Genomic DNA, 67,060 nt, shown 5'->3' with positions numbered 1-67,060 from the left:
ACTAGCTGCACCAGCATCTTCAAGATCTGAAACTGTCTTCACTTTCACTTAAATGGTTTTGCAAACTTGTGATTGAGATTTTAATTTCCTCTGCATCTCTTTGACTCTGCTTCATGAGATCTATTTCTTTGCTGTATTGCTCATTCAAGGAATTCATCATTTTTCTAATCTCCTCTATTTTTTTTTTATCAATGTCTTCTTTAGAAGCAGTTATAAATTCTTTTACTGCAGTTTTTTTTTTTCAGATTGGGTTTCCTCCCTATGTTTCTGTAGTTGCTTCTTTACTTCAGATGCTATGAGTTCTGAGAATTATGTTTTTATTTCAGAAAAAAATTGCACTCTGAGCTCCTCTATAACTTTCTGCTGTTGCTTATTTAGTATCGACGCTATTAATTCATGCATTTGAGCCGAGCTAGTGTCCTCTGCACTTGTTCTGGGTGGGTATTGGGTTTCCTCCATATATTTCTGCATTTGATTCTTTACTGCAGATGTTATTAATTCAGGGATTTCTTTTTTTATTTCCAATCTGCGTTCTTCTATATCTTTCTGCAGCTGTTTCTTTATTTCAGAAGCTGTTGATTCATTGCTTTCAGCTGTGTGATTCCCAGTTTGTTCTGTGTTAGTGTCCTCTGCAATTGTTATGGTTAGGCTTGGGTTCTGAGGTTGCATTTTGTTCCTTCTCGTCATTTTGTGTAGCACTGTCTTCTGACCTTTGTTGTAGATCTTCGTTGTACTTATAACCTTAGCACGTATTGAAGTTCAGGTGCAGATCGGGCTTGGGTTAGGATTGGGTCTGGGGGATACTGGAAGGAGGGAGAAATTCCTACTCAGCGAGTGGGGTGGGGTAGGTGCTGTGGAGTGGTGGGGGCATCCCAAGGGGATGGAAGAGAGTCTCCCCCACGCTGTGCCTGGGCTGGGACCAGTAATAGGTCCTGCCGGCGCAGGGTAGCTGGAAGCTCTTCCACACACTCACTGGACCTGGGCTAGGACTGGTTCTGGGAGTCCTGGAATGGACCTATGATGCTACTTCCATTAATTCTGGTTTCAATTGCTTTTCATGGAATACAAGCTTAGCCTGAAGATTTAGCATCCCTCAGAAGTTCATTAGGTGTGAGCTTTACCCTCTGAACTAGGATTGGAAATTCCAGGATAGAAAAATAATATAATTCAATACTAATTAATGATTGAAGAAGAAAATTAAAGTATAAACTGCAGATAACTTTTTTATTTTTTGAGACAGGGTCTTCCTATGTAGTACAGGCTGGCCTTGAATTTATCTATGTAGTGCAGGCTTACCTTGAACTCACAGCAATCCTTCTGCCTCTGCCTCCAAAATGCTGAGGTTACAGGTGTGTGCCACCACAGCCAGGTGCAGATAACTTTCTTAATGTACGAAAGCTTTAAGACACTTACCGTAAATATCATACTTAGTGATGATATATTTAGGAAGTTTGTGAAGATCTAGAGTGCTTGTTATTACCACTACCATTCAAATGTGTACTGAAATTTTAACCAGTACTATAAAGTGAGAAAAAGACAGAAGAAATTGTAATGAATGCGAAATCTATGCCGCTATCAGTAGCAGCTGACATAATTGTCTCTGTAGAAAATATAGCATAACTTACAGATACATTAGAATGTTGATGGATTCCAAAATCAGAAGATGCAGTCTTACCAATATACCATTTACATTAGTGAAAAACCAAAATCTGTAGAAACAAGCTTGAGAAACAAAGTGCAAGAAGAATATGTTTAAATGGAATTTAAAGACATCAATTTATAGACTAAATCAAGTTCATAAAGTAAGTTAATGTTTTAAAGATGCTTCAAAATGTACTTCCAAATTGACCAATACATTCTATGCATTTTCACTCAAAATTTTGGTATGAATTTGATAGCTGATTCTGAGATGAATAGGAGAGGGAAGGCACTTCCAAAGGGGAGAAAAAATGCAGGGGCACTTACCTTTCCAGTAATCAGTACATTTTATAATGCTATAGTAATTAAGATAGTACAGCACTCATATATATATATGACATATTACTCAACACCTGGAAAAAAGTCCAAAATAAACTACACATGTACTTGATTTATGCCAGAAATTTAAAAATGATGATCAACAACCTTTTCAATACATGTATTGGAATAACTGATTATCTGCAAAAAATAAAATTGAATTTCTTTTTTTTTAATTTATTTTATTTATTTATTTATTTATTTATTTATTTATTTTTGTGTGTGTGTCCAGCTAAGCCCACCTGGGGGCGGGGCTGGCTGGCATGTGGCGCTGGAGGACTGAACCACGGTCCACGTGTTTTGCTAAGCTTGTTCTAAGTAGGTGTTTTAGACCACTGAGCCATCTCACCAGCCCCTAAAATTGAATTTCTACCTCATATTTTAAACAAAATTAATTCTGAGTAGACTAAATTTCTAAATATAACTGAAAAATCTGGCATATTTTGTATGATTTTGAGATGGGGTTGTCTCAAAATCATAGAGAAAATACATTACAGAAAATATTACCAGCACTACAGAGACAGTTTTGTGTCACATATGTGATGAATGATTAGTCACAAAATATGTTTTTAAGACATTTATGAAATTACAAATAGCATGAGAGAGCAAATAGGCAGAAGAAATAAAAGTTTCAAAATATATCATGAGTATATAAGGTGCTCAGATTTTTTTTTTTCTGTACCAGGGATCTAACTCAGGACCTTGCTCTTACCAGGCAAGCACTTATTCTACTGAGCTATCTCCCCAGCCCCTGCTATTCTTGATAAGAAAGATGCACATTAAAACTACTATACACTGTGGCTCAAAAAGCTTTATCTGACAATTCTAGGAAATGGCCAGTAGATGGAGAAAGAGGAAGTTTTAAGAATTGTTCGTGGGCATGGCGAATTACTAAAATCATTTTGAACGTAGTTTAATACACTTTTTGAGTAAACTCAAAGCTATGCATGGCCTATAAAAAATAATTCAATTTCATATATAATCCTATTGTCTCTACCATACGTGAAACTGGAAAATTGAAATGTACAGAAATGTTGAGAACAGCTCTACTCATAATATCAAAACCTTAAGCAATTCAAATTTCCACCAAACAGTAAACTAGGTATGTAAATCTTGTTTTGATCATAAATTAGAAGGGTGAGCTAGAAAAAATAATTATTCTATTTGAAATTCTAAAGCAATGAAAGTCCTAGATGAAAAACATGTTGGGTAGTGATCAAATTACCCTATGTATAAAACATCATCTCATTTATTCAGAATTCAGAAAGAAAACTGAAGACTTGTTTAGAATTCTAATTATAGGTAGGCAACTTACAGAGATGAGCAGGGCATGATTTAACACTGAGTTCAGATGAGGGCTAAGATGGGGATAGTGTAACAGAGAAGGAGGGAGACAGATTCAGGAGAGGGACAGAGAGTACTTTTGGTATCCCATAATGTTCAGCGTGCTAAAGCTGAAAACGCTCACAGTGGTAAACTATATATGAATATATGTATACATACACATGTGTCTCACTTGCTCTTCTCTCATTGCTGGGACAAATACCTGACTCAAAATGAAGGAAGAAAAGGTTTATTTAGCTCACAGTTACTGGAGGTTTCAGTCTATACTCAGCTGTTTCCAAGGCAGCATGATACATGGCAGAGAGCAATGGTTCATAGGGGTGGCAAAGGGCAGAGAACAAAGGGAGGGGTAGCAGCAGCTAAAGCAGCTAGCTTCTCTCCCCTCCTTACATTGTAATGTCAATTATCTGCCCCAGGGCAAATGTAGTATCCACCCACAATAATCCATCACCAACTCCAGAAGCTGCCCCATGACTGCATGAGACTTTGGGAGGACAACTAGACAAAACCCATAATAACATGCATGTAATATACATGTACATTTATAGTATGTTTTATATACTCTAACAGCCACATAACATATGTGTTTTAATCACTGCTTTTATATCTAGGATGTGTTATGCACTTTCAAAAGTTTTCTAAAGCTGATAAGCTACAGTTTTTGAATGTTCTCTTTTTGAGAGTGTAATAACTTCCAAATAATTTATAATTACTCATGCATATTACTATTCATCATGTTTCTTTAGTTATTGTAAATATTCATTGACTTCAAAATGAAATCTACGCATCCCAGTTCCTTTCTTATGCATGCCTTTATATTAGATACTTCTTCTGAGAGACAGAAAGAGCACAACAGTTTCTAGAATTAAACCTTGAAGATGGGGGTAATATTTTCTCCTTCCCCGTATAAGCACAATGCCCAAAGCCTCTGTTGCCTCTGTTGTTACTTGAGCAAATTCTATAAGGATTTCAGATCTGAAAACTTCATTACCAGAGGTCTCCCCTCATGTGTCCCACTTACATGATTTCTTTTCAGCCACAATAAGAGGCTTTAAGTATCAGCTGGACAGTTTCAGGGAATTTGGGGGAAGTGAAACAATAGATCTGGTTACCTGACCTATCCAATCTTAGCTCTCACGAGCCTCAGCTGTGTGAGATGGACAGCACAACTCCTAGCAAGGACAAAGGAAGCCATACTGCCTGCCTAACAAGTACTCTAATTGGCAAGCCTGACATGGGATTGGCAATTCAGCATTGACATGAGACAATCACAGAGAAATCACAGAAGGCCAGTTGTTTATCAACATCATAAGCAGTAGGCATTTTGGCTGCAAGTATGGAATTGTAAGTGTGGGGAATACTGGGGAAACTATCCATTCTTTAAGATTTTTGTTGTCAGCAATGTCAACATGAAAGAATTGCTTCTGTTCAGTGAAAACATATTAATATGATAGATATGGGATCTCAGTTGACTGTAAAAGTCCTGCTTTACTTGGATTTTGATGCTTGACAACCTGCATGCATGTCTGGTTTAATTTTATATATTGCAGTTTTTGTTTTACTGAAAGCCAAGAAAACATCTCTTTAAGTCTGATTTTTCTCTTATGAAATGTTGTAGCAGAGGAAAGAACCTTTGCAGGGCAGACAAAAGGAGAATATGAGGTCTCCCCAGGTACCTCCTATCTCAGTCCTCCGAGTAAACACCAGTGTGCTTTGGGCATCCCAACCTCAGGAGTAATTCTGTTTCCTTTTCCATCTCCGCAGATAAATGACAAAAGATAGACATGGGAAGCAGGGAGATTGATTTTTGTAGAGAAAAGTGGACCAAGACATGGAAGGAGGGAGGAGGAAGAGGAATGGATGGAGATAAAAAGGAATTAATTGTCATGTACCAGGGCCACCTCCTCCCATGGAGTGTGAGCATTACATACTGCAAACAGTTGTCAATAAGAAATAATAAAACTTGAAAGGAAGGGAGATGAAGCTGGTCATATGTAAGCCAATATGGAAGTGGAATTCATTTTTACAGTTTATTTGGGAGAGATGGGAAGTAGAGAATGTAACAAATCTCTAAATGAAGATGTGGACCTTTTCCTTATCAGTTACTGGGGGAGGAACTATGCGATATTGAAGGATCCAATGAAACCTGCAGCTAATCATGGTTCAAAAGATGTTGTCATGGTTAAGTCTTTGTGTCTTTTAGAAAACTATTTGGGCAAAGCAGTAATTAACATCATTTATCTTTTTCTTTTATTCCCATTTGCAGGATCATATTAAATCATAATGAAACTCACCATCAACTGATAACCTATTAGAAAGAGGAAGTTCAGAATAAAAGTATAGCTTTTATTTGATAAGAAGCATGTTATTAAATTTCACAGATCATAAAACTAAATTACTAAAAAATGAATTCTCTTCTTTGTCTTGTCCAGTGACTTTAGTTATGTCATATTGAACACTTTTTTCTACATCAGCAAGTCAGAACCTTTAACTGAAGAGTGAAATTGTTGATTCTGTGCCACTTTATATCTAGCCTCAAAAACCAGAAATCTCATCTGTTTCAACAGGGAAAAATACATTTTTTAATCTTAGAAATGAACTAAACTCAGTATATAGAGAAAAGCTAAGAAACACTGCAAATGGGAACAGTTTGGTGACCGGAAAGTCTCAGCCTGAAATGAGACTGATTGGCCTTGTAACATCCCACTGATTACCGAGTTGCTGGTTTTTATGCTGAGCAGAAAAGCTGCAAAGCTGTAAGGACACAGGTATACTAATCAGACACAGTCTTAATCTCCTTCACCATTTTTTGTGAAACAAGGGAAATCAATCAACTTGTATTTGTCAGTGTTTGTAGTTACTATGATGACAATAGATAAATATACAAAAATAAGATGCAAGTGTTTATAGGATCAAAATAAGAGTAGTTTCTGGCTTCAGAAAAATTTAGGGCTTAATGGTATTTACTATGGATATTGTCCAGGAGATTATGGTGAGATTTTTCTGAAATCTTCACTTTCAAAAGTGAGTTTCTATTTTGATATTTTTCACCCATATTGGTAATAGATTTAATTTTCAGTGAATTCTTTACTTCCTAAAATCTAAGTGTATTATATTCTCAAACTTTTGGATATAATTTATTACAGTATCATGATCTTCCAGGTCCTCTGAGGGTCATACTAGTTTGTGAATCACATTATATGCTTCACTTTTAATTGTGTTTTCTGTCTTTTTCCCCCAAAATAATTGCCTGTTACAACACAGATATCATAACCTATGTTAATGGTAGCAACCATTTGTAGAGTATGGCTTTGTATGTTTTTGGTGTGTTTTCTTGAAACTTCAGAACAATCCCGCAAGGAGTGCTCTTCTTCTGAAGATGAGGAAATTGAAACTCAGAGAACGTAAGTCATTTGGCAAGATCAAGAGAGGTAAGTAGTAGAACTGGGGTCATAACTGAATGTAGGACATGTGTTCACCTGTGAGGGCCGTTAATTAGACCCCAGCAATGTGCACACAGAGTGGTAGAGCTTGATTTCTGTGTGTGCCTGGCTACAAAGATCACAATTTTTCATTTAGTCCACACTTTTGTGAAGATTATGATGGGTCTGAGAAGATTGTTGAGGATCTGAGAGAAACTGGGCCTACAATGTATATGAAGACAAGTTTTTTCAATGGGCTGTGAGAATTGCTGTAGTTTGGTAAAATCCTTAGACTAAGCCTTGGTTGTCTTCCTTGTTTTCTTTTTAGGTAGTTCTGTGAGGAAGAGACTGAATCAGGTGATTCTGTGAACTTGTCTTTGTTTTGTGACCTACAGTGGACAACATCTAGCTTGTTCTCCTTGTCCTGGCTCATCTGATCTGCTCATGATGCCCCAGATCATCTCATTTCTTTTCATAGGACAGTAGAGGGTAAGGACTCGACTTCAGTTGCTTGCTGCTGTCACTCTGAAGAGTCTCCCCTGGGTACACTATGTGCAAAAAGTTGAAGTCTAGAGTGGCTGATAGACATAGTATAGCCTTTACCTTAGGCTGTGTTTCATGAAGAATTTGTACTGTGTGATTTTTTTGTTCCAGAAGAGAAAGCTCTGTCCACCCTGCTGTTGTAAAGCTTTGCCCTCTCCTTTCTTTTATATCCTGCCAAGTGCTGGACCTCTCCAGTGAGTATTGCAGGAGAACTCATGAGTAATCATAACCATAAAGTGAGGATATCTGTCATTTCTCTTCAATTCTGGATTCTTTGCCTGGGAAACCTCAGGCACTGCTGCTATTGTGGTTTCCTGGTGGCCTGTCTGAGTCATGTGGTCACAGGGGCTGACACTGTTCTGAGCCTGATTTTTGAATGCAGAGGACATCTGTTTCCTGGGGAACCTTTCCAAGTATTCCACCGAGCCCTCGGGCCCTTCTTCCTCTTCCTCTTCCAATCACCCAAATCTTTCCACCAGTTATATAATAATGTTTGTTTTTATTTCATTTGCTTTAGAAATAGTACACATCTGCAAAAAAAAAAAAAAAAAAAAAAAAAAACCCTAAGTCTATGTATCTTTAGGAACATTGATAATAGGTGTACTGATTGAATGCTAGCCAGTGCTGACACTGCTTTGATTTCTCCCATAACCTCAAACTCCCCTCGTACTACATGTAGTAGCCTAGCAAAAAGTGCTTTAAATACTGGCTTTCAAGCCACTGCAGTAGGCTTAAAAATAGCCTATGAAGATGTCCTTGTCCAAATTCCTAGAACTTATGAATAGGTTACATTACTAATGGAATTCTGCACACCTGATTTCATAAAGGATCTGGAGATGGAAAGATTACCCCAATACAATCCAGGTGGGCCTGTTATAATGGCAAAATTCTTATGAGAGGGACCTAAGAGGAGTCAGAGTCAGACAGCAGCCACCTGGTAGAGAAAGATGACAGAAAGGGAGACTCGAGGGAGCTGTGCTGCTGGCCCTGGAGGTGCAGCGTCAGAGATGGCCTATGGAAGCTGGAAGTATTAAAGAAATTGATGCTCCCTGGGTTTCCTCAGCCCTTCAGACACCTGGGCTTGAGCTCAATGAACTGAGTTTGGTCCTCTGCACATCAAAATTGTGAGAAAATACATCTGTGTTGTTCCAAACCTGTAACCCTGTGCTGATTTGCCAAGGCAGCAATAGAAAATTAATACCCTCCCACTGACTCCAATCAGATGCCTCCAGAAATGGATTTGTAAGGTTGGGCCCTTCATAGATTAAAAAAAAAAGAAAGAAAGAAACAACTATTCCTTACTCTCTTGAGAGAGTAAGGGAACAATCAGCTGTGGCAGCCATTGACATAAGCTCAGTCTTTTATGACTCTCTGATACCTTGGATACTTGGGAAAAACCCAGACATAAAGCAAATCTAAGCAATATATTTTTGTAAAGGCTTTATTTCCATGTTATTTGTAAAAACATACCAATAAATATATCTCTATTCCAAAACATGTAGCAACAGTGCACAGTTGTGGTTAAACAAGGCATTGTGCCTTACGAAGAAGACATAAAATGTCCAAGGGATAATTAGAACATTGTAGTTCTTAAGGCTTCAACATCAGAAATGTTGACTACATACTGTGAAAGTATTACAATAAATAACAGCTAAGGTTCACACTCATCTTAACAGTTACACAAACAGATGTGCAAGCACACTTCCAGGTTAACATGGATCTCTGCATCCTCCACCTGGCTGGTGCAGTGCCCAACAAGCTTAATAAATAAATATTTCACACCCTTCATCTTCACACTAAGCCAGTCAAGACTCAAATAACTTCTAGTTAACATTAAAAATGTTAACTTTTTTTGTTAACTAGTTAACAATACAATATGATATCCGAAAATCAAACACCATCACATCTTTAAATATTAAACAATATAAAAGCATAGAAAAATAAATTAATACATATGCAAATAAATAGAAAAAAAACTTTCATAAGAAATCATCACAGGCATTGGCACAGTCCCAGCATCCTTGGTGTTATCTTGTCTCTATTCCTTAGACTCCTCTGAGAATCCCTTCAGAAGCAGGAGCAGGGCTTCTGGTCCTCTGGGAATCAGTTGGCTTTGCTTCTGTGAAGAGAAGAATACTGTTGTTAGCAGGAGCTCAGAAATCTCACAGGAGGGCCTTCTCTACTAAGCTCTTCTGCTTATTCTCTAGTCTTGCACTCGACAAAAACCACTAGTCTTCTAGTGCTGTTGGCCAGGAAGAAGGGGAGCTGTAATCACATTGTAGTTTAGCTTCAAACAGCCGCATGCTGTTACAGCAGCATAAAAATGATTTAGTCAGGAGCCATCTCAGAACAGCCTCAGATCAAACCCACTCAGGAGCAGTTTTGGTTGTTTCCACACTGCTTGGAGACTCCTCAGAATAAGCCTCAGAACCTCCTGAACCCAGCCTGGCCTCAGACAACGTCTCTGCTGGTCACAATAAAGTTTAAAGCCCGCAACCCACAACAGAATGTTCCTCTTTCAAGCCTTGACCCTTGGTGTCAATAGGTGAGAGCCTTTCAGCCCTCTCAGCCAGTTCTAAGTCTTGCAAGACCAGGAGTTTACTCGCACTTTTTAGAGTAGAGGACTTTACTAGCACTCTTTAGTGCGTGCCTCCCATGGCAGACAGCCCTCCTCTGGGCAGGCAGATGAGTGCTCTGCGAGGGGAGGTGAGTAATGGAAAGATGGCCCTGGTCCTCATCCCGCAGCTGCACTCCGGCCCCCACCACCCCATGTGAGTTCAGGGCACAGACCTGGCCCTAGTCCCGTGCGCACAGAGCCCCACGCACCTGCTCAGCATCCTCTGCAGTACTTTCTGCACCATGGGGGCTTCCGGGTCTAGACAGGCTTCACGTCCATCCTTGAGCGTGGCCCTGAGGGAGGAAGGGAGAGGCCATGAGTGAAGTAACCTGAGCTGTGTCAGGATCCCCAAGTCAGGGTTCCCAGGTCTAGCGAGGCAGCGGGACTGGAGACTTACACGACTTCGGTTTGGTGGCAATGGGGTCCTGGCGCTGTCACCGCTACGCTCTGGATGTTCCTGGGGTGCAGACCGCGCACAGGCTGCAGGCAACGGCAACGCAGCTCGGTGTTTAGAGGTGCCCCTAAGGAGAAGGACAAGGAGGTGAGCAACGTCCCCGTGCCCAGTCCTGGGGAAGGGGAGAGGGACGAGCGCGGTACCGTCCCGTGTTTCCGGGATCCTCTTGTCCCGGACCTCCCCGTCCTCGCGGTCCCACCTGTGGCTTTCCAGAAGGCGCCCACGACGAGCAGCAGAAGCAGCAGCAGTGGAGCTGGGCGCAGGGCACTGGGGGTGGTGCGGGCCATGGCTGGACTGGAGCTCTCAGGCTGGACTGGCGCTGTCAGGCTGGGCTGGAGCTCTCAGGCTGGACTGCCGCTCTTCGGCAGCTGCACCCCTTTATGCGCCTCTGGGAGGCCGTGCTGGGGCTTCCCCCAGCTCAGTTCCGGAAGGAGACGCCCTCCGGGCGGGGACACGCGTAGAGCCAAGGTCCCTGCAGTTGGAGGGAGCTGGGGTTTTCCCTTCTGTGCTCATAAATGCTGTTTAATCTTATCTATCAGGGATTTTACACAAGTATTGGCTTCCATCCTGGTATTTTGCTGGACAATCAGATCACAATTTGTGACAATGAAAGATCGGTATCAAAAGTGCATTCCAGTGTTTGAGAAAGTGCGGTAAACGCTCCGCCGTTTCCTTCCTGTGCGAAAGGCAGGAACTTCCCAAGCTCCAGGGAATCCAGAGCGCACCGCAGCCTGGCCGGAGGGCGGCTGGGGACCCGGGGGTCCTCTTGGGCCTGGGCCGGGAAATTCCTTGGCCTCCCAGGACACTCTCAGAAGCAGAAAACGGAAACAAAGCTTTTGTAAATGGGGAGAGGAGGGGTTGAAGGTAGGTAGGGGAATGGGGGGAAGGAATGAAGTTGTATCATGTACAGGTAGAAATTCTCTATGATGAACGTGATCATTATGTATATGTAAAACGTACCGATAAAATCTAATTAGAAAAAAGTAGGAAGTGGAAAATGTCTTAAAGTTTATAAAATATGTAATTCATCAATAATTGAGGATTTGTGGCATTGATGCTAGTGTTTCCACTATTTTTCTGGGATTCCTAGTTGAAAATACAGTCTATTTTCTTGAAACAAATGAGTGGCTCAGAACTACAATAATTATTCTTTAAAATGTGTAACTATTACTTTATTTTTCTACACATATACATCTATATGTGCTTACCGCAGAAAATTATAAAAGGCAGAAATAAAGAAGGCAGATTACTAGGCGTTTTATGATTCAGTCCAATGAACAAACTTCATAAGAATTTTGCTTTTGTGTTCAATGTCCCCAGAAAGTGACAGATGTATGTTATGATATCTAGTGATTAGGAAAAATTATAAATGCCTGTCCTATCTGGCCATCATTCGTTGTGAAACCTGACTCACATTTACTTAGCATCTTAACCTCTCCACTGTGCCATCCCTTCTTACCTCCCCAAGCCCACATATCACATTTCATAAGGAAGTGGAAGGCTATGAAATTTAAGTAATTGTCTAGGTCTCACAGCAAATAAAATTCAGAATTTGAGCTTCAGGCAGCTGGGACCCCGCTGCCAACAAAACCAAAGTCATGTAAGTCTCAAAAAAAATTTTTAGGGGGTGTAAATGATTCACAGCTTCAGGAAACTTGTTTGTTTTTAACGTTTGTTACCTCATAGTTTAACTTCATCTTTCCTAAATCTTAAAAGTAGCAAACTTTTCAAAGGCCTCCAAGTGTTTTATTTCATCAATAGCAAGTTTTCCTTCCTGACATATATTACCCTTAATTTAATCAACACTTCCTATCCCATCTCAGGCAGCAGAAATGAATTTTTCACCCTCAGAGCTTCCTGGAGGTAAAATGTGCACTGTGATAGGCTCTAGCTTACTGAGATCAGTTTCCCTCTTTTTGTGGGCCCCTTGTGGGTTAAGAACTGTAGCACTGGGCTGGGGAGATAGCTCTGTAGCATAAGTACCTGCCTGGCAAGTGCAAGGTCCTGAGTTAAATCTCTAGTACCAAAATAAACAAACCCTGAATTGTTTTGCTTTAGCATTAGTTGGAGATGTCCCAGAACACTATCCTAATAACTTAAGAAAATGGGAGATATTTGCTGTAGTGACTTTGAGACCCAGTTCAAAGTATTGACAAGAGAAAATACTCAAAAGGAAATACAGACTTAAAAATGCATAGTAGTTTTGAAAAAGGTGAAACTATTCTAGAGACAACTTCTTATATGTAGAATAAGGTGTAACTTTATGCCTAAGACTTGTGTAATAAAAAATAATTGCTACAAAATGGAATACTACAAGGTATTCCTTTTATAGTATATCAGTCCTCATAATTTGATCTATAACAGTCTATATTTATTTTCTTAGAAACATTTAAAAATGAGATTGGGCCAAAATAAATAAATTCTTCCGTATTTTAGTGTTTTCTCTAGACAGTTATCACTGTGATCTGGGTAACTGGTTTCTATGTCCTAACATCAAATCTGTGCAGTCTGCAAGTGGAGAAAAGAGAGAAATCGCTAAAACAAGGTGTTGCTTGAAGATCCCTGTTTTGGTTGGTACATTGGTGGATCTGCAGTTTTGTTATCACTGTGTACCCTTCCTTTTTGACAAAAGCTGCTGTCCACCCTGAGCGCTAGCTGAGCCACAGGAATGAGCTCTTGCTGCATCCCACTGTGCTTGGGCCATCGCAGATATGTGTCTATATTTTTCTGCTGGATGGTTAAGACCAAGATAAACTAAGCCCTATATAACAAAAAATGTAACTTTTGTATCTGACACGGTCAGTCAAATCCCCTCAGGATTTACCTGAAACCTTGTGCAGCAGTTTGTAGATCTTTTGTCAGTGTCAGCCATCTGGATGAGTCACAGCCATTGCTTGACCAATCTGCTCTCTGTGAAAGCCTGAGAGAATGTTTTCTCTCCATGTGACTCTCCTTAGGCACACTCTACATCATAGATCACATTCCTCTGTGGCCCCATAATCTCCTTGATCAGAAAATTTGGGACACAATTGAGTTACATTATGTTACAGTACAGGTTCTCCTATGTCCTCAGTCCTCACTGACCTTGAAAGGCTAGGGCTAAAATGTTGACTGTCCTTGCAGCCCTTCTTTTTCTCTAATTTTTGGTCTGCAAATTTAAGTTGTTAATCCTCCAGAAGAGAAGCTTATTATTGCCCTACAACATATGCAGTAGGTTTAACCTCACATTAATAGGCCGAGCTGTAAAAGGCCCAAATTGACAACTTCTGACATTGCCAGTTCTTCGGATAACTCACTATTATTATGGACTACTAGACTATATTAGATTATTTTGCTGAATTCACCTACCTACAATATTTGAATGGCAATGGAATACCATCTCTGACAAAACTAAACAAAAAAGGAGGATTAAATGAAGAACCATTTTGTAGTAATATATATATATATATATATATATATATATATCTGTATATACTAAATAGTTTAGATAAAAAGCTACTTTCTCTTAGTTCAATGAGAAGAAAGATTTGTGCTAATAGTGTTTAGACAAGATATCATGTCTGCATCTTGTAGTATGAATAACCACTATAAAGACAACAATATGCAATATATTAATTATTGTAACTGTCCTACTAACCTGTTTTGAAATTGTCTCATTGCTATTTCTTTCTCAATAAAATTAATTTAAAAAAAATGAAAAACAAAGCCTTTGCATGTCAGTGCTATTTACCCTGTCCTGATTCTAGTGATCTGCCACTTGTGCAGGTTTGAGCCCCTTCCCTTTAATTTTTATAAGATAATCTTGGTTTGCTCATGGAAACTGGAGCTCCAGTTTTCTTTTCCTTGGCCTCTCTCCTTCCCAGTCTGAGTGGCTCAGGTAAGGTGATCTTACTCTGAAGTCCAGGAATGAGCTGCAAGTCCCAGCTAGGATCGCACCGCCCTTCCTGTTTGGGTCCAACCCCCAGTCATGTTGACAGGCTCAGAGGTGACAGTGACTTCCCCTGTCCAAGTCAGAAAAATTCCTGGAACACTTTTTGTTGGGAAATGGTTGGGCAAAAATATTGTGCTTCCTGCTGCTTATCGCTGGTAGAATAGAGGCTTGAAGCTTTGCCAGTGCTTAAGGAGAGCCTGCCTAAAACGCAGCCAGCATAAAACACAGCAGCAGATCCAGGAAGACACAGAGCTCTGGGGAGAAGTTTTGAAATCCAGGACTCGGTTTCATCTTGCCTTCTCATTAGGCTGTCAGCTTCACAAGGAAGGGAAATGAGTTCTGTCTTTGTCAGGCCACTTTGTACTGGATGTCTGTTTTCACTTACTGCTTGGATTATGTTTCTGAAAGAAGAGCCTTTCAACCAGAATTCAGTTCCTTTGTTGCTCCATTCATTTCAGCACTTTCATGGACCATTTCCTCAGCATTCGTAACATAGGAGCAAGGCTAGGTATCACCAGCACGAAGATGAGAACAGACTCTCAATGCCCTGGGGGCATGAAAGTAGAGGTGAGCTTTTAGAAAAGCCCATGGACACAGATTAGTTCTTTAGACTACCAGATGTAAACTTGTAAAATTGGTTAAAAAAACATGAATTGGGAACGATTATAACCAACTGTCCCTCAGACAAAGGACTTTTATCTAAAATATATAAAGAATCAAAAAATTCAGGCCTCCAAAATTCAAAGACCCAGGTATCTGAGGTGAATATATACTTCACAAATGAAGAAATACAAATGGCAAATAAGGGCTGGCCAAATAGCTCAGCAGATTAAAGTACCTGCAAGCAGGTGCAGGGGCCTGGGGTTCAATCCCAGGGCCTGCCATGTTGGCCCCACCCCCGAGGGCACACTGAAACAGTGATTGAGACTGGGCATGGTGGCATGCTCCTGTAATCCCAGCTCTTGGGAAGCTGTAAACAGGCAGATCAGAATGAGTCTAATCTAGTAGTGAGACTCTGTAGACCCTGTAGACCCTTCCCTCAAATACAGAAAACAAAACAAAACAAAAAACAAATGGCAATAAATATATGAAAAAATATTCAACATCATTGGTCATTCAAGAGATGCAAATTAAAACAACACTGAGATATCATTTGAATTTCTATACTTTTGTTTAGTGAAATTCTGTAGTTTTTTTTTTACTATTTTTTATTCTCTTTAAAAATAAAAAATAAAAAAAGAAATCAAAATTAAAAAAAAAGGAAAAAGAAAATCCCATGGACACTATGGTGACCTGAGCAAGGCATTAGGGGCAGAGGGCCCACCTGCTCCAACTCTTACAGTGCAGACTTACAAGAGTGTCAGAGAAGGTTTCTTGGAGGACTTGACATGTTAGGCGAGTTTTAAAGAATGAAGTGCTTTCTAAGTAAATGGGGAAACAGAAGTGGAAACATTCCAGAGAGAGAGAGGGGCCAGCAAGCAAAGGCATGGTGTTTGGGAGGATCCTGGAAACCCTCAGAGGCAGAAATTGGTGCTTGCAGCTGGAGTTTTTCCATTGAGCAGAGGGAGATGGGCTGAGTGGAGGAGTTGGGGTCTCATCTGTCCACCAGCCTGGATGCTAATCAGTGTAACTGCTGATCCTGTAACTGTAACAGAGAGGCTTGCCCTAAGTATCACCTAACATCCTTTGCGAAAAATACAAAGACAGCTGTGTGCACACACATCCTTCTCCTCGCGTCTCATTGCCAGCTCCCCACCTGCTCATCACACTGTCCACATTCGTGTTCAGGTAAGTGTCAGTGTCACCAGGAGTCTAAGCCCTGCAAATTAAAAGATGATCAGGGATGAACTGTGATTGAAGAAACATATATACAGTTGTAAATATGAGGGTTAAATATCCCAACATACGCTTGTAAAAATAAACACATGCATAAATACAGCTGCAGTGAGGATGGCAGAGTCATGAAGTCCCCCCACTGTACTCCCAGCACTGGCCTTAGCCAAGCCATGCTGGGAGAAGGCACGGTGGTCCTGGGGTCACAGAACAACTCCTGCATCTGGTCTCCAGGCTGGGGGACTTCAGCTGTGAAGGCTGCCTTGAAGAGATCTTGGGGCCTCTGTGTTTATGGAGGAAGCTCTGGCTGGTACTCAGCTGGATCATTTGATTGAATGTGGAGATAGCGACCCTGGAGCTGTCCTGTGCCAGGCAGATGAGTGAGTGACCTTGGTGGCAGGGCCAATTATGAAGACAACAACTCCGATCTGTTCTGTAGCTGCACACAGTTCCCTCAAGGGATTCCAGAGTGCAGCTCTAACCCCAGTCCCATGCACTTGCTCAGGATCATCTCCATGGGGCTCTGTACCATGGGGGTCCCCGGGTGTAGACAAGTCTCACTTGCCCAGGGATGATCTTATGGGGGACAAGGGGTTGTGATCGGGGTTGTAGGGTTCCAGCTCACAGTGGGGAGATGTGGGCAGGGGTAACTCACTTGACCTTGGGGTGTGAGCAGTGAGGTTCCAGAACTGCCACTTCATGCTGGGGGTGTTCCTGGGGTATAGCCCAAGCACAGAAGCTGGAGGACACAGGGACTCTGGGTAGGAAGGTGAGTACCATCCCAGTCTTGGTGTCCCTGTTCTTCCAGAATAGCAGAGGTGAGGGCAATGAAAGTGTCTCCTGCTTTTCTCTGAGTTTTACAGGTTTCAGTTATCTCTCAAATAAACAATCTTAAAAATGCACTTGAGATCTCAGTCTGCATATGACAGCACCTGTCTTTTCCTGGTGTTTTGTGATCTCAGAAAAATTACATCATGCTCCATTTTCCTGCGGAGGCCTGATGATGCAATGAGGAGGAGATTAGGCCACAGGTAGGTTCCTGGTTACTCTGGAAACTGTGCTGTAGTCTGCCTCTAGTGCTGTCCTGAGTCTGGAGACATCTTAACTCAGCAGTCTAGGAAGGAATACAGCTGCTCTGCTGTCCTACCTGTGGCCTCACCTCAGGCAAGTGCCCGTGGAGCCACTTCAGCTAACTTTTCAGGGACTGTCACTGCACAGAGAGCCTCCTTGGTGTGACTGCAGATCAGGGCCTCCAGGCGCAGACAGCTGTGCCTCTGTGAACAACTGACAACTGGAGACAGCTTTCTGCACAGCTCCAGATCTATGTAGGCCAAACGGACCTGCTTTAGAGACCCTCTTCTCAGCCACTGCTATCCCCTGAATGAAAATATCAGTAAAGCCTGATGTTCCAAGTCCCTCCACTGAGTCTTCATGCTAGCAATTTGCTTTACTCCATTTGTTTCAATGTTGCTTGTTTTTTGCATTAAATTGTAGGTGGGGTGTTTATGCTGGGATTACTGTCATCATCAGAAGAGACCTCGAGCTTCTGTGTTGTCTCTCTGTCTCTCCCAACCTGGTCTCTCCCCAAGGAAACAGCAAGAATATGTTCATCTATAAATGTGGAATTTTTCCTTCACCTGATTTCAAATCTGCTTGCATCCTGGCCTTGGATTTCACAGCCTCCAGAACCATGAAAAAATGCTCAATGGATAAGCCGCCAGAAATTGCATTGTGTTTTATCAGCCCAGAAGTTATGCAGAAACAGTTTATGGAGGTTTTTTACACAAACAGAAAAAAAAAAAGAAAGCCGATTTCCAAAGAAACACTATCTAATTTGTTTTTGCAGTTCGTAGCACCTATAATCTTGGATTTTCAATTTTTCCCTATCCATTGTTGTTGAAATTATTTGTTGTTTGAAATTTCAGTCTTAATCACTTCCACATTAAAAAGAAGTAAGAGTAAATTCTCCCTACTTAGTGAAAGATACGAAACATGACCATAAGTCTGTCTCGGGTATTACCAATCAGATCCTCAAACTTCTCATTTATTTTTTATACCTAATGAACAACAGGCAATATTAGTTGAAATGATTTCAGGTCTAGTTCCAGTGCTCACATGAATAAATACTCCAGAGGAATCAAATTTCAGCTTATCTATAGTAGAGGCCAAAAAATTATGTCAGTTAATAAATAGTTCATTATCCGTACAGTTAGCTCTATGACTCCTAGTGACATGTTTAATTAAAATCATTTGTTTTGAGAAAGGAAGTAGAATGTTTTTTTTCTCCTTCCCTAATATATTTCTTTCTGTGATTTAATCTATGCTAGTTCTGTGATACGCTTAAGAAAATTTTAGAAGCACCAGTGCTATGAAGCCTACCATGATAAATGCATTCCTTGTGTTCTAACACGCGCAGATTGCCACCGTGAGATGCAGAAGCTATGCCACCGCTAACTCATGTTATCTCTAAAATAGCCCAGGTGATTAAGTTTCATTTCACCTTGTAATTTTTGTTGTCTTCCATGTTGATTGGTAGGCTCTGATATGACTTTAAAATCTAGGTACACCGTGCCTTGCTGAGCACTGATATCCCAAATCAGGTGACAACAGGGAGTGGGTGACTCTACTTCAGCCTGACTGGCCTGAAGGGTGGTGCTGATGGAACTCACCCCTTCCCCTGACTTCCTACTGGCTACAGCTCATTATGTAAAGGCTCTGCGCTGCAGAGAGGAAGTGAAGATGAGGAACGTTTGCTCAACTTCAATGTCTCTCATCCCCTAATTGAGTTCTAACCTCTAATACAATTTCTCTAATATCCAATCTCTAATTTGTGCCTGTCTGGTACTCACTCTTTCACTTTCTTGAAATCTTGACCTCTGAACTCCTCTTCTTTTTCATTAAAAAATCCTTGCCTCTGCTGTTGTCAGCTCAGGTGGTTGAGGTGAAATGACTATTTCTGAACTTGAGGAAGCTTGTGACCTTACTATACTGCTGGGCCCCTCTTTCTGTCTGTGCCCTTATCCACATTAGGATGGGTCAGTGAAGCAAATGGCAAACTTGGTTCAATCAGAGACAATCCCAGTCATGCACAGTAAAGGGAGTTGGAAGGGTCCTGGTGCTTGCTGGCAAGGCTAAACTGGCATGGTGAGTACTTTTTAAGATCAGAGCTGGCACAGAGGAAAAGTGTTCTGAACTACACAGACACAGAACGAGGTATTGTTGGCCAAGTGAGCCTAGTTTTGTCCTATATAACCTGATAACCTCACTGTTATATGACAAGAAATGCTCTTATTCAGCCAGATAGAATCGTTTCTGTCATCCATGGTGAGAGAGACGTGACTTCTGCTTCATGAGTTGCTGCTAATTTTAGTCTTTCAACACACACTGATTTTCTCACTATTTTAATCTTTCATTTTCTTCCTGTCTCTATTTGCTCATTATCTGGTTAGCATTCAAGTGTGTGGAGGCAGGTTAGTCCCTAGAAATAAATAAAGGGATATGAAGAATTAAACTACCACAGAACTATCAGTCTGACAAAAAAAAAATGAGCAAAGAAGAAAAAAACGAGACTGTGTGACACATTCATAATAAAACAGTCTGGTTATTCCAGGGACAGAGGAGGGATACCACACCTTGTTTTTCAAGGGAGTGGGCAGAAATCTTAGAAAAACACTACAAACAACTCAGAGACCCACCTACTGGGAAGGTTCCTCTTGAGTTTAGTCTTACAATGCATAGGATTTTCCTGGGTGAATGGACAGAATTCCAGGAGAGACTTAAAAGAGCAACAGATGGAAGCCAGAACAAACATTTTCTTCTGGGCTCAAGCAGCTCTGATACCCGGGTTTCACTTTGAGGACAGATGGAGGCAGGCAGGAGAGGGAGACCTGGGCACAAAGACTGCTAGTCTCATTATGCCGCAGTACTGAGACTGAAAGAGGTCATTGGGCCAGACTCATCCTTTTGTCAGGAGCCTGTTTAGGTTGGAAGTAACCCATGCCTACAGTAAGGGCATTATCCACTCACGAGGGCAGTGCCCCAGTGATGTAATCACCTTGCCAAGGTCCTAACTGTTAGTGCCAACGGCATTCCAATCTCAGTGTTAAGTTGGCAGGAAACATTCTAATCATAGTGTGTGTGTATGTGTGTGTGTGTGTGTGTGTGTGTGTGATTGTGCATCTCTCTGTGTGTGTGTGTGTATATATATGCATATATATATCCTTTACATTTCATATTGTGTATATGGAAGGTCAAGAATGGAGGTTCCCATTCTCATGTTGTTCCCATTCTCATGTTGTTACACTGATACACTGATACTTGTGACACTTGTCTTATTAAAGTATTATTTGGAGATAAGAGACTGAAACCTCATTAAATAAGCTTAAGTTAACAAAAGTTATGTGTGTGGGGATGATTGTGTGCATCCATGAATCTGGGGCATATAGGAAGCCAGAAAGGAAGAGAATGTATTGCTTGGGCAAGAAATAGCAGCAACTATCATTCAAGTTCAGAACTGAGAAATGGAAAGTCAAGAATATAACCTTTTTCTGTTTCTTTTAGCTTAGCAATTGCTCCTTATTGCTTTTTCTTATGTGTCTTTTGGCTCTATTTTGTATCCTACAAATTTGCAGTCAACTTAAACATTTTTACTCAATTTAAAATCTCAAAAACTACTATCATAGTATAATTATGGAAGTAAAATCAGTTAACAATTATAAAGCATCCTGAAAACTAGAGATTATAGAAATATTAAGTACATAAATGTAAATTAAAACTACAGAGAATAATACAAATATGAAGGTAGAATGGAGGTTCCCAGAGGAGAGAAAGGAAGGAGTTATTATTTAATGGAAATGGCTGGTGGTGATGGTTGTGCAATCATATTGCTAAAATGCAGTTGAGGTGACTATTTTAAGTGTTTTTACCACCACAAAAATAAAGCAAATAAACGTGAAGAGAAAGCCATACATAAATTCATACTTCCCTAGTCAAAGTTAAATAATTGGTTTTATTGATTTCTTTAATTTAACAAATGGTGTGAAGGTAGGGTAATGCTTTCTCAGTTAAAAAAAAGGGGGGAAAATGAAGAAACAGAGTGATGCTGAGGATGAAGAAAGGTGAGATTAGGGATCGCAGTAAAGTAGGAGGGCAGATTGTTTCCTGAGTGCTCAGGGCTGGTGACTGGGCTTCATGCTTGAGAGGAGTGGCTAGGTTGGGGGAAAGAACGGTGAAAACCCAAAGGCATTGGATGTTAGTGAAACAAAAAACCCCAAAATATCAGAGATGTCAACTACGAATAGCAAGAATTATGTGACATTGGCACCCTGATCCACATGATTTCATTTTCCCAGGAAATAATTTCTTTTATCTAACTTGAGGAACGAAAGAAAAATAAGACAGTGAGAAGGAACAAGATTTGAGGATGACCCTGGTATAAATGGCAAAGAGTGATATGCTGAAAAGATCACCAGTATGTCCAGGCAGGGCTGGGAGGCAAATGAAGAAAGAGAAGCTATGATAGACAGGAAAGTGAGGTGTTTCAGAGGGATGCCTGTTCTCCATTGCATGTTGAACATGTTCAGGATAAATTTGCAAGAGGAGCAGCTGGAGGGAAAGGAGGCAGTGAGGAAGGCCTTTTCGTTTTCCTGATCCTGAGGATGGTGGTGTTGAAGATAGTTCTATTTGTTGGGGATGGAACTGGTGTGCTATTCAAAGACTCTGTGAGGGAGAAGATTGGAGTCATGAGATCCACTTGGAACAGGTGGGTGGCAGGTATTATAGAAAAGTGGAGGAGGAAGACTTAGTTATGCATTATATATCATTAAAAGTATACATTTTATTGGAGTGTGTGATTGTATTTGGAGGATGTGCATGGCCAGATGAAGAAACATATGGCCACTCCCTGACAATTCTCAGATGTTGTTTTAATGGACAGAGACTGGGGACCCTTGTCACATCCAGCACAGCTATGGAAATTCCCAGGGAGAGGATGATGGAGGATGAAGAAACAAGTACAAGAGTCAGAAGGTAGAAAGCTGAGGTCAAGCCCCTTTTCCTGGTGAAAGAAAAAGAACTGCCCAGCCACTGCAGGATGTACATTTTTTACATGTAGCAGAATGGTGTCAGGTGAAATCCTTCTGCCTAAAGACTTGGCTCACCTCAGCCATCCCATGTCTTCGGGGGTGGACCAACTTGTTCACCTGGCGCTAGCCCTGCATATGTGATTGGTCTCTAGTTCAGCCGCTCCCTACAGACCCTGATGTTGGCAATCTTGTGGAAGGTGTATATGTCTTATTTGCATGCTGTTTTATGAGAGATTAAAACTAGATCGTAGAAGCAATAAGGCAATGTGTGGCATTACTCATCTTCATTGATTTTTAGTTGAGTTGCTCAACCCATCAATAAAAACAATCCTTACCAAAAGGTTCACATTAACCATAATTACTCTCTATAAGAAACAACTAAAAACTTTTTTGACATCTATGAAATGAGTGTTTTCTAAATACTAGAGAGTATAAAGTTTGTTCCTCTGGAGAAACAGACTAGAAAGATAAGATAATTATAACAACTTCTAGAGCAAATTAGACGGGGCTGGTATGTGGTGCTCTGGAATTGCAGAAAGAAACACAGGTCATCCTGCACTGCTGTTTATGGAGCATTGGGAGTCTTAACTCATTTATGCTTGTTGACCTTTCTGCTTTCAGGTTTTGTTGCTACTTAAACAAAACTAAACAGTAGTGGTGAAGTTAATCCCTTAGTTATGTCTGATCGAGTGAAGAAATAAATAATTGACAAAGTTGCATATTATGTTTATTTCTTCCTTGTTTTTCCCCAAGAAAGAGTTAAGACAGCCTCTCAATTACCAGATACTCAGAATCTTTCATGGAATTACAAATATTTACAAGTTTTGTGGGATTTTAAAATCTGATTTTGTGTAGAATAGACTTTGTATTTATTGTGCTGAATGTTTCCTTATGGGATGTGACACCCTAGCTTTGAGCTGTCATCCTGCTGGTCAGACACACATACTTGCTTGCCTATGGTTCCTTAGTGGATCAACTGTTAGTTCAAGGACTGCAGCCTCTACAGGGTACACATCATCTTTAGGATAAAGGGCCAAGGACAGGAAGAGAAAGGCATGTTTACTCTTCAGGTTGTAGGGCTTCATCAACACAGTGCCTGAGCTTTCCATGGTATGATTTTGCTAAGTTCAAGAATGCTAGGAGGTTAGTATCATGGTTCCTATTTATATGGAAGAAGCTGAAGTAGAGGGTCTTAGAGGTAGAGTTAAGTTCAAATGCAAATCTGTCTGAATCAGAAACCCAGGGTTTAAAGATGACTTTCTTCAAACAAGAAGAGATTAGGGAAGAAAACACCAGATCAAAAAATCTTAACTCCATGGAGTATGGTTTAGATATTTTTCCTTCTTTTATATCTCTCTTGGAAAACAATGCATTAAAAAATTCTTTCAGTCTATTTTGTGTTAGGAATCAAACAGAAATGTAGAGGTGATGAGGACAACCAGAGACTGTCTGCTAGAATGCAGTCTCCCTCAAAGCTCACATGGAAATTTATTCACCACTCAACAGTATGGAGAGACTGGGCTCTGAAGAAGTGCTTAGGCCTTAGAGGCCCCACCCTCTTGAATGAACTGATGCCTTATCTTGGAAGTGGGTTGGTTGTAGAGTCTGTGGGTTCCTGATGAAAGGATGAGGCAGGCCGAACCGCTCTCTATGTGGCTTTCACCCTTTGGCTGTGTCACCCTGCACCAGGACGTCCCCATCACAGCCAGCACCATGCTCTTGGACTTGGCTACCTCTAGAACAGTGAGACACAAATGTCTTCATAAAGCATTCAGTATCCAGTCCTCTGTTACCATGACATCTCACAGACAGGCTTTCTTCTCTCCTCTCAACATCACATGCTGCACCCCTAATGTCACTGAGAATTCCAGCCTAGGTCAGGGGGGAGCTTCAGCTTGCAGTTCTCTCTGGTCCATGTCTCTCACCTCTCCTGGCTCACAGAGCATCCAGGAAAGCACTCAAAGAGGGTGATTCCAACATAGTGGGTCAAGATTTAACTCTGCCACCAAGAGAAGAATTCAACTTCAAATCATGACCAATTGTGTATCACAAAGTCAATTGTGACACAAAGTCAATAGTGGAATACAATGCAATAAATTTTTTTAAAGGTTATATCATAATACCTCACATGCTGTTAAGTTATTATTTTGCATCACTTTTGTATCTTATTCACTTAAGGAACTGTGTAAAACTAAATACTTGATATGGATGCAGGAAAAAAAAATGAAGTTTCCGGGGTCAAAATAGTCTCTTTAATGATTTCATTACCTTGATCAGTGTTGGGACCATGTAATAATTCCTAGTTCATAGACTGTATCTGGGTTAAATTTGCAGGCAGGAAAACAAAAAGTTGAAGCACATTCCATCCTGATTTCATCATTCCCTGAAAGTTTGCACAACAGAGGGAGATGGTAAATTGTTGTATAACATGGGCTTTTCCGGGCAGGAGTGCCTTGGCTCTCATGAGCTCGCTGATAAAGGCGCCGCTGAACACTGCCCACCTGAGGGGTCAGAAGCCGGCATGTCACCAGGACTAATTAGCCTGGAAGACTTGATTTTGGTCCTCAGACAAGCCAACCTCCTAATTGTTATATCTGACTAAGGACCCTGCTGTTGCAGGTACAGAAGGAAATGAAGAAAAATTAAAATCGCCAAAGCTTGTCATCGCACCTCTCTTCCTAGTGTGTTAATTCTTCAAACACCAGTTGAAATACTTGAACTTCATTTCGACATTCTTTGTTATTTTTGCCCAAATACTTTTGCTAAATGACTTACTCAGTCCACTAGTCAGTGTGTGTTAGCACAAAACTACAATAATACTAATATGATGGTGATGAATATTAATAATCACTAACATGTGATAAAAGCACACACTTACACATTTTTCTATATAAAGCTCAGCTAAGCTTGTACTTGCATGAGTATAACATCCCTTACAATGTCCTATGAAATAGATATTTAGTGAATACCTGTTTCATAGATTGCAAAAGCAATGTATATACCCTCCTACGAAGTTCACATCGTGTGCTGTAGGAAAAAGAAAACCTTTGAATATTTGGACTGGCTCGCGATATTGATATATCTGTATTTTAACAAAATAAATCTTTTTTTAAAAAAATTATAGATTTGGTTCAGGGTCTAGCTATGCAGCTCAGACTTGTGGCAATCCTCCTATTTCAGCCTCCCCAGCTCTGGGATTACAAGCATGCGCAGCCTTGCCCAGTTTTGGCGGCCAGCACAGCATGTGGTACTGGTGATCGAAGTTGCCAGGCAGGCACTTAGACTGCTGAGCTATCTCCCCAACTGCAGCAAAATAAATCTTGTAATGTTGAAGGTAAAATGTATGAAGAAAAGCTCAATAGGGAGCAAAACTCTGAGCAATGATGGCCTACTCTCTATAGCATGCCTTGGCCCTGCCCTTGGCACATAGTCCATGTGTAGAGAATAACACATTCTCTTCTGGTAGCACAGTGGCCGGCCATTCATGATTCCAGGTGCTCTACTCTCTCCTTGCAGTTCTGCTCTTCCCTTTTCTACCAGCAAATCCCCCCTCTGCCTCCAAGACCAAGCCTACCTGCAGGGAGTGGCCTGCAGCTATCACTCATGCAGCCATCGCTCACCGTTTCCTGTGGGATCAGGGCTGGGAGCCAGCCAGCTTGCTCTGTTTCATAGTGCTGCATGGCCTGGAGCAGGTCTACTGGGTCCTGGCTGTCCAGACCTTTGATGCCTGGGCACACTGAGTGAGGAGAATTGTCTCGGGTAGCACAGAACATATTCCATGCAATGAATGTATATAAGTAACAACATTTTCTTTCTTAAACATTCTCCTTTACTAAATCATTTTACAAAATAACATGAACCTAGGTTCAATAATTGAGCCAAAAATGGCATGTGTGCTTGCAGACACATACCTGTGGGGGAGTCCAAAGACTGCTGTGGCAGTGGTTGTGAGCAAAGGCACATGTGATGGAAGTGCCTGGACTTCAGTCAGCCTGTGTGGGCCGCAGGGGGGCCATCCTTACCTGGCTGCTTCAGCATCATCTACATCTCTGCACTCATGGAATTGCATTATGGAAACTATCTACTAAAGCATATAATAATGTTAAAAGTTTACGATCCTGTGCAGCCTCATTACAAGCTGTCCAGAGCCTTCTGTAGCGCATGGCCCTGGCTAGAACACACAGGGCTTAAGGCTTCTGAAATTGCTTTCTTAAGCATAAAATTGAAATATGGCTTTCTACTTCGAAATGGGTTATAGAGAACCTGTTTGAACACCTATGATCTGAGGTGGGAAAGTCACACTTAAGGTAAAATGCAAGCTTTTTCTTTCCAGTGTAATTTCTTAGCAAGTTCATAAAATATCATTTAACTATAGTAATTGTTGATGACACATTACATGATGGCATCCCTGGGAAGAAAACAGTAGTTGTCTTGCCATGACTGATTCTCCAAAGTCTCCGCACCGTCCCGTACACCTCAAGGCTGCTGCATCTTTTGGTGGTTCAGCAACCCAATCCATTTCCCAATTTTAAGAGTTAACTTGGTTGGGTGTTTGGCAAATCTCTCTCATTATTGGCTAATGACTTTAGTTTCTTGAAATACTGCAAGATTTGATATTTGAGAACAGGAAATCCATTTCTCAACTTGTACGTATCATGTTAAGAGGCATCAGATGCCTCATGCGTTACACTGACAACCACTGTCATTTCCTGGTGGGTCTCCGTCACAGCTAGGGAGGCAGCAGGAGGCACACCAGCTGCTGTCCACATGTGCATTGAGGGTAGATTCACTTCAAATGCATGGGAACCCAAGCCACTGAGCTGGGTCTGGGGAGTCTGTATCCTGGGCGCAAGGCCGTGGGGTCTGGTGCTGGTGCTGGGGTCTCGGAGTGCTGAGCCTCCAGCTGCCCCCCCCTCCCCTGCATTGCTGCACTGACTCAGGGGACCACTTCAGGGACTACAGCTACTTGTCAGGCTGATGACTCAGCAAACTGAAATCTTGGCCAGATGAGGTTGTGTTGTATAATCCAGGCTGCTCATTCACAGCTCACAGGATCTTGAGTAAGTTGTGGCAGTCTTCAGTCCCTGAGAGGAACAGAGCTGAAGCAGGGGCAAAAAAGCCTGGCCTGGGCTGTGAGGGGTAGAAGGAGCCAGGGATAAAGTTTACCCTGCTCCCTCCCTTGTGCTCTGATCAGGCCCACGACAAACAGAAGCAAATGCAATGTGGAAAATAACGCATGACAGCAATGTCTTTGTGCCAAATGTTTTCTGGCTTGTTAGTGGCCTGGCTGATATCTGATAATAGTTTATTTTGGACTTTAGCTTCCATTTTCCCTTATAAGATGAAGCCAAGGGCCACATTCACTCCACAGAAAGGTGGAGGTACAAGCAGTGGTCAGTGAGGCCTCAGGGTGGAGTGAGAAGAGGAGGCTGCATTCCTGGCCTCCCTCTCACTGTCCTCGGTCTTGCATTTCAGAGTGGCCTGAGTGGGGGAGGGGGAGCACCTGGGCCTGGAGAGCACCCGCTTCACTTACCCACAGTCTTACTCAGAGAGCCTTGCAGACTCACAGGAAATGAATACCAACTCCCTATGGTACACCAGTGACCATTTCTTTCACAGAAAAGTAGAGAAAAGAAAACCCTTGAAAATAGCATTCAGTAACTGGACAGTCACATCCCCAGGGAGCTCTGGGGCTCTTCCACCTCAATGAGAGGTGCTCAGCACCACTCTTACCACTGTGGGGCTGGAGCCAGCTGAAAGGCCTCTCAACAGTGGGTTGTCAAATTGTCAGGAAACTTGTTAGCCTTTTTGAACTGATGGTAGCAAGCACTGGCCATGCGGAGTATTTGTACCATGGAAATCAATGAATGTGGCGACTCAGCGTCTATTTATTAACTTGTTAGGGGACTGGTTTCCTGGCACATTAAAGTTTATTGCCTGGCATGAATGTGATTCCCATTAATTCCTCCCTGTAACTATTGCCCTTTTCCTCTGCCTCCACTGTCTGCTGCTGAGATCCCCTGGACAATTTACCCCTTACTTGGTTTTCTTTTTCACTCTCTGGATTTTTTCTAATTCCACATTCAACAATCTTATGCATCAAAGATTGTTAGGAGCTTGTTCTCAGTGGATAGAGCAGTGCAAAGCATGTTTTGGTGTGGAAGATTCTAGGGATGAACTGTTGTAAGATGAGGAATTTTCTCCTCTGAAATTATAAATCTGTATACTCCAGATTTTCTGAATAGCGTGTTCTAAGATTCTTTGATAGTTCAGCTGCTTAGACCAGACAGACCCTTTCCATACCTTGTATGATAACAGCTCCTGACCTGTGTTGGGAGCCTCTGGAATATCAAGGAGTAAATTGCTTGGTATTGAGATGGCTCAGTAGGCAGGAGACTGTCTCTGTCTTCTGTTACTATATCAAAATCTTAGAGACTAAGTCAATTACAAATAACTCTTTCACCATGCTGGGACCTGGGAAGCCCACAAGCACGGTGCTGGCTGTGGCAAGGATGTCCAGATGCATGGAGACACAGCAAAAGGGTAAGCACAGGAGATGAAGAGAGGAATGGCTGCCCCATTGCAACCAACGTGCGTCTCAGGTGTATGAGGTCCTGGGACTTCACAAGATTGTTCTCGATCACAGGCAGCAAGAGACACTGGGATCTGCAGTCAGAGTGTTATAATTTACCCAGTGTTCTTCTACCTGGCTCAGGCTGTAATCTTTGTCCATTAAGTGGCGCCATCGTTGTAAGTGTTTATGACAGTACTATTTCCTAAAAACCAAGACTGGAGGGCAATGGGAGGAGTCAGAGTTAAGTCTGAGAGTATCTTGCATTTACTTCAGACAGCAAAGCTTTCCAAACATTCTCCTGTTCTAACAGCATTGTTCTTCATTGTTTATTAACTCATGAGTTACAAGGAATTATCTTATTCATTAACAAAGTAAATTAAAGGCCAGCCAGATAGCTCAGCAGATTAAAGCGCCTGCTTAGGCACACGCAAGGGCCAGGGTTTGATTCCCAGCCTGCTGTGCCGGCCTGGTCCCGCCCCAGGGTTGTGCTGAGACTGGGCATGGTGCCGTGCACCTTCCAGAGCTTGGGAGGCTGAAGAACAGCATCACTATGCGTCTGATTTGTGCAGTCTGTGTAGTGAGACCCTGTATTAAATACAAAAAAAGTAAATTAATTTTTTCAATTAAACTAAGTTTCACCAGTGAAAAATTGGCTATCGTTGATAGCTGGATGCATAAGGCATGCAATGTCACATACAGATATATTCTTTATCATGCTACCTACAGGCTATGCTCTATAAGCACAGGTGTGGGGAAGATTTTATGTAACATGACCCAATGTGAAGCACGAAGAACCATCCCAGTCGAGCTAAGAAAAGGATAAAGCATTTGTAATCAAAGGCCTTGTGACATTGTGAACTCTCTTAAGACAGAAGAATTTATTTTTGTTTTTAGGATCAGCCCTCTGCAGAGCAACAGTTTCCCTCTGGTGGTTGTACACATGTTCCCAGACTAGCTTCTGGACCATTCTGTTTCCCCTCCCCCGAAGCTGAGCGGCTGTGGCCAGGGTACGTGGGCTTTCCTGTGGGGGTGAGGCTTCAGAGGAAGCAAAATGGTATCCTTAGAAACTGGGGTCCCCAGGAGAGCTAGTAATCCTAAGTGTGACTGGCCTGAAAGAAAAGGAGCTATGGTGGGGAGAGAGGGAAAAAAAGAAAGAAAACATCAGGGAAAAAAAGATTTAAAAATTTAGAAAGGATAAAACTGAAGTAAAGTTTTGTAAATAGGGAGGGAAAGAGAAGTTGAAGGGAAGGGAGGGAATTGGGGGAAAAAGAGGTATAAAATATATCATGTACAAGTATAAATTCCCTATGATGGATACGGTCATTATTTATATCTAAACTGTATCAATTAACCTGATTAAAGGAAAAATATTCTTAAACAAAAAGGAATTAAGTGTGACTGGGACTGATAAAAATCCATCATTGGCAGAACCTGAATTTGAGAATCTTCCACTGAACTGCCCGGTGGCTAGGTCGTAAGAATAATCTACTCCAACGTCAGTCCATCAAAGGAGCTGTGCGGAGCAGGGATGTGAAAGTGAGGAAAAAAGCAGTCATGCTAACCACACTGAATAAAAAGCACAACTTCAGCAGGTTTCACAGGCTGTACGGGGCAGAACACATCATCCAGTGGCAGCCCGCGCTCATGCGGGGCGTTTGCATCATTGCGCCTTCCCCTCCCCCATGACCAGGACGAAGTGCTAACTCTTCCAACTGTTGCTTAAATATGTAAAAATGTTCCTAGTGAGCAGCAGCTGTGTCCCTAGTAACTGGTAATGATCGCAAACGTAAGGACATCTTGTTTTATGGCCAGAATGGTGAATCAGACCTACGTCATCAAAATCATTTTTTGGACAGCTTCCATTAGCTCGGATTTGAAGAGACTTTTGGCTCTGAAGCAGAACTTTCAGCTAGTCAGATTTAGTTGTATTTTTCTCATCTCCATCCAACCCAGTCCTCTGCCATTACATTCTGCACATGATTTCATTTCATCAAATTTTAACCCTCATCTCCTTTGCTTTCCTCTTTTATACCTCCCTAGGGCAACAACTTTCTGATGGGACACATTCCAGTTCAGCATCTGAGTAACAGTGCCTTATTTCTCTGTCTCTGTCTCTGTCTCTGTCCCTCTGTCCCCTCCACCAAGCATCTGTGATGACAAAGCTCAGGGAAGGGGTTTGAAAGGGAGATTCTGAAATCCTTGGGAAAGTCCACAAGGGAACAGAAAGGAACCTCACGGCACACTTCTGTGCTGATAGTGTCTAAGGATTAGTGAGTCACACGCCAGGCCTGCTGAGGTTAAGACGGAGGCCAAGGAAGGAAGCTGGCACAGATACAGGAATTCTCGGCTGCTGAGCCAGAACAACTGTAAAAAACTAGCTGTGAACTGTGCTTGACAGATTTTTCTTGACTGGCCTCTAGGTGAGAGGAGCTTGGATTCCCATTTAGCTCCTGCTATTGAGGGGATAAAATCTAAGACATTCCTTAAGAACAGGTACTATGTGGGACAGGGAGATAACTTAGCAGCATAAGCACCTGCCTGGAAAGTGAAAGGCCTTGAGTTCTATCCCTAGTATGTCAAAACAAATAAACAAACAAATAAATAAATAAGTAAAACAGGTACTGTGACTTGCAGGAGGGTCCCAGGCTGGGGAAGCCAACCTTGATAAATCTTCACTACAGGAGATGGAGGTGGCAATGATGAACTTCACAGAAGAGTGCTGAATGCTAGAGGACTTGTAGATTAAACAGTGCAAGAAGGGGAGGCATATGCTAAGCAGAGAGGAGGGCATCAGTAAATACTTGAAGTAGAAAAACTTGATGAACTAAAGCTGAGCGTGGGAGGGAGGTGGAGCCAGAGGAGGTCGGAAAGGTCAGGAAGGCCAAGAAAAGAACGGCTATCCTCAGGTCAGGAGGATATACTGTGTCTGAAAGACAGAATGGAAGACACAGAAGGGAAAGATATGGCACCAAGGCACATTGGAAAGTCTCCTGGAGAAGCCAGCGAATGCTGGAGAGATAGAACTCAGGCTGGGACTATTGAGGACTTTGTGGTGACTTGCACAGAGACAAGAGGACCCAACTTGCCACACCAGGGCCAAGAATGGGAGAAAACGTCACTAGAAAATTAATGGAAAATAGACAAGGTGAGGCCACCTGTTGGGATACATCTTAGATGCAAACACAAATAGGAATACTGACAGCAGAAGAAGAAGAAAGCGGAAGAGCTGGTGGATCCTGAGAAATGGTGACAGGAGAGGAGAGCGTGAAGTAAACAAGACCTGAAACTGCAGCCTGATTTATATCACACAACAACAGGGAAAACTGAGAAGATATAAACTGAGACTTAGTGACACCTCTAATCTCTGGATGGTGCGAAGACTGACTTCAGTTTCTGGGTATCAGGAGCCCTATGTGCTTAGAAAATAAACATTTGCTTTGCTCTCCTAGTGAGCAAATTGATATGCACCATGTCCCGTGGGAGCAGCCACTCATCACTACATCAAGTCTGTGCAGAGAGGAGCCAGGGCTCCCTCAAATAGCACCACACATTGGAGCAACTTCGAGGCCACTTCCTCAGTGCTCCTGGTACCCAGAAGCTGAAGTCAATCTCACAAAAAATCACCATGAGGGGTCAGGGATATAGCTCAGTGGCATAAACATCTACCTGGCAAGCACAAGGTCCCCAGTTCAATCCCCAGTACCGAAAAAAAAAAAAATCTCCATGAACGTAGAGAAGCTGGATAGATTGGGTATTACAGATGGAATTGCAAGCCCCTGAAGAGTCACACGCTGAAGGCTGAGCCCCCAGTACAATGCAGAAGGGCGCTGCATCTGGATTTGAAGTCTTTAAAGATTAAATAGCATTTGGTTGAAATGAAGCTGAGGGTGACCTAATCCAGTGTGCCAGGGTCCTCACAAGAAGAGCAGACACCAGCGGCGTCTGTGCTGAGCAAAGGCCCTGTGAGCACAGAGCCAGGATATAGTTCTTGGCAGACAGTGAGTGAGCCCTGGAGGAACCATGCCATCACACACTGCTCCTGGTCCAGAACTTCAGAGAAATGAAGGGTCTAACCCTAAATGGGGAATTTCAGTCACAGTGTCCTCCAAGAAAACTGACAGGGTCAGCTTCCCCATCCTGGGCATACACAGATGCATGGATGATTTGAGGTTCTCTTTCTTGGGAGAAAATCCTTTTTACTATTCCCTGTGCATGTGAAATATGGGCATATCCTAATCAAATCCATTGAGAGAAACATGATACCTTGGGATATCACTGTCAAAAATCTAATCACATAAAGAAGCATCAGGGCTGGGGAGCTAGCTCAGTAGAATAAGCACTTGCCTGGCAAGCACAAGGTTCTGAGTTCAATCCAGGGTACTGCAAAAACAAAAAAACAAAAAACAAAAAAGAAGTATCAGACAAACTTGGAGTGATGAATTACGGCAGAATAAAGGACACTCAGGAGACATGACAGAGGCAGTACATGGCTGTGAACCACACAGACTATGCTCACTCCTTGCTATCTAACCATCCACCTATCCATCCATTCATCCATTCATCCACCCACCCATCCATCCATCCATCCATCCATCCATCCATCCATCCATGCATCACCAATCCAACTGTCCTGCACTTCTGTCAGTGGGACCATTGGGGTAGTTGTCATAATTTGAATGAAGCCTGTAGATGAAATAATACCTTTGTGTAATCCTTACTTTTCCAGTTTTGTTAACTATACTCTGAGTTCATTTTATTTTTTAATTACTGGTATTATTGATTTTAGATATAGAGAATGATAACACATGTCATAAGGGCCTTGTACCTGTATGTGGCATATCTTGATTCTTTTTTTTCTTCAATTTCCTCTCCCAATTCTACTGCCCTTCCCCCTTGTTTCCTTCTATTCTTTTCTCTTTTCCTGTCTTTCTCTCTCCTTTTTCCCCTTCTATTTGAACATTTTATTCCTATTTCTCATATCTGTTATTAATTTTGTACCTTATTTTCTCTTTTGGTTTCTCATACCAGAAAAACAATGCAATATTTACACACGTGAGTCCCATTTATTTCACTTAAGAGTATGCTTTCACGGTGCATCTATTTACTTAAAAATGTATCAAATTTATCCTCCTTTATAGCAGAATGGTATTCCATTTTGTAAAAGACAGCATCTTCCTTATCCATTCACTGATCGATGAGAATTTGGGCTCTTTACAGGAGTTAGCTATTAGCAACTGTATCACTATAACTATGAGTGTGCATATATTGCTATGATATAATGATTTTAATTCTTCCAAGAAGGAAACAATTGGGTCAAATGAATCCTCTAGTTTCAGTTCTTTGATGAATCTCTACACTGATTTTCAAAGTGGTTGTACGAGTCTACACTCCCACCAATGGTGGAAAAGGGTTCCTTCTTCTCAGCAGCGCCACTGTCACTAGTTTATTTCTTGATGGTAGCCATTACTTCTGGGGTGAGATGGAATTTCTGTGCTGTTTTAATTTGCAACTCTCAAAAGGCCAGCCATGTTCAATATAAATGAAAAATTTTTTCATACATTTATTTGCCACTTCTGTTTAATCTGAGAAGTGTCTATTCATTTCACCTGTCTTAGCCAAAAGTCTAAGAATTTATGTGTTTGTTCATTTCAGATACCCATTTTTAGATTGGGTCTTTAAATTTGGGGAGGGGTTATTATGTATTTTTAATTTTTTTAAACAAGAGAATACAAAAAAGAGAATACAAAAATAGTTTAAAAATCAGAAATGATACAGAATTTAATTAAACAAAACTATAGGAATTCAACAATGGCAATTATAGTGCATATTATTGTCTTCAAATTAGTTGTTCAGATTATCAGAGATAAGCCTGTAAGATTGATTAGTCCTTTGTCTGGTAAAAGCTGGCAATTATTTTTTCTACTGTGGATTGTCTCTTTACTGTGTCGGTGGTTTGTCTTGCTGTGCAACACCTTTCTAATATATCTCAGTTATTGACTCTTTGTGATATTTCCTGTGCCATCAGGGTTTTACTCATAAAGTCTTTGCCTATATCAAGGTCTTCAAGAACTTCACTTATTCTATCTTTCAGCAGATTCAATGTTTCCATTTTCATATTTATTTATTTATTTATTTATTTATTTATTTATTTATTTATTGTGGAACCAGGGATTGAACTCAGGCCCTTGCGCTTGTCAGGGAAGCACTTATTCCTCTAAGCCATCTCTCCGGCCTCTGTTTTCATATTTAGATCTTTCATCTATTTTAATTTTAGGTTAGTGCGCGGTGAGAGATAAGGGTCTAGTTCTAATTTGTAGTATTCTGTATGTTAGTTTTTCTAGCAGCATTTATTAAAGAGGCCAACTTCCTTCTAGTGATGGTGTTTGGCCTTTTAGTCAAAGCTAAGGGGGCTTTGCTTGGAGCAGTTTCTGCATCTTCTAAACTGATCCATTGATCCTTGACTCCGTTTTGTTTTTTGTTTTTTTTTCTATTGCCATGTTTTTTATTTTACCACAGTAGCTTTGTAGTATAATTTCAAGTGGATTATAATTTCAAGGGGATTGTGATGCCCCCTGCTTTGCCTTTGTTGCCCAGAATTACTTTTGCTATTTTAGGTTTCTTCTGGTTCCAAATGAATTTTAGGATTGTTTCTTTAATTCTGTGTATACTCTGACTTTATAAGAGAATTTTTTTTTTCATTCTTAGGAAATTCTGGGAAATCCGGATGAAAATATTTTGGAATTTTCTATTCTCAAGCTTTTTTCTGTATGTTTAAAGATATTTCAAAATATGTGTTATTAGAATTAGGGATGTAATTTAAAAACAAAATTAGAGGTATTATACCTTTAACAAAATAGCCATTCTATGAAATCAGGTTGAAATAGATCTAAACTGAAAATTGACCAAGAGTCCAGAGAGGGTTTGTGTGTGTCAGGGCAGCAGGCCCACCTCAGGAGCAAAGGGCAGAGAGCGCTTTTGGTTTTCTGTCATTTCCAGTAAAGTGAAGGCCACACACCTTCAGTGTGGCAATAATATAAAAAGCCTCCCGGTGCTCCAGTCAGCGCAGGGTTGGTGTGCAGGGTTGTCAGGACCTGGAGCCCGTCCAGTGCAATCCTGACGTCCTGGCTGTTTCCCGGCAGTTTCCCGCTTTCTCTAGAACTCCAGGCAGGTAGGACCTTTTTTTAAAAAAAAAAAACAGTAGAATTTTCTTTTGGCTGTGATTTGCATCAAGTAAAGGTACTGAAAATGCTTTGCTATTTGATCATTAGGGACAACAATTCTCTATGTGCATGTTGAGCATGGACAAGGAGGCAAAATGACTCAAGTGCATCCTGGACACTCTGACATTTTGGGGAGGCTTCCCAACATAATAGGAATATTTAGAGTTATTTCTGTACAACTATAAATATTTTAACATTTTTTAGGCAAAATTTAAGAGATTCTTGTGAGCTTTAAACATTTGATCTTTTTCTGTTGTGAGGGAGAAAATAACTTTCTTTGACACTAACATTTATTTTTTCCCTTTGATTTCAAAAGAAATTCAAGCATTCATGGGCCTCGAAAATTAAAGTGCACTAGGCCTTTTACCGAATGTACCTAATGCATAGTCAGCCCTGATATGCATTGTTTTGAACTGTTTAGTCTGTATCTCTACATCTTTAAAGAAAACAGAGTAAATGAATAGATGTAGGTATCTGGTTAGTAAAATTACATGCATATATTCACTGTCTCCAAGTGCTAGCCAAATTTACAGCCCTCTTCTACCATGACACATGCTTATATTCACTATGAGGAACATGTTCTACTGAAGTAATCGTTGTGTAATAACGTTGAAGCAGACATCCTGTGTGATTCCCTTGGCATCTGTTGAGGGAGGCCCAAGCAGAGATCATTTCCTATCTGCTTTGAAGGCCCCCGGGACCCCAAACCATCCCAAAAGCTTTGGTTATCAGGATATTTTTCTGTGCCTGAGGAGTTTCCATACTTGGTGTTTTTCCCCCTTTGTTGGCATTAAAATTTTGCTTTTTTAAAATATAGGACCTCTCTGTAAAGTAGTCAATGCTTTTATTGATTCTTTCTGAAAATGATCTATGTCTTGAGTAAGTAATATTTTATATTATCCCAGATCATACTGTATAAACGAGTAGAAGAAAAATGCCCTCTGAAAATTCAATGTAAAGTTTAAAAATCATAAATATTAATCTTTCGGCAAAAATTATTCAAAACAATGAATGATAAAGGCAAGACATGTGATAGCTTAACACTGAGTCTTCTATTTTCAGTCATCAGTTTCTCCAAATTAAGAAGTTCTCTACAGTTATCAAAACTATCATATTAAACTTAAAAAGTATTTAGCAGAGCTGTGCCTTTCAGCAGAATCAGTCTGTTTCATTGTTCTTGCTGCTTCCATTGGGCCAAGAATGAGCACAACACCGTACACCCTGCCAGCACCAAAAGACACATTCTACCACACCTTCTTGTGCCAAGTCTGTCAAAGAACTGAGAGATACTCAGAGGAAACCACACTAGAAATACCAAGATGTCATGTACACACTTTTGAAAGTGCCTTGTTACTTTGCTTCTCCAGATGCATACTGCCTGCATGCTGGTTGTAGAAAGAAAAGACCCATAAGAAAACAGCATCTAAGAACTTAACATGACACTGACATCTCTAGACTTTTAGCCGCGGGCCACCCCTGCTCCTGAGGTCCACAGCAGTGCTTTCATGCACTTGCCTTATGCAGATGATGAGGCACACTCCAGGGGGCTGCATGGACTGACATTCTGCAGAGGTGGGCAACCAGAATGTCAGGAGAAAGTTGCTAATGTGGTAATGGAATTTGAGCCGGGAATCAGGTGAGTGGAGTAGCTCTAGGAGGCGCCGGCCAACCCCACACCTAGACTCAGGGGCCCTGTACGTCTTCTCACCAAATATTTGCGTCCAGTGGCAATTCTACAGACATTTCTACCACCGAGTAGTTTTGTGAGGACTGGCAAAGTTGTTTTAAGTTTTTAAGTAGTCATACAAATATTATTTTCAAATTTATATAATTACAAAATTATATAAAGGATATGATTATAGTCATACAAATATTATTTTCAAATTTATATAATTACAAAATTATATAAAGGATATGATTAAAATGATATAACACATACGTGAATTTGTATATAATCAAAATTATGTAACATATTCATTGCACAATATAGTTTTTATAGACAGTGATTAACTGCTACCATAGGCAAATTAGAAAAACCTGAAGAAAAACATTTTATTTGTCTAAATTTTTATTTTATTTTTAAAAGTTTATTGCTTATATGCTTTAACTTTTGTTTTTGTTTGTTTGACTGTTTGCTTTTATCTTTTTGAGACAGGGGCTCACAATGCAGTTCAGGCTGGGCTTGAGTTCACTTTGTAGCCCAGGCTGGCGTCAAATTCACAATGCCCCTCTTTCCTCAGCCTCTTGAATGCTTGCCTTACAGGAGTGCACCACATGCCCAGCGCAAAACACATTTTAATCACCTGGTGTAAGATTTAGATTAGTGTTAAACACTCAGTGATGTTATGCAGGTAGCATCGAGCGCTGCTCTGTCTTTTCTCTGCTGGTACATGGCTCATTCTGACTTTTATTTCTCATCTAAAGCCTGAACCCCTGTATTTTTGTGCTAGAGGTATTGTAATTGTTTCATTATATTTGAAAAGCAAAATAGCAAGGACTACCAATAATGCACTCAAAATCACTGTTTGTTAGTAATGCTTATTTACTATGTAGCATATCACTATGTCATTTAAATGAACACTTTCATAAATTTAATCACTGCTACTTTAATAAAGTTGCCTCTAAAGACAGATTCTTTTCTCCCTACTGTTTTGGTGGTTTGGAAATAAATGTCTGCTTTATCCTTCCTTCCTTCCTTCCTTCCTTCCTTCCTTCCTTCCTTCCTTTCTTTTAAGTTTAGACTTTTCCTAAAAAGTTATTTTATTAATCAAATTTTGGCTTATGAAATTCAAACTCTTCTATGGAAACTTTTATGTTAAGAACACAGAACTGCTTAAGAGTGAATTTATAGACCAAAAAGCACCCTGAAGCTAAAATGAAGGTCCTCAATTTCTTGGCGCGCAGAGTGTATGAGCAGGAACTCCTGCTGCCCTTGTCAACCTTGTGACGTTTACCTGCAGAGGAACCAAAGAGAAAGGCCAAGCAGAAGCACAGGCAAAAGATAAAGGCAGAGTCTAACTGGGATGCTTAGTTCTAGGTCAAAGCTGCTCCATTTCCCTACAGGACACCTGCCCAGGTGTGATGTAGACACCATAAGGCTCAGGCTGGCCAAGGGGGAGATTTCCTGATGATCTTGGGTCCACAGGACTTGGGTCCCTATTGCTTTCTGCTGCTGTTTATTTTCACAGCTATACTTAACCCAGGCACCAACATGACCACGTGGTGGCAGCAGCTGATAAACAGGCTGCAAAGAGATTGCCTCTATTCTTTAGCTCTGAGTCCTCTTCATTCTAAAAAAGCAAACCGTGAAGCCTGCTCTGGGCAAGTTGTCCTCTAGGGAGAGGTCTTACTGCTACCTTTACTCTCTCAGATGAGACATGAGCCTAAGCAAACTGAGTGGTAGGATTAAGAGGCCTCTGAATTAGTAACCATGTCTAACAACAAAAAAACCAGCTCTCTTCATGAATGCTGTTCACATCCAAAAGTTAAGGAACTTTCCCATAGGTTGTAAGAGTGGATATTATCATATTATAAGGAAATACAATACACAATTATGGGCTGGAAACAAATCAATAGATCTTTTCTCTTAAGTGGAGCAAGATGGGCTTCTGAAATAACTTGAAGAATTACAGTATTATTGAAAAATATTTTTGACTCCTTCAAAAAACTCTTAAAAGGTGAGGAAAACTAGAGCTATGGAATGAGTGAAGGCAGGTTTGAAAAGAGATAAATGGACTATCAGAGTGGGGCAATCCCAAATCCATCAAATGCTCACCATTAGCTTTTCTTTCCCTTCCTCCTGGAGGTAAGAATAAACAATACAAATGTTCAAGACCTACTTAAAGAAGGAATCTAGAAGTAGGACCTTCCCTCACAAAAGCTATGACAAAAATGTTTTGCCCTTAGCCTGAGTAATCTAGTAATTTCATGCCCTGCAAGGAAATTATCTTCCTTGAATATTGCCAGGCAGAAGACAAAAATCCAAATTTTCTTCAGGTTTTGTAATTTTTAGTTTTTGAAGAAAATAAGAGACCAGGGAGATAGCTCAGGAGAATAAGCACTTGCCTGGCAAGAACAAGGGCCTGAGTTCAATCCCCGGTTCTACAATAAATAGATAAATAAATAAAAAGAAAGAAAAGAAAAAATAGTTTTAAAAAACCCATGAGAAACAGTACTGTATTACACTAAAAAAAATGAGAGGAATTAAAAACTAGTTGTTATATTGCGTATTGTTGTCTTCAAATTTGTTGCTCAGATTACCAGATATAAGCATATAAAATTAGTCAAAATGATAAAAAAATTAAAAAGGAGAGAGAAAAAATTAAGCATTGACTGCTCCTTTCAATAGACTAGTAGAGGACTTCTATCTAGAACATATAAAGAATTAAAAATATTCAGGCCCCCAAAATTCAAAGACCCAGTCTAAAAATGGGTATCTGAGATGAATACACACTTCTCAGATAAAGAAATATGAATGGCAAATAAATAAATGAAAAGTGCTCAGCATCACTAGTCATTTGAAAAATGAAAATTAAAACAACACCAAAACTCCATCTTATCCCAGAAAGAATGGCTATCGTTAAGAAATAAACCAAGGAGGGCTAGCCAAATAACTCAGTTGATTAAAGGGCCTGCCAGGAGTTCAACTTTGGGTGTGCCTTGCCGGCCCCACCCCTGGGGCACTATGAGATGGCAATTGAGACTGGGTGTGGTGGTGCATGCCTGTAATCCCAGACTTGGGAGGCTGTAAACAGACAGATCGCTACAAGTACAATCTAGTACTGAGACCTTAACACCCTGTAGACCCTTCTTAAAATACTAAATAAATAAATAAATAAATTAATTAATTAAAAAAGAAATCAATCAATAACAAATGCTGGAGGGACAGTGGAAAAAAAGGAACCCTTTTCCATTGTTGGTGGGAGTGCAGACTAGTACAGTCACTGTAGAAATCAGTGTGGAAATTCCTTAAAAAACTAGAAGTAGAGGTTCCATTCAACCCAGCTATTTTCTTTCTGGGTATTTTTTCAGAAGAACTGAAAACAACATACCACAGTGATTTATGTGCACCCATGTTTATAGCGGTACAATTTGTGGTAGCTAAATCTCAGAGACAACTGAAATACCCATCAACTGAAGAATGGATAAAAAAGATGGATTATTTTTATACAATGGAGTATTACTCAGTTACAAAAAAAGATAAACTTAAGGTTTTTATAGGTAAATGGATGCAACTAGAGACCATACTCATAAATGAAATAAATCAAATCCATATGTGTAAACATATTGTCTCCCTAGTGTAAGAATCTAAAAGAATACATAAAATCTGAAAGATATAAAAGATATTGTTAAAGAGAAATAAATCGTTCAAAGATGAGGAACAACTTGAATGAGGGAAAAGAGAAAAGAAAGCGAAAAAGAAATATATATGGATTTACAGGGGATAGCTTAGATATCTGTACTGCTGATTTGTGCCAGGTTTTTCCTCAGTTTTCAGTCACTCATCTACCACATGGTTTTGCAGCCTGAGTCCATGTAATTACCAACTCCCAGCAGGAACAAAGTCTCCTTAAGCCAAGAGAGTAGTGTGGTTGGGCTCTGGGCGGGTAGGTGGCAGCTGAGGCCTCAGATCCAAGCTGAAATCCTATAAAGTACATACTCTTTCAGGTTCAGTCATAGCCAATAACAAGCTTTGCTTGGAGGGAGTGATGGAGGAAGCTGCTCCCCCCATGCCAGAGTTGGGGTACAGATAGGACGTTGTTATTTTTCCAATGCAGTTTCTTCCAAGATCTAGTCACCCTTTGCACCCCAACATCCCCACCTTTGCTGCAAACAAATCTACATTCCCAGCCCAAGCAGCTTCATTTGGGGGATTTGTTTTTCCATTTTGACTTTGACTTTTCCCTTCTGACCCTACTTATTGTTCTTCCTCCAGCACTGGAGAGGTCGTGTCCTTTCCAACTCATCTCTTATAAGCGGTGTGCACTATCAGAATTGACAAACACAATTTCCAGAATAAAAGTCCCATGTGAAGTTTCATTATGACTAAATGCAATTTTTCAAAACAGTGTTAGAAAACTGAGAATTAGTAATTTAAAAAGCATTAGAAGGGATGCACCATTGATTCAATATTTGAAATTCTTTGCAGTTAATTCACCACATTGAAATAGTCCTAAAAAAGTAAGAATATATTGAACATAATTTAATTACCAAAATTAATTTTGCTTTATTATACACTTTTAAAATATTTCTAGTTGGGCTGGCGAGATAGCTCAGTGGTCTAAGAGCCTGACTTGCAAGCACAAAGACCTGGCTTCAATCTCCAGTACAGCATGAGGCTGAGACAGGAGGATCACTATGAGTCCAAGCTGGATAGAAAGAGCCTGTATAAATAAATAAATAAATAAATGACATTCAATTGTTTCAGGGAAGCTTGAGTTAAAACATTTGCGTATGTTTTGCCCTGTAATGATGAAGCATTTACAATAGTGCAAAATTGGTTTCAAAGATAAGTTTCAATTACATCACACTTCAGATTTTTGAATTAAAAATAAAATAAATGAAATTCCTAAAGATTTGACTTTTTAATTTGTATACTATCATTGCATAAACTTATTTTAGCAGCTATAGTTTCCATTAAATTGCCCCAAATTTTAAAATTTACATGCAAGGGCTGGGGCAATGGCTCAGTGGAGTAAGCGCTTCCCTGGCAAGCACAAGGGCCTGAGTTCAATCCTCAGTTCCGAAAAAAAAAAAAAAAAGGCAGAACATTTAAAATTTACATGCAAATCTGTTAAATACTAATTTGTGACACATTATACATAAATTTATATGAAATATATATATTTTATAAAATATATACAATTATTTATACAAATATATCTAAACATGCTTTATAAATTATATAGCATAATACTTTAAATGCATATATAATTAATTATATAAATGTATGAGCATATTTCATTTTTTGATGTTAAAAAGTTTTTCTTTAGGCAGTGGAGATTAAAAAATGACAAAAATTGCACAAAAAAAAAAAAAAAGGTAATAGGGGCCAGGGAGATAGCTCAGTAGAATAAGTGCTTGCCTGGCAAGCACAGGGTCCTGAGTTCAAAGCAAAACAAAAGCAGCAAAATTAGCAAATAATGATCATTTAGAATAAGAAGAAAAAGATATAAGCAACAACTGTTTTGCAGAAATGTAAATGAATTATGAATGCTGAGTGACCACCTGCCATCTATCTTTATTAATAAAGTATGAGTTTGGAGAAGAAACACAGAGGTGAGATTTGATGTATGTAAAATAAAGAAGCAGGACCAGACTACAGTCTTTCCTGAGTCCTGGCCCTGGTGCGAGGCACTGACGTGGCCTCGACTCAGGGTGGGCTCTTGGGATTGTATGTCCTTGGATTCCTTTCCATGAACTAAGCCACCCTCAATCCCATGCAAAGACTAAAGGCCCACTCAAATGCACATTGCCTCTGCCTCCATGTATAAAGGCATAGAAGTCACCTTCTACGAGAGCTGTCAACCAGTGTGGGCGAGGTCCAGGTACGGCCAGAGGGTCTGAAGTGGGACTGAACATTGTCAGAGACTCCAGATTGGAGCCATACAGTGCATTCAGTGAAGGAGCAGGAAAGGACATGCCTGGGAGCTCCTTAGGGATAGAACTAAAGACTCCCCCAGACAACTAGGGGAGGATCAGACAGCTTGGGTCTTAAGCCCTCCAAGGCTTGCTGAAGTTTAAGAAGTTTGCAGTAATTTACTCTTTAAAGGATGCATAGAGACATGTGGCAGACATGTTAGAAGGAAGTTAAAGTTCTATATTAGATCATGGCTTAAAGATAAATACAATTATAAGGCCATTTAAGAGCAAATATTTAATTTTCTATCGTTACAAATAGGGAAAGAATCACCCAGGGACTTGCATCTAACCCATCCAATACCCACAGTTATTAAGTGAATAAATAAACAAATGAATGAGTTAAGAAAGAGATTTCTGCTCTAAATCTCAACATGTTATTATGCAGCAGATGCAATTTCTCTAATAAGCTGGGACATTAGGGAAAGAGATGAACCTTTCTACTCTGGTCAACTGGATCTAATAGGTATGGCAGGAAAGAAGGGTGTTGGCCAGGACACTGTTTTCTTTGAAGTCCTGGCAAATCAGGGCCACAACTGTCTAGCAAAACTTAATCATCTCAGAAGAAGAGACAGATATGATAAAAGAAAATAATGTATACTCTTCTCTTTATTTTTTTCATCATTATAAGGAGTGTTGTGAGTTAGATGAATAGTTTCCCTTGAGGAGAAGCTCTGCTACCTGAGAATCAAAAAGCAGATGGGAAAATCAGAGTTTGGGTACAATCTCTAGAGGAAAAGGATGCATAACAGACAACAGGAAAAAAGACAGAGCATCAAGACTCAAGTCTGCTAATCTGGAAGAATTGCCTGTTACAAACCAAGGGTCTGAGAACATTGATGAAACAATAGGTTAAGTGATTAAAAATATGTAATATGACAATCATTGTTAATTTTCTATTCTTGTTTTGAAAATCTATACCATATTATTACTCTGTTTCTGTCTTTTTACTGTTTTTGCTTTTGATTTTATACTTACTCTTTAAAATCAAATAAAATGTAAAAAAAGATAATACTTTTACTTGTGATTAGTGGTAGTATATCTTTTCCAGGAATTTATTTTTAATCTGTATATGTTTTTATGATGAATAAGGAGAAAAGAACATTATGGGATCTGATCATCAGACTGTCTTGTAAGTTTTCATAGTGCAAAAAAAAAATCCTGAGAAAAAATATGACTGTAAATTTCCATACTGGTTTTGGCCAAACAGGCTGGCAAGTGTTTATTGTCTCTGCTCCCTCCTAAGGTATGCATTGTGGGGAAGCCTGTGTTACATTATAAGATGCTCACTCGTTTCTACAGATGCCTCCCACGCTTTTGTCAGAAGGGCCTATATATTTTAACACTGGGTTAGAATATGGTCTGCAGTGCCACAGTGTTGAGAGTTGGGATCTGCAAGGGGTGAGTAGGCCTTGAGTGCTGTGCTCTCTGGATGGGTTAATGCCCCTCTTGGGAGTAGGTTAGCAGTCCCAGGTGTGTGAGTTCAGCACCTCTGTCTTCCTCTCATGCACATGTAACTTCCTACTGCGTTACTACACGGTGGGTCCTCCTCACTAGTTGTGCCCTTCATCCTGGACTTTCCATCCTCCACAACTGTAAGAGGTAAGCTTCCATTCTTTGTAAACTTGCCTGCCTTAGGCTTCTGGTAGAGTCAAGATTAAATCAGTAGGGGCACTGGTAAAAGGGAAAAATGTACCCACAACTTTTTATTTCTACTTTGGATTTACTCAGAAGATGATCAATTCTTATAATTTTCTTTGCCTTTTTTGATGGTTTCCTGTTATTTTGCTCTATTATAAAAAGTCTCCAACCCAGAATCTGCTAATAACATAAATTTAAAATTTTACAGTTTCATTAAATCACAGGCATATTTATTTGTTTGTTACTATTTTACTGTAAATTCGTACAGAATACCCATGTTTTTTTTTTTCCTTACAGATCAGCCAGAACATACTGAGGCCTCTTCAGATGTCACTCATTCTCTGCATGAACTTGGATAAATCACTTGTTCTCCTAATTTGAGTTGCCTGACCTGTAGACAGAAGAAGGTATGATGGTATGGAATCAGGGTGAGTGTGAAGTGGTGCAACGTGCATATGTAGTGGACTTGATGGTTTTGTGCAGCAGCTAACACACAGAAACAAGTCAACACCTACATGTGACTTCATTGTAATAAAGTAAGCCACCCTTTCTTTAGTAAAAGTCAGCCATCACTATATAATATCCTGCCAAACATCTTTTTAGAAGAGCAGTATAACCCCAGAAGGGGCAGACACTCCTAACTCTGCTGCAGAGCCCCAGCACTTTTCTCAGTTTGTCACAAGGTGGCCCTAAATGCACATTCTGCACAGTGCTGTGTCTACACAAATGGAATTCATACAGCAAGAAAGTTGTTGTAGCTAACCCCACAGGGACACAGTGACAGTGATGCCATATGCAGGCAGCCCACTTAACAAGCAGTTGTTCAGTTGGCTAGAAGAAGAGGAAAAAGCAAGCTTTTTTGTTTCACTGGGCCAGAAATCTCTTAAATGCACTGGAGACATTGATGTCTCCAAAGCTAGTTTTGTTAAGAGTAGTAAATAAATCATCTCATTGATGTATTACACTTTTGTTGGTGTGGGACAGGGTTGACTGAGAAAAACCAGAACTCTTTACTTTTTCCCTCTCTTATAGTGACAATAATTTCATTATTTCTTTATTTGAAAAGTGTTTTAAACTTTTTCAAAGCCCCATTCTCTTCATCCTCTTAAAAGTGAAGTATAAGGAACAAAAATCATGTACAATCCTGTTAGGTCAGGAAAGCCTTAGATTAAAAGTCTCATGGGATCATGACTAATTCATTACTTCTTACCTCAGAATCCTTAAAGTCTTAAGACGGAGCCTCAAATTTTTTTTCCGGACAATGAGACTTCCTTTTCTCTACTAATGCAACACTTGAAGAAATGCTTGACGATTGATTGCAACTGGTGTGCAGTGTTTGAATCAGTGATAAAATAATTTACACAGAACATTAGTTCTATGTCTTAGTTTAACTTAATGGTAGTGTGGCTTGGAAAAGACAATCTTGCTTCTGTGTGTGTGTGTGTGTGTGTGTGTGTGTGTGTGTGTGATAGCTCTCATAGTGCACCACACACACAGCAGGGACTTAATGCTGCATTTCATTCTTGCAGCTATTTTCACTCATGGTTCAATGGAATAAATAGAAGGAGTTCATTTAATCTTCAGTGTAGAGTGCCAAAGATAGCCCTGATATTTCTCAGCTTGCTCTGAACTGTGACCTGAATGCCCAGTCTATATGGTGCTCTACTTTCAAAATTGTCCTGTTTGTGTGGAAGACAGGGTGGGCAGAAGTCATAGCTCAGTTTTGAAATAGAACAGAATTTAGTAGAATAATCTGAGTATGTATCTTAGCCAAAATTATAGAATATTATATATTTGTAGATTCATAGATTTTAAAAAACTAGTAGCTAGGATGTATCTCAGTGGCAGAATTTGCTTGGCATGCAAGACACCTTGGGTTCAGTATCCAACACTGAAAAACAAACAAACAAACAAACAAACAAACAAACCAAGATAAAACTCTGGAGAGGTTTGCTTTGACTGTACACTATGCTATGTGGTTGATTTTTATCTCAGGAAACAAGAAAAAAGAATTGTTGAAGTTAGTAACCTTCAGAAGTCTTTCCTGCTTCTGTCTGACAAATAAGATAAAAATAGGTGACCTAACTGCAAGGTAGATAATTGTAACTATAATCAAATGATTCACTGTGTGCCCAGAATTTCCAGCTTTTTGATCAATGCAAATTGTTCAAATTCTATTGTCTAGTCATGGACAGCAAGAACTTTACAGCTAACTATGGCGACTTAGAATTTGTGACACTAGATAGGGAGCACAAGTCTCACGTTCCTTACATATTTCAGAAGCTGGACAGTGCTGATTTTCTAAGATAAATGTGAACTTTAGACATAATGAATTTCTCAGGAATGTAACTGCATGCCTGAAAGGTTTCAAGGTAGATTCAACTGTCATATTTATGTATGATCTTTTGAAATGTATCAAATACTGTTTTACATTTTTGAGACTAACCATTGGAACAAAGTTAATATAAGTGCTTGATCATGTACCTACCTCCCTATGTACATAATTATCAATACACATATACACCAAAACTTTATTTATTTATTTATTTATTTGGATTAAGGCTCAAACCCAGGATCTAGCGTGTGGTAGGCAAATGTTCTACCTCTGAGCACATCTCCAGTTCAACTGTATGTTTATATATGTAATTCACCTATTGTTAATAGCAATTTTATAATACAGTCAGTATTAATGTCCTCATTTAACAGATGAGGTTCCAAGAATTTGATATGGTAGATGAGGATCTTTCACAGTGGCCTTTTGTGTGTGGTTTTATTATTAAGTTATCAGTACATGAATGCCAGGGCCAGACTTTTACATTATTTACCTCATGTGCACCAACACTAGTCTTGTCTCCTGCGCCTAAGCAAGCTAATTATAATCTTATATATTTTGACTCATTCTATTCATAAGAAGTGCAGCTATTTTCCTAAACTGGTGTACAAATTAATTTGTGCATAGTTGTCTAAAATGACATCAATGTTTTGATAGCCACAGATTCAAAATAAACATTGTCAGCATAATTCCCGTATATTACACTTTCTGCTCTGAGTTGAGCAGCTGGCATTGTGGTTTTAATTTTGTAGTTAATCATGATTTCATAACAATCACAGACTCTGTGATGATTGTATCACTAAAAACCTCAATTCATCATTATATTGTTAAAGTAATTAACTTAAAACTGGTCAAAACTTGAGGTTGAGCAGCAGTAATAAGAAATATGCTTTCCTATTTTTTACCATGTTATTATCAGAGGCTGTGTTGAAAAATGTAATAAGTTCAAAAAAAATGTTTTGGTTCTAATTATCTGAGAATCAGCAGATCACAGAAATACTTTCAACTTTTACTATGGTTATCCTTCTATAATGGTTCATACGTTGTGTCAATTTGAGAAGTTTTTAAGTTTAGCTAAGCACTCATCAGGCAGCCAGGGTCCTTACTTTGTAGACGTCATCATCCTGTGAAAGAGGAGGGCATGGAGATTGTGTGAGGGCTACCCCTTCCCTGGGGTGGATAATCCACATTACAGTGTAAAGAGGGAAGAGAGGCTTTCTAGAAGCTGCAGCTGCTGTCCCTCCCTTTGCTCTTTGCTGTTTTTCACCACCAAAAATGGCTGCCCTTTGCCATATGCTACTCTGCCTTACAGCCAGCCAAATCCAGGCTGAAATCTCCACTAACTATAAGCTAAATAAACCTTTCTTTCCTTAATTGAAGTGTCAGGTATTTTTTCCCAGCAATGAGTAAAATGTAACTATAACACCTTCTCTTACTTATCCTGTGGAAAAGAGAGGTGTATTTCAATATTTTGTATCTGAATTTTTCCTCCTCCTCCTCTTCCTCTTCCTCTTCCTCTTCCCCTCCTCCTCCTCCTCCTCCTCCTCCTTCTCCTTCTTCTTCTTCTTCTTCTTCTTCTTCTGCCAGCTCAGCCCACCCTTGGGACAGGGTTGGCATGGCATGTGATTTCAGGGATCAAACTCCCATCCTTGTGCTTTGCCTAAGCTTGCCTAAACAGGTGCTTTAGACTGCTGAGCTGTCTTGCTGGCCCTCTATCTGAATTATTGATGAGTTGATCATATGGCCCCACTCTCCTTTCCTAGTCAAATATGTATTGATTTCCTGTGGAGTTCTAGAAACTCTTCTCAAGTCTGAACTTTCAAATGCAAAAGAATGTAACCCAGGAGGTCAGATCACACAGTAATAGGAGGAGGTTCATGGATGTGTGCATCATTCATTTTAACATTCACATAAACGAATGGAGTCCCAACATTATTCACATAGACCCTTTTGGTTCCTGGGATTAGGATGATGCCCTCACCTTGTGCTAGAAAGCTGCTGCCTTGAGCAGATAGGAATGAGAGAATGAAGACTGGCTTGTCACATGCCCCTTTCCTGTGTCATTCTTATGGCTGACAAGATCGTCAGTGATGCTCATGTGTGTATAGCTGGAAGTGAAGGAGAAAGTGAGCCTGGAGAAGTTGATTATGCCAGAAAATAAGGATGTGCTCAAAATCTGACAACTCAGTCTGTGAGCATAGGAGCTGGCCTGAAGGAATAGCCAGTGGAGACTGCAGGACTGGAGGGATGAGTCCCTACGAAGAGTGACGCAGGCAGAACAGCAGCCTCTCTGGAAGCACAGCTGCTGCTGTGAACTCAACAGCAGTAGAGGGCCAAGGTAGCTGGACTGAGAGAGCAAGGTGCAAAACCTTGGTTCAAGAGCTATCAAAGAGGGACTGGAGACCCTGCATGCAGGGCCTTGTGAGCCAAGCCTGGATTTGGGTGTCAGCTGAGTGATGGGAAGCTGGTGGTGGATCATGAGGGGAGAATCCTGCTGGCCTCACCTACATTTGGAAAGGACCACTCTAGCAAGTGTGTCAGGAGTCAACACTCTGTTGGGAGAACATGCAGACACTGGAGAGAAGCCATTTCTGTCTTTCAGGCTGTGAAAAGTGGTGCTCCAGGTTAGGAAGGCACCTTGCAAGTGGTCACATTGTGCAGTCAAAGTCAGCAAGATACTTTACCTTTATACCCAAGCCTCGGAATTCTTCTCCTCTAGTTAACAATGAATAATAGCTTCTTCATTTTTCTTGTCTGAAATAATTAATTACTTGCCTAAGCTTGCCTAAGCAGGTGATTCACAACAGGAGGAAAAGATTAATATGGTGAAATAAATCATAATATGTTAAATATACAGGAACAAAGACTGAGGGCAAATAAGTTCAAACACTTCTGTGTGTAGCAACGTACAGACTCTTTGTTTTTGCTCCTTCCCCATTAAGCCCTTCCTTTATTTCTCTAGCTAGGGACCAGTCTTAACTAGGAAAACTGCAGTGAATCAATAAGAAGTTTTGTCATCCTTACACTAACCTGAACATCTTAGCATTTTAAATTAATTAATTAATTTGGCACAGGGTCTCGCTTCACAGCTTAGACTCTCTGTGACCCTCCTGTCTCAGCCTCTCCAACACTGCAATTATGGGTGTGTGCCTCCATACCCAGTTTCAGTGGCCAGCACAGTGCACCCAGGGTTTGGGGGCTAGAACGGCACGCAGCACCATGGATTGAACCTGGGTCCTTGTGCTTGTCACGCAGTGCTTCGACTGCAGAGCTGTCTCCCCAGCCTATCTTAGCATCTTAATGCTACCTTAAATACATTACTTTATTATTTTTTATTATTTATGTATTTGGTACACGGTCTGACTACACAGCTCAGATTCATAGTGAATCTCCTGCTTTCAGCCTTTCCTGTTCTGGGATTATAGATGTGCAGCACCATGCCTGCTCTTGGCTGGCTCAGCATACCCATGGGTGGGGCCAGTGCAGCGTGTGGTGCCAGGATCAAACCCTGGTCCTTGCACTTACCTAAGCAGGCGCCTAGTCTGCTGAGCTAGCTCACCAGCCCTAACATATTAGTTTTACAACATATTATTTCTGTATGAACCTGGACATACTATTTTTATATGAACCTAGGCACATTATCTTTTTATGAACCTGGACATACTATCTCTATATTAACATGGATGTGTTATCTGTAAACTGACTCGGATGTAGGAGATCCAGGACACACATGGGGGGTGGGAAGGGACACAGAGAGGAGCAGAGGTCATGTGGGAGTCTCCTGCTGAGCTACCAGGTGGGCACCGGGCTGCAGAATCCCTGAGACTTCCTGGCAGTGTCCTGCATGCCTCCCACAGTATTCTGCATTGTGGCTTAGAATGTGGAACCCAGGGCCTTCAGCTCTTACTGCCCATGATTGAGAATTGCCCCAGGGAATTAACTCTCATCCCTTGTACTTTCATGAGTGCACAGTGATCCAGCCAACTTCCACTGCCTTGGGGCCCTCTGTGGCAAAATGCCAGACACCTGCTCTCGGTAGGCAGCTACCAGGGCAAGGTGCTTCAGGAGTTTCTCTGTTGTGGCTGAATTTAGAAGAAGTTTTGAGTTTGTGATATGAGGAACAATACATAAATGGCTCTTGTGTCACTTAGGGTCATTGAAACTGTATTCAAAGTTTTCCTGGTGTTCTCAGTCACTTTCTTCTTTGCTCAGAGGAAACCCAACAGCCACAGCTGGAAGATAATTTTATTTTAGTTCACATTTTTTGTCTATGATCATCTGGCTCCAAGGTGAAAGATAGTAGACAACCACTCATCCTGTGGAAAACCAGAAGCAGAGAAAGAAAAAGGAACTTGGGAGGGGGAGACATCCTTCTGGGACATCTCCCCAGTAACCCACTGATGCTTCAACTGATGAACCATTTGGTAAGTACAGCAGCCCCATAATCTAGACATGGATTATGGGGCCCCACCACTGAACACCTGACATTTTGTGGGGATTTTCTAGATTTAAAGCAGAATACTTAGCCTGCAAGAGTTAGACTCACCACTACCACAACTGGTCCCAAAACCATCATCAATGTTTACTGTGTCTTTCTTCATGTCCATCTAGATTTTCAGTGTCTTTCATTAGAAACTGAGCTGACTTAACTTGCTTACCTCATTAGCAAGTTAGCTTGAAAACACAAAGCTAGACTTCAGGCCTGAAAAGCTTTGAACCTGGGGTTGTCTTGCTATTGCCTAGCCACAGTCTCTGAGATTGCTTATTGATCATTTTCTCTTAGCATGGAAACACCACAATCACAAATGTCACAACTGTTAATGATTCTAATGCTTCATGAAAGTCAAGTTTCATTGTATCATCTGGAGTTATAACTCACTTATTTGTCCCCTGGTCTGTAAGCACAAAGAGCTCCAGTTCACCAGGTGCAAGTTGCTGCTTTAGGTGCGTCAGAGCACCTTCTGTGTGCCCTGGGATTGATTTTCTCCTGTTTGGAACCAGAACACTTGCGTCTGCAGTGAAGCAGTGGGAGCAGTAGAAGCGGAAACTCTTCAGGTGGCCACGGGGCATTGAGATTAGAGCAGGCAGTGACCCTTCTCTGCCTTATTTCCCAGGCCCATGCACATATTCCGGTCCCATGTAATGGCCATTGCTCGAAGGTGCGCGCACATCCTGGGGATGGAATCCAAACCTTTGAGTGTCACTCTTGAGCAGGTGCATTGCAGCTGGAAAATAATGGCAGCTTTTACCAGAGTCTATCTGCAGTGTCACCATGAGGAGTTACATGGCTTGAATCAGTGTAACCATTATAGAAATATGTTCCATTCATTTATCTCTTTAAAATCCTTCAATACTCCTTTCCTCAAAATTCCTTATCAGTCACAAAATCTCTTTTCAAAATGACCCCAAACTAACTCTGCCTCCCTCAGCTTTCCTTTAAATTCTTTCATCCATCCTTTCCTTTAGCTTTTGACTTCATTCGACATTTTGTGGATATACTTTTAAAAAATAATAATTTTTTATTTATTTGGTACACAGCTCAGACTTGTAGTGGTACTCCTGTCTCAGCCTCCTCAGTGCTGAGATTACAGGATAGGTGGCCTGCATGGCATGTGGTACCAGGCATTAAACCAAAGTCCTTGCACTTTCCAGGCAGGCACGTAGACCACTGAGCTATCTTCCCAGCCCTGTGGACATAATTTTTAATAAAAATATTTTTCTGTATTTTTAAATTAAACTGACTTAGGTTTTTGGCTCCCCCCCCCTGCAAGCCTCAGTGCAGTCTCTCTCTGAGCTAGCATAACGAAGACTTGGGGATTCTCCATTTCCATCCACAGTTGGAAAAGAAAGGAAGAATCACGAGGAACAGTTGCTCATAAACATCCTTGCTCTTGGTGAACCCACTTACACCCAGAGCTCTTGAACACACACAGTACTTCAAGTACCTACTTCTTAGGTATTTCTGACTCCTCCTTCCCTAAGGAAGCAGTGCTGCAGAGCATCAGAGGAAAGCATCCTTGACACTGGCAGTGACCCCTCTGGAAACATGCTGCTGATCTGTTTTGAAGCAAAGTGAGTAATTTAATTGACCAGGCAGGGCCTTATCAGCACAATTATGAAGACTGTCAGGGGTCCAAAAGGGTCCCAAACCATGGTCCCAAGTCAGATAGATCTTGGAACAATCCCAGTTTCTGGTTTCATTCTTGAGCCTGGTTATCAACCTCTCTTGTAATTGTTGCTGACCTTCTCAGACTATTCCAGACTTATTAGCATAGAAGCAGCAGGTTTTTTCTAGGGAATTACAAACTCCTCCTTGTTCTTTTTGTTCAGCTAGTTGATGAGTGGCCTTAAAGTGGTCTGTTCCTGTCACCATTGCCCCCCTTGATAGGAGACTATGGAGCACATATCCAGGAAGGGCAGTATATTGTTTTGTGTCTGTACTCTGTGCATTCATATATGTCTCCAGGACACAGATAGAAACCAAAAGCCATCAGAGCAGGTTCCCCATAGGGTCCCAGAGCTCTTTTTGACAAGAGGGCATCTATCTTTTTGGAATGGTAATAATTTGGTAAATATCAAATCTTAGGGCTGAAGAGATATTTCAGTGGACTTGCCTGCTTAGGCAAGCTCAGGGACTGGGGTTCCATTCCTGGTACAGCATGTCACATCAGCCCCACCACCAGAGCGCTCTGAACCAGTGTCGGAGCCCAGGTGTGATGGTGCACCCCTATAATCCCAGGCCCGGGAAGGCTGAAAACAGGAAGATTGCTATGAGTCTGAACTTCATAGTGAGACCTTGTACCAAAAAAAAAAAAAAAAAAAATCAAATCTGAGAATTATTGGCCCTTGTTTATTCCAGACTGTGGACATAATAACCTCCTGGGCACCTGTTTTTACCAGGAAAAACACAACAAGAGCTTGGGTTGTGCCAATTTGATTTCTTGTGGTTAAATTAAATAGAGCCAAAATCTAGACCCTAGTGGTAAATGCCAGCAAATTAATAACAATAAGTATGTTCTAATTATAAGAGATAGTCCTAGCCTTTTCAGATTAGAAAGACAGTTTAAAATAACAAGTCTGACTATCAAAACTGTGTAAATAGCAAGGAAAAGAGCCTTACTGGTTGCCTTCCATTTGGGTGGGGGGTAACTGTCCACAAGGCCAAGGCAGAGGTTGCATCTTGTGAGAGGATATAGACTGAGAAGCAAGCAGGATAACACAATATGAAGTACATATGGGGGAGAATTGGGGAACCACTTGGAATCCTGTGAAGGTTGTCCTCAAGCTTCAAATGTGCATCATCTGTCAGTGTCTGGAGTGACCAGACCAGGGCCCTGAGTGTGCCAGCTCTTTGGAGTGGGCCTCAGAAGAGCTATCCAGATAAATTCTCCAGTGGTTCTAAAGCTAGGTTTCTGAAACTTGTAGAGGTAATTAATATACACCTGGATTATGTGTGTGTGCAGGAATGTCTGAAAGATCAAATCCAAGAACTGAGTCTTTTAGCTAAATCTTTGTAGAGTTAGTTAACTCTGTTAGAACTCTGTGGTTTGTATGCTGCACTAAAATGCAGGCCCATTGTTGTTGCCAGTGACCAAGGGTAGCCTTATCTAGGGCTGATTTCTCACCATAGTACTCTACAAACTGTTTGGCTTGGCTAGCCTGAGTAGGTACAGATAAGCACTAAGTCATGTTGGTTGGAGGTCTGGGCCAGTGACACGGATGTTGTGGCCTGACCTGGCTGTAGGAGTGTGGGTGCCAGTGCTGTGTCTTTAGCTTATAAAACATATGGCATTGGTGGGTCTGACTCTAGGTCATTGGTGGCAGGTTTCCAAGTAGCAGCTGTACTGGGAAAGCTTTGGCCAAAATAACTCCATCCAAGGTGACCACAAGATATCTAGCCTGTCCTAACAGTTAATGCCATTCATAAACACAGTGTACTCAGCATCTGCCAGGGGTTCATTTTAAAAGCTGATTAGGTTGAAAACAGTTTATTAGAACATGTCAGGCAGTCATGGTCTAGTGGGCCCCACGCAGTGAGCAGGCATGTGGCAGGGCTGAGTGGATTCATCACTATAAGAGTCAGGCTGGGATTTTTGCGTGAGTCCTTGAAACTGGGTGAAGTTCTGCACAGCATGTGACACCTGGACAGTTAGGTCTTGGCAGAAGGTGAGCTTTCCAGTTTTTTTGTTTGTTTGTTTGTTTAGAAGGACAGTGGCTTTTAGAGTGCAAAGACAAAGGGAGGAGGCAGAGCTGAGGGACTGGATCCATGTATTTGCACAGGTGGGTCATTGGGTACTCCCAGGGGCTGAAAATCTGAGTGCACATCTTTGTTTTTGTGAACTCAAGTATGTAGATTTTATAGATCTAGCAGTTCTAAGAAATTTTTGGAGTTTATTTCCTGTATCCAGTTTGTGCCACGTATTGTAGCAGTGCTCTGTGTCTTTCCAGCAGGTGGCTCAGGGATCATCAATCAGAAGTGCAGTGATCAGCTATGAGGGATCCTCCAAAGAGGGTAAACATGTTTTTGAATCTCTGGGAGGTTGGGTCCAGGTCAATTGGCTTTTGGGTCCAAAAATTAGGTCTTTTTATTTAAAGACAGAGAGACTGGCTGAAAGGAGCCAATCAAAGGAAGAAGGAGGCATTATTTAGGTCCTGGAAGGTATACCAGCAGGCTGTGGGAGGGAGAAGACTGAGACAATGTGTATGGCTGTGTTGCTGACAGCACAGAGTATCAGGCTGTGCAGCTGGATGCCTGTTTGTGCTTCCCCTGAAATCTAACAGCAATAGGGCTCAGGGTGAGGCAGTGTGGTTGATGTCCAGACCAAGAGGTGGGTTTTGAGTTCGCACCCTTTGGAGGAGTTTTTGGGAATTTTGAATCATGGTTATCTGTCTCAGACTGTTGAAGGTGTCATCTTCCTCTCAGGGAACAGCAAAAGTTGGAAGTGCAGGGTTAAATGGGAGGGAGGCTGACTGGCTTGGTGTTTATGAAATGTCCTCCAAGGCTACAGAAGACACAAGAGGCAGGAGGCTCAGTTGCCCTGAGGATGATAACTTTTGACAGAGAGAGCTTGGTCTGTCTTATACATCCAGACCTGACAGAGTGAGGAGAGGTTCAGGTTCAGGGGGGTCTGGATAGCCAGCATTTTTGTGAGTCCCCCAGATGTAGGTGTCATTTATCTTTCTAATGTCCAAACTGTTTGCAGCAAGCACATTGGGCAGGTGCTAAGGCATGGGCTCCACTGCTGGTTTTAGGCTGTGAGGAATGGCCTTGATGGGATGTTTCAGGAACAGGCTTTCCTAACAGCTAAAGGGGAGCATTTATGTTGGTAAAGCTACCAACATTTTGGATTTTTCCTCTAATATCAGAGGCCATCTGTGCTATAAAGGCAGCATTGATCGTCTGTTGAGTTTCAGGAACCTTAGGGTCAAAGGATGTATCTACCCAGTAGACTTAATGTCTCTCATAAAATCTGGCTGGAATTTCTTTTTTTTTTCTTTTCAAAGTTTTATTGATAAACATATAGCAATGAGACAGTTTCAAATCAAATCGAAAGTACAGTTTCAACAAATAATACACTGCATATATTCTTCTTAGTGGTTAATTGCTGTACAAGATGCAGACTTGTGATCCTACTTACAAACACCATTAGAAAAAATCATTCTATTCATTAAGAGAATGCAACTATATATCTATCCCAACCACTTTGAATACTCAGATGCAAAATGGATATTCATAGTTATACCCCAATTTTTTTTTAAGTTCCGTTGTTGAATATTATAGGTGTGTAAACTCAGCAAAATATTCTAAAAGAGTACAGAAGCCCATAATAGCATTGGGTCTTCTGTTTAATTGGCAATGTCAGAAATTATTGACGTGAGTCCCCCACAGCTCAACATAACAACATGGCTTTACTTCCTATATTTCATCTTCATACTTTTCTACTGGATGGTTAAGACCAGGAATTTCAAATTAGATTCCTGAGTAACTTTAGCCATGTTTTCTGGCTTCTTGTCCCCTTCTTTGAGAAGTGTAAGGAGAGCAGTGTGGTTCTGATGGAAGCCCTCACAGCCTTCTGCTATACTTTAGCCCAGTTTGGACACATTCAGGGGAAGGACTGAGTTCATCCAAGCATTAAGATTAACCACAATGGTGGAGACTTTTGATTTTAATCAGGCTTGGGTCCCATCTAACCCAGAAGCATTTTCAGTATTAAACAGAGTCAAGAGGGGTTGAAGTTCAATCCCCAGCTCTACATGCTGTGCCAGCCCTATCCCCAGGGTGCTCTGTACAAGGGACTGAGTCTGGGCATGGCTTGCCTGTAATCCCAGTGCTGGGGAGGCTGAAAACAGGAGGATCGCTATAAAGTCTGTGTAGTGAGACCCTGTAACAACCAAATATATATATATGGAGCTGTAGACAGTCATCCCATGTTGGCAGGTGGGTCTCAAAGATTAATGTAAGGAGGTCAGTCATTGCCTGGGGCTTCTCTGAGTAAGATAGGTTGTGATGCTTCTAAGTTAAGTACTCAGTGGAGCTGAAAAGATGGAAATATATCATGGACAGTTGGTTGGGTACACCTCCCTGAGCTCCAGTGTAAACACAAAGTGGTAGCTGGAGGTAAGCTCCAGGTTTCTAGAGTCTCAGACTGAGTGGCACAGCAGAAATGGTGACTGATAGGGCTATAATCTGTCTCCATAAGGCTGACAGGACAGTCAATGTTTTGGACAATGCTGACATCACATGATAGTTTGGAGCTCAGCAGGCACATCAGGTGTTATTGGTGGTGCAGGAGACAGGGCTGGCAGTGGAGGCATCATGGCTGGCTGAGCAGCGTGGGATGATGGATGTCAGGAAGAGGCAGGCTGGACTTGGGGTGCTCAAGCAGAATGCAATAAAGCTTTTGTGGCTTGGGCTGAAACTGAGAGCTTCTTAGAGAACCTTGCGGTTTGTTTTGACAACATGGATGGATTTCTTGTTGGGCAGGACACAGTGGGAGTCTCTGACACCAGCTGAGCCAGAAGTCAATGTAAGGAAACTGGTCAGGACGACCTCGTTCATCAGGCTTTGTCACTTTGTTCCAAACTCAATGAACAATTTCAACATCAAGTGTCCCTCTATATAGCCAATCAGGGCAAAGTTTGGCCACTCAATTTCACAGAAGGCACAGAGTTTCCAAGGTTTCAAACCTTTTTAAAAGAAACAATTCTTTCTAGTACAGTTTTCCCTTTCACTTCAACACACAGGACATGTACCCCAGGTACCTATCACAAGTCAGAAAAAACTGAGGTTAAAAACCTGGGGTGAAATAAGAACATTTTTTTCCTGGACTGGGGGTAATGTGCATGGAACAGGAGGGCAGGACAGTATACAATAGGTGCTGGTGGGCCCCAGAGAGAGGACCATTTGTCTTCTCTCGGAATAGTGCTGACGATAGCTAGGTCTGAGACCTGACAGGAGCATGTTACCAGTCTAGGCATAGGAGGCATCCAATGGCCTCTCACAACATTTCTATGCTCAGAAGTGACATGGAAGAAACATGAAAATGCCCTTTGTCTCAGTCCTGTGGCAGAGACTGGAGAGAGCTACTGTACCCAAGCAGTTCAGGAATGTAAGAATTGTGTTCTAGTCTGCAGATGCCGAGTAGATAACTGGCACTGACAACCCAAGGAGCAACCCTGTGGTTTCAGTTCTATTTGGATTTAAAACACTATGATGGAAAACCAAATCACAGTAGAGACTGTGTTTGCTGTCTTAGTAGGAAAGATTTATAATAGGAACTGATCTGAACTGCATAAAATAAAGGTATATCTCATGCATACCTGTGACTAAGGCTGAAATCTCACCCATTTCAATTTACGCTGTTACTAAACTGAGAATTAAACCAATGATAATGGACAGGTTGTACTCCTTCCAGCATTACCTGTGAGTTTCTAATTGTATCACAGATCTTATCTGTTCCCAGTCTCCACAATGTATGGGAATGGTCAAAACTTAGCTGTCAAGTATGAAGATAAAGTCCCATGCTACAAGCCCTATGCATTTGTATGACTGACTCTTCTGTGTGGGAATTCTATTTTATTTGGCTTTTATAATCACCTGACTTAATGCATATGGTGCCAGTGAGTTCCAGATTTTCAGAGTACAGGCTGACCTGCCTGGGGTTGAGATGGTGATCCCATCATCTCCTCACTAAGGCTGATACCGGGTGTTGAGGGGGTCCTGGGAAGCTGTAACTTGTCTTTGATTTTAAGAAACTCAACTTTGCTTCAAAAATTGCTTATGAGGGTTCTTACAAAAGAAGACTTTGTGGAGCTTATCACTTATTTTTAAATTTCTATCTGGAGAAGAGTTCTCTGTTTCTTCTACAGAACAGATGTAGGTTCCTCCCTCCAAAGTAGGTCTAACCTTTCAGTAGTAGGTTATTTTTATTTTCTTTCTGATATACTAGTAGATGAACATGTGTCTGAACTGTCAGGAAAGTAATGTTCCAGATGACATTATCTTTATGTGCTTAAGAGTATCCTCTGGCTGCTCCTAAACATGGTAATCACTGTGCCCATGTTTGCATGTGTGTGCATGCACATACATGCACACCCACACAAATGTAGTATGTAGAATATCCTAATTTCACTTTGTGTATTTTATTATTATCTTGTTCATGAAGAGATGTTTGAATTCTACTACCTCTAATTCAATTTGAGGAAAGAAAATGGTACTAAATAAGGAATAACATTTCCCCAAATAGACTCTTCTATCAATGTTCTGGAGAAGGCAACACACTAATCATGTAGGATTCTAACAGAAAGTGCATAGCATACATCACAAGATGTAGAGTGACTAAAGCTGGAAATTGGTCATATATGTGGGAAAAGACAAGGCCAAAGTGCCTATAGGACTCAAGCTACTTTATTCCTGAAAAAAACATCTTGCCTGAGACAATTCCTGTCATTAGTCACTAGGCAACCTTATGTTTCATGATACTAAGTTTGTAAGAGTACAAATAAATGCCCTACTGTGATTCCTTGGTTCTTCTTCTCCCATCTGAGAAGAGGCCTCCATGTGACCTCAGCCTTCATCTTTTGTCTCTATTTTTAACCGCCCTCACTGTTTTGTCCCCAGGACCATGGAGTGCTGAGCAGGTTGTGGCACTCACCTCAGTATCTGTTTAACATTTACTTGAAAATTTTTTGAGACACTTAAAACAGACTTGCAAAAAGAGAGAAATAAACATTGATAGTTCTTGTATATAACAAGCAAAATTGTTCTTTGAAATGTCACATAATTATTCCAAAGAAGCTACTTATTGGCAGCTGTTAACTTATGCATAGTATTTTTAGCTGAAAGCTGTATTGTATTACTGAAGAGTGGAAGGGAAATTGCAAACTTTTCTAACTACTCCATGTTTCTGTTGCAATATTGAAACACAATCTTGACCATCACATTTCCATGACCCAATTACTGTAAATGATTCCTTGGAATATTAAACACTTTAGGCCACAGAACAACTGGTATAATTGTTTTAAACAATGTCAAAGTGCTATTTTAAAAATGTTTATAAAATTAGAAAAAAGCAAACCTATGTTAAACTCACCAAACCCCTGACTTATCCCTGAAAAGGCTCAAGGTAATTCATAGATTAAGAAATGCTATTCTAAGGGGATTTTCAGTGTGGCTCAAACAGACTCATCATAATGACTTTAAACATCCTTTGCTGTTTGATTTCTTAGTGATGAAGAGACTGTAATTGGAAGACTTCTGTCAGGCATCTTATTCCAGGGCTCAGTTTACCAGCTGCAATTACAGTGTGTCTGCATCCAGCCTTGTTGCAGCCACTCAGTCAATCTGCGCAGACCATGGCTGATCCTGGATGATGTCCACTGTCTGATGGTTTGTTCAGATTTCTGTGGATTTGACTTGATTTATTCTGTGAACACAAGCCTTGAACAAGCCAAGAAAAAAGGAACAAGATGCACTGTGGCTAATTTGATGGAGACAGGGAAGCAGCTGATAGTGGTGGAAACCAACGTCAGCAGGCAGTGGAGACCCACACGCAGCAACATTGTCCATAGTACTCTGTAAAATCTGCACTTAGTTCTTAACGCAAAGCTCAGGAGAGCCAGTAAGTGGTGGCACATGCCAGAAAGCCCAGCATTCTGGTAGCTGAGGAAGGAAAATCAGCATGAGTTTGAGGCCAGCCTGGGCTACATAGTGAGTTCCAAGCTAGCCTGAACTGTATTGTGAGATCCTGTCTTGAAATAAAACAAACCAAAACAAAAAGGCAAAAAAAAAAAAAAAACCCCTCATGAATGATCCTGATAATCACAATGAAATTGACCTCCAAGTGTGAAAATACATATGCCATAAATCGTGGAATTAATTCATTCACTGAAGTCTCAATCACAGTAAATTTACATCTGAAATAGCACCAATTCCACATGTTCTGAGGCAGAGAGTGTCTGTGGGATGCATGTTTTGCACATTTATATGAGCCAGGAAACTGAAAATATGCAGAACTGGTTTTTGTTATTGAAGAGCTTGCAGTCTAGTGAGAGCAACTTGTACAATACAGGTGTGAATAGGATTTCAAGGAGCTGTAAAGTTACTAAACTAAGCTTCATACTTTGTTAGCACCCTGTAAATAAAGTAAATATGGTAATGGTGCCCAAGTGCTAGGATTTAAATCTAGATGTTCTGGGCCAGTGAGATTGCTCAGTGGTCTAAATAACCTGCTTAGGCAAGCTTAGGCAAAGAGCAGGGACCGTGGTTTGATTCTTGGCACTACATGCTGCACTGGCTCTGCCCCTGGAAAGGGCTGAGGAATCCACAAAAATCAATCAATCAATCAATCTAGATGTTCCCTCAAGGCTGCCATGTCGTAAGAGGTGAGACTTTTTGGAAGGTAACTGGAGCAGTGGCACTCTTCAGGTAAATGTACTCATGCAAGGGGTGGGGGTGGGGCACTGCTGAGAAGTGTTGGTCATGGGGCTTGGGGCATGGAAGGGTGCATCTCTTTCCCATCTTCCTCCTCTCCCCTTTTCCTCCACCTTGGCCCTTGCACTGTACCTTCCCCTTTGGAGCCTCTTAACTGTGGACCAAAACCTCTGACACATGTGCCTCCCTTACGTGGCAGGGTCAGGCACCAGATTCAGTGAGATGAGTGACTGAGACCTAAACCCTTATGCATGCTGGGAAGGTTAGCTGATCAGATATGTAAAATGCACATGTTAACTGCTGTCCTTACCTATCGTTATGAGAACCACTTTTCACTTTCCTCCTCAGTTGTTCAACAGTAGTAGCTATCATTCAATGGATGCCTGCTGTGTGCTGCATATTTTGTGCAAATAAATTGTCTAATCCCTCCAACTCTTTGAAATAGTTGCTACCCATCCTGATTTATAGATACAAAACTAAAGTTTCATAAACATACTTTTCATTTTCCCAAATTCAGGCCCAGTAACTGTGAGCAAAAAATTGAGCTACTTTTTTACCATCTTACAATCCTATGGATAGAAAGCACCATGAAAAACTGGATGAAACTTCTTTATTTTCCAGGGACTTTATTTTGTTCCAGCCCTTGCTTTCCTTTGGAGCAAAGAAAGACACTGAACTAGAGATGCACCTGCAGGACATTAGAACCATTAATGAAGTCAGTTCAGTGCACTTTATTCATAGTCTTTCTTTTTTCACCTTATTGGTAAAGAAGACAACTTTGTAATCCTCAGTGAATGGAAAGAGTGTTTGAAGGTGACACCTCCCAAATCTGATTATCTGCAGAAGGTCTGCACTCCCAGGTATATCGTGTCACAAGGATAATACAATCGTTCTCAGGCTCTAAGCCATCAGGAGAGGACTGGCAAGCACACCCCACCCACAGGAACAAAGCTGCACACACTAGTGAGGAGGCAAGTATTGCTCAGGCAGGACCTACCCCCATCTCCTTGACCATCTGCCTGTTCTGAAAGTAGACAAGGTGGGACTAAACTATGTTGAATGTAATATCCAGTTGTCTTATGAAATAGACAATTGTTTTTATTTTTTATTATTTTAGAATTTAAATATCCATATCTGAGATATATCACTTTTTTGGGGATTTTTTGGTTTTTTTTTTCAGAACCAGGGATTGAACTCAGGCCCTTGTGCTTGCCAGGGAAGCATTTATTCCACTGAGCCATCTCCCCAGCCCCCAATATCACGTTTAAAAGTACAAGTCACACACAGCCAACTGGTTGCGGCATCATATGTCAGTAATCTCAGCAATCTGGGAGGCTGAGGGAGGAAGCTCAAAAGTTCAAGCCCACTTTGGGCAATTTAGTGACTTCATGAGAACTTGTCTCAACATAAATAAAGGTGTGGAAATGTAACTCAGTGTGAAAGCTCAGTAATGAAAAAAAATGCACAGCTAAAATTTATCATCTACCACAACTACTCTATACATTCTTAATTATTTTGTGTACTCTTGAAAGCAATTCTGTGAGGTATTTTCACTTTGCATATTCACACATGAGGAAACTGAGGCCCAAAAAACTAAATAAGACGTCCATAATGACAAAGTGAAAATGAGAAGCCAAATAGCCAAATATAGATCTTGACAGTCCATACATTATGTTATACTGTTTCCCATACTCTTTATAGAGAATCTGGAAAATAATTGAGAAAAAAAAAATGTTACCTTGAATTGCATTGCTAAAAGAAAACCTTTATCTATCCTGTTAAAGCTCTTCACACTACAGGACATTAAATCACACTAAAATTTTATGCTTTTCACTTGTATTGTCATTCATAATTAAAATATTTAACTATTTATGATAATTTCCTTTTGTGATATCAGACTCAGATTCTTAAGAAACATCTGCTTCTGGGTTAGGTCATGAGGTGTATGTGGGTGTGTCTGGAACAGGGAAGCCAAAAAATATCTATGGTACATCTTCATTATTTATTGTGTGATATTTCTTTTAGATTTTGAATTCATTGTTTTTTACCACAAAATATATGAACATCTGTTATGGTCTGTGTCTAGTAGCCTCCCCCAAAGCCTCATGCAGTCATTGGGGCAGATTTCTAGAATTTGTGATTAATTCATGATCCAACGGGATTATGACTGTGAGTGTTACAACCGCCCAGGGGCAGATATCCTGAACACAATACAAGGAAGGGAGAGAGACTTGCTAGCTGCCATGGCTGCTGTCCCTTCCTTTGCTCTTTGCTGTTTTCCACCTCCATGCACTGCTAACCTCTGCCATGTGCCAATCTGCCTTCGAGTGAGCCAAGTATGTACTGAAACCTCCACTAACTATGAGCTAAATAAAATTTTCCTTCCTTAATTTTGGTGGTTGGGTATTTTATCCAAACAATGAGAAAAAAGTAACCAAGACAACATCTTTTTGTTAAAGTTTTGGTGTAGTAATCTAAAACGCTGCAGAAAATTGAAGTAAATGGTCATTATCTAAACCTGATAAAAGCCATCTATGACAAACCAATAGCCAACATCATAGTAAATGAATAAAAATTGAAAGCCTTCAGTTTAAAATCAGGAACAAGACAAGGATGTCCACTGTCACCATTTCTATTCAATATAGTCCTGGAAACAGCACCCAGAGTAATTAGACAAAAAAGAGAAACAAAAGAAAGAATGATTGAGAAAAGAAGAAGTGAAATTATTATTCACAGATGACATAATATTCTACATAGAAGACCCAAAAATGCCACCAAAAAACTTCTAAACTTAATAATCAATTCAGTAGTATAGTAGGTGTAGAAGGATATAAGGTCAACATTCAAAATTCAATAGCATTTCTTTTTCTTTTTCCTTCTTTCTTTTTCTTTTTTTTTTTGTAGAATCCGGGATTGAACTCAGGCCCTTGCGCTTGCCAGGGAAGTGCTTATTCCACTGAGCCATCTCCCCAGCTCAATAGCGTTTCTGTATACAAACAACAAATACATTGAAAGTAAAGTTAGGGAAATCATGCCTTTCACAATAACATACAACAGAGGACTAAAGAAAGAAAGAAAGAGAGAAGAAAGAAAAGAAAAAGAGAGAAACAGACTTAGGAATCAGTCTAACAAAGGAAGAGATCTATACAGTGAAAATAACGGTACTCTGAAAAAAATAAATCAAAGAAGATTTTAGGAAATGGAAAGATATTCCTTGCTCATGGACAGGAAGAACCAATATTTAAAAATGGCAGCTGGTCAAATAACTCAGGGATGACCAAATAGCTCAGGGGATTAAAGTACTTGCTTAGGCAGACGCAGGGGTTAGAGGTTTGATCCCTGGCATGCCGTGTTGGCCCTGACCCTGGGGCACACTAAGAGGGTGATTGAGATTGGGCATGGTGGCATGCACCTATAATCCCAGTTCTTTGGGAGGTTGGACACAGGTGGACCACTACAAGTCTTATCTACCTAATAAGACCCTGTAGACCCTTATTAAAATAAAAAAAGACTAGGCTCCCAAAATTATTATTCAGATTCAATGCAATTCCAATTAAAATACCATTAATATACCTCACAGATCTAGAGGAAACATTCCAGAAATTCATCTGGAACCAGAAGAGACCTAAAACAGCAAAAGCAATCCTGGGCAACAAAGTAAAGGAAAAAGACATCACACTCCCTGACTTGCAATTATACTACAAAGCTACTATGTTAAAATCAGCATGATACTGGCAAAAAAAAAAGTTCAGAGGATTAATGGAACAGATTAGAAGATACAGACATAACTACAAGCACACTCAGTCATCTTATCTTTAACAAAGGACACAAACATGTTACTGGAATACAAACAGACTCTTTAATAAATGGTGCTGGAGAAACTGGCTCTTCACATGTCAAACACTAAAATTATATCCGTATCTATCACCATGCACAAAGCTATAGTCAAAATGGATTGAATATTTAAATATTAAAAGAGAAACACTAAATCTTCTGGAGGAGAAAGTAAGTAGAAATCTTAAAGACATAGGGGTATGCAGAGTGTTTGAACAAAAAACAAAGTGCATGGGAAATCAAAGAATCAACAAGTGGGATATCATCTTTTTGAAAACTTTCTGTACATGAAAATAAATCACCAACAGAGAAAAAAGAAAATCCACAAATTTGGAAAACTTTTCAGCTGACTGTCCTTTAGACAAAGGCCTTCTGTCTAGCACAAATAAAGAATTAAAAAAAAATCAAGCTCCCAATATTCAAAGACTCAATCCAAAAATGGGCATTTGAGATGAATATATACTTCTCAGATTAAGAAATACAAATGACGAATAAATATATAAATCTTCATCACCACTGGTCATTTGAGAGAGCAAATTAAAATAAAACTGAGATTTCATTTCACCGCAGAAAGAATGGCTGCTATCAAAAAGTTAATTATTTTGCTGAATTTACACACCTAGAAAATTTAAATGGCAGCAGAATA

At 40.6% G+C, this 67,060-nt stretch overlaps 1 protein-coding gene and 1 long non-coding RNA gene across 2 annotated transcripts; one reads left to right on the top strand and one right to left on the bottom strand.

Annotated features, from left to right (window-relative positions):
• Window positions 1-8,758: 8,758 nt before the first annotated feature.
• On the bottom strand, window positions 8,759-27,220 carry LOC105741914 (growth-regulated alpha protein-like). Its single transcript, XM_023712933.1, has 5 exons — window positions 27,210-27,220; window positions 10,596-10,753; window positions 10,340-10,463; window positions 10,152-10,235; window positions 8,759-9,444 (listed from the first exon to the last, which is right to left on the bottom strand). Exons 2-5 carry the CDS (start codon window positions 10,681-10,683, stop codon window positions 9,429-9,431), a joined length of 312 nt encoding a protein of 103 aa, XP_023568701.1. The 5' UTR covers window positions 10,684-10,753; window positions 27,210-27,220; the 3' UTR covers window positions 8,759-9,428.
• Window positions 27,221-35,896: 8,676 nt separating this feature from the next.
• LOC111816210 lies at window positions 35,897-51,889 on the top strand. Its single transcript, XR_002820661.1, has 3 exons — window positions 35,897-35,985; window positions 37,405-37,673; window positions 51,861-51,889. It is a non-coding gene; the product is annotated as an uncharacterized LOC111816210 (long non-coding RNA).
• Window positions 51,890-67,060: the final 15,171 nt, after the last annotated feature.

This window comes from Octodon degus, unplaced genomic scaffold (assembly GCF_000260255.1).
Source record: "Octodon degus isolate 3935 unplaced genomic scaffold, OctDeg1.0 scaffold00028, whole genome shotgun sequence".
NCBI lineage: Eukaryota > Metazoa > Chordata > Mammalia > Rodentia > Octodontidae > Octodon > Octodon degus.
Note: the sequence above shows the minus strand (reverse complement) of the source record. Positions and strands in the feature narration are given on the sequence as shown.

Bases quoted from the DNA above. Each gene is read 5' to 3' on its own strand.
- LOC105741914 (XM_023712933.1), bottom strand. From the start codon at position 10,683: ATGGCCCGCACCACCCCCAGTGCCCTGCGCCCAGCTCCACTGCTGCTG. The intron at 10,464-10,595 runs GTGGGACCGCGA...CCTTCTCCTTAG, and splicing joins CGCCTTCTGGAAAGCCACAG to GGGCACCTCTAAACACCGAG. The intron at 10,236-10,339 runs GTAAGTCTCCAG...TTCCTCCCTCAG, and splicing joins TGCCACCAAACCGAAGTCGT to GGCCACGCTCAAGGATGGAC.